The sequence below is a fragment of the Hydra vulgaris genome, chromosome 06, assembly GCF_038396675.1.
Source record: "Hydra vulgaris chromosome 06, alternate assembly HydraT2T_AEP".
In the NCBI taxonomy this organism is placed as follows: domain Eukaryota; kingdom Metazoa; phylum Cnidaria; class Hydrozoa; order Anthoathecata; family Hydridae; genus Hydra; species Hydra vulgaris.
Genome location: NC_088925.1, coordinates 17,750,548 through 17,822,636, shown reverse-complemented (window position 1 = coordinate 17,822,636; position 72,089 = coordinate 17,750,548). Strand labels below are relative to the sequence as shown.

Below are 72,089 nucleotides of genomic sequence, written 5' to 3'. Positions count from 1 at the left end.
TAAAAAGAAGAGAGGAGGATAAGAATTTATAATTAAACTAGTATCTATGTATCTTTAACTGTTTTGTTCAGGTTATACTAATTTTGGGCTGAAAAAAAATAAATAAATAACAATGAAAAGTATTTATTAGCTCTAGTTTCTGAGATAAACAATATCAATTTAATTTTCAGTTAATTGGCAGCAGAGCAATTATATAATTTACATATTGTAATAATATTTGAAGTATGCTTGGTTTTTTTTTTTTTGATACAGTTATGTTCTAATAGTTTTAAACTAAGAATGATGATCAAACTAATAGGTATAAAGATGATAATGGATTACTGTCAAGAGATTTTGTTTTCCATTTATCTGCGAGTTCTAGAGCATTTCTACACAAAAACCAACACTAATCTGCAATCATAGCTTTATTCTAATAGAATGTAATTATCTTTTTTTGTTGTTGCCTAAAAATTCACCGATCATTCCCTTGAGAGCTTACCAAGTTTTTTTTTCTTGCTGCTTCAAAACTTCATCAAATAAAAGATTCATCGTAAGTTGACGCATTTGTGGCCCTACAAAAAAACTTCCTTTAACTTTTGCATCACTAATTTTTTGAAACTTAATTCTTAAATACCTAAAAGCCTGTCCTTCTTTGTTTATACCTTTGACAAAATTTTTCTTTAAACCCAGCCTAATATGTAAGGGTGGAAGAAAAACATCTTTTTGATCCACTCGTAGTTCACCAATTACATTTCTTTCATCTGTGTTAAGATTTCTTGCAGGTCAGTCATTTTTTTATATAATGTGAACTTCTGTCTCTACTGTCCCATTTACACAACATACAGCAGTATTTAGTTTACTCTAATTCGTTTCTGAAAGTATAGCAAAAACTTTTAAACCACTACATATTCGTTTGTATTTATTGTAATTGATTGAGTAGAGAAATATTTTCATGTTTATATAAGTCTTTTTTATGTGAACTGCATAATCAATAGGAACAACTGTATTGTGCAGTACAAGTACAGCTTTCAAGCTTAGCTTAGATGAGTCTAGGAATAATCTCCATTCAGTTTGATCATAGTTCCAATTGAGAAAATACATTAATCTAAAGACTTTATGCAAACAACAAGATTATTTTTCTTCTAAAAAAAAGAAATCAGATTCTGCTGCCATTTTCTGAAAAATAAAATTTTGAAATTAACTAGGAGAAAATTCCAATACTTTAGTTTTGACCCTAGAAATTCTGCCCTTTCCTGTGACAAGTCCAGATCTAACTGCTTCTAACTCATAACTATGTGATGGAGTTGGAAAAGATAAACTAACTGAATTTAGAAGAGGTTGAATGGCAGATAGAAGATTGAGACTTCACATCCTTGTATCTAACTGTTCTCATTTTTAGAGTTACAGCATATGTGGAGCCCATGATTTAGCCTGGTCCCATACTTTCAAATCAAAATAATGCTGGTAAGCAGTCTTCACAAGATGTTCAAGAACCACAACATGGTTCTTTTCTGTGATAAAAAGGTTATTTTGCCACAAGTATAACAAAAATTGTCACCTAAATTTAGACACTTCTTTGACATGTTGATTAGTCATGAAAAATTACATTAGTAAATGAAATAATATATATATATATATATATATATATATATATATATATATATATATATATATATATATATATATATATATATATATATATATATATATATATATATATATATATATATATATATATATATGTAAATATATGTATATACATTAATATATTTATATATATACATATATATATACATATATATATATATATATATATATATATATATATATATATATATATATATATATATATATATATATATATATATATATATATATATATATATATATATATCAGGCCAACACTTAATCAAACACACATAATTCATTTCAAAATTTTTAAGCATGAATAAAACATGAATATTTATAAAAAAAAAATTATTTAAATCAAAAATTTATTCATTATCTGCATATACTTTGTCTGTATTTCTTAAATTTGAGCTATATTTTAATGTCATATTTGAATTCAGCAGGTGGAAATACATAAAAAAATATTTAATTTTGGTTCAAAAACAAAATCATTGTTTCCAGGTGTTATTACTATTCATACTAAAGCCAGTAGCTTCCCTACATGTAACTACATGTAACTACATGTAACCTACACGTAACTACAACTTCCCTACATGTAACTTCCCTACATGTAACTTCCCTACATGTACAGGTGGGTTTAGGACTGAAATGCTCAGGAAAATTTAAAAAAACAGTATCAGAATATAAATAATGACATGCAAATAAAAATTTAATAATTTGCATAATTATTATTTAACTAATGAAAAATTTTTTTAATATTATCAGATTAGCTTTAATAAATGCATTTTTTAGCATTTTTTTAGTCTTGAACGATACATTAAATAAGTAACATTCCATTAATACCAAAACAGATTTAAAAACATTTTCTATCCAAAATTTTCTATACAAATATTTCTAAAAGACTTTAAAAGAAAAGTATGCTTATGTCAATAATATAGTTAAACCAAATTGCTTTTACTTTTTTAAAACAGATAAAAAGAAAAAAATAAAGAAGTTATAAGAACAGACAAAATATTCATCAAACAACTTTGACTTTTATACGTTATAGTATTGTTTACTGGTATGTCATTTGGACAAAACACAACTAGAAACAGAGAAGCGCAAGAAAAAACTGTTTTTGTAAAGTTGCCAGGCGTTTTAATAAAAAAAAATAATAAAAAAAAAAACTTAGCTAAAAGTAAAAATTTAGAGCAAGTCAGTTTGGGTCAAATACAAGATAAGAGTTAACAGCATGTTTTTAGATGTTCTTAATATGCAGTTTATAAAATTATATCTTAAAAATAACGACTTTAATGCTAACCGCAGAATCAAAGCAGTATACACACTCTTCTTTATAGATTTTATCACCAGAATTGGGAATAGTAAAACTGTATGATGATATTATTTTATTTGCAGAATTGTCCGCCATTATTTGATGTTTATTGGGTATCGCAATGCGTGTAACTGACAAAAAATCCCATAATTTTTTTTTTAATACTTTTTTTTTTTTTACATTTATTGTTTATCCTCATACAATATGTAAAAAAGAGAAAAAATACAAATAATCAATAAAAATAAAAACTAAAGAATGCGGAGACTCAAAGAAGACCATAAGAATTTGTCGCAGAGAACCACGAAAAATATAAAATATCTTAAAAATTTTATTTTCATAAAAACTTTTATTTTCAAAAAAATTTTATTTTCATAAAAACATAATCTGAGAATTCGATATAATACATGTATTAGGTATTCATTTGACTTAAAAGTGTTAAAAATATAAAAATGTGTCTTCTATAGATAAAATGATTTCTTTTAGTTTTTTTTTTGTTTGTTTGTTTTTTTGAATAAAAGAATAATTTTATTCGAAGTAAAAATCAAAGTTTTTCAAAACTATTCTGCTTCAAAGGAAAGCTCCTCGAAATGAAATCCAAAATTAGTTTGGAAAAAAGTTTGTTGAATTAATTTATAACTTCTTAAGTTTTATTTACTTTTATTTTTTTTAAGTGTATATATTATCCATTGAAGGACGGACAAAAAAAGTTACCTTGAGGACGGCTGGGGTATTAAACTACCCAAACTAAAAATATAGGTTTTTATACAAAATATGTTAAACTTTTTAAATTTAAATGCGCGCTTTCAATGTTTTTCAAGTAAAAGTTATATTTTATACAATTTATTCAAATAAAAACAAAATATATCTTCTAAATAAGGCAACTATTGCAAACAATTTCGCCATGAGCTTTGCTAACAGAATGGCTACATGATGCACATTGCAGACGGGTTTTTCTGTCATGAACACGATAACACATATAGCATCTTTTTATGTGCTGCTCTCGAATTGGTTGACCTTGATTTAATAGGTTATTTTGTGCAATTACTTGGCGAAGATTATTATTTGCAACTATTGTTGTGGAATACTGTCATTTTCATCAAATTTTATAAAAGACTTTTTTAATGATTCTTTTAAAAATTCTTTTCTTCTATGGGAAGCCCCATTTTTATAATTATATATTACAGTTGTTAATGATGCATATATAATTTTTATAAATCAATAGTTAAATAGGGGGTAAAAAGAAAGATCACTACAAAAAAAATATCAAAAGTATAAGTGTTACATCTTCGATTGTAAAAATGAGTTCTTTAAGCTTTCGTTTAAAAGAAAAGTAGTTACTTTGATGAATAAAATCCTTAGTAAAATTTTTTTAAACTATTTTATTCCATAAGAATGGTCCGCGATAATCAATACAAAATTTAAAAAGATTTGTTTGAAAAATGGGCTGCTTAATAAAATTATCATTTCGCAAAATGTATTTATTTTTATCTTTCGATGAATACAAATTATGGAAAGAAATAGGGGATGAATTGGTTTTACATTTAAACATAAAACAAAGAATATTAAAAATGTTAAGCTCATATATATTAAAAACTTTCATTTCAAATAATAGAGGCTTGGCATGAGTATAACCATCTTTAAAATATATGAGACGTGCTACATGCTTCTGCTGACAATAAAGAGGTTTAAGTTTAACTTTCTTTGCACAACCCCAAGCAATGTTTGCATAGTTTATGTGACAATGAATAAATGAGTGATATAATTGTACTAAAGTACGTTTATTTAAAACATTTCTTGCTTTGTAAAATATTCCTATATTTTTTGAAATTTTACTTGATAAGTTTTTGATGTGACTTTTCCATGTAAGATTTTCATCTATACAAACACCTAGAAAGTTGGTTACTGTTACTTGTTTAATTTGTATATTGTCAATAACAAGATGAGGCATGTTAATTGGCAGTTTATGTTTTTTGATAAGAGAATGGAAAAGAACCCATTTAGTTTTATCAATGTTTAGAAATAATTTGTTAATCTTAAACAAGTCAGATATTTTGATTAACTCGATGTTTAAGCAACTAAATAAAGTAGGAATGCTTTTGTGTGACATAAATAAATTGGTGTCATCAGCAAACATAATTGTTATTAAATCCGAGGCTTTGTATAAATCATTAATATAAATAAGGAAAAGAAGAGGTCCTAATATGGATCCTTGAGGAACTCCACATGTAATATTTAACAAATTTGATGATAATGTTTCATCGGCGTAAACAAATTGTTTGCGATTAGTTAAATAACTTTTTAACAATTTTAAAACATTGCCTGTTACACCACAACATTTTAATTTTTTAGCAAGAATTTTATGATTAATGGTATCAAACGCTTTCGCTAAATCAATAAATACTCCCAATGTGAATTTAGAATTATTAAATGAGTCTGATATACTTCTTGTAAGCTGAATAATTGCATGCTCTGTTGAATTATTTTTTTTAAATCCATATTGCATGTTAGATAATAATTTGTTTGATAAAAGGTGATTGTATATTCTGTTGTACAAAATTCTTTCTAAAATTTTAGAAAAAACAGAGAGGATAGAAATTGGACGATAGTGTTTAACATTAGTTTTTTCTCCTTCTTTAAATATAGGAATAATTTTTGCTATTTTTAAATCATCAGGAAAAACTCCCTGATTAATAGAGCATTTAAAAATTTGGAAAAGTATGTCTTTTAAAACGTCAAAACAGTTTATAATAACATTCCCATTGACATCATCTGGACCAACTGCTTTATTTGACTTTAACAATTTATAAGCACTTTCAAACTCTTCAAAAGACAAATCAAAAAAATTTAGATACGAGTTTAGAGGGTCATATGTAGCCTTAAATGATTTTATAGGGTTTGAAATTATTTCGGCTAGGTTTTGTCCTACAGATACAAAATATTTATTAAATTCGGAAGCAATTGTTTTTTGATCAAGAATAAAATTATCATCTACTTTAATAACTGAGGGCAAAGATTGCGATGTTTTTTTAGTGTTACCCGTAATTTCGTTTATTAGTTGCCAAGTGCGTTTAGAGTTTAACTTGTATTTTTCAAGTAAATTAGTGTAGTATATTAATTTTGAATTTTTCCTAAGGCGTTCAAATAGTCTTAAGTAATTTTTATAATTGGTCTTACTCTCAGTTATTTTTAATTTTAAATATTTAATATAAAGTTTTTGTTTAATTTTAGATGCTTTTAGAATACCTTTAGTAATCCATGGCGATTTAATTTTTTTATGTTTGTAATTAATTTCTACTTTGGGAAAATTGATGTCATAAATTTCATAAAAAATTTTAAAAAAAGATTTGTATATTAAATTAATGTCTTCAGAAAAGTTAATAATGTCCAAATTAACTAAAGAAAGTTGATATTTAAAAGATTCTAGGTTTTTATTATGAAAAAGTTGTTTTTTAAATGATTTTTTTTCATTATATAAAATTTTCGCATAAATATCTATTAAAAAGAAAATAGGGAAATGATCAGATATGTCACTTTTAATAATGCCTTTTTTTAGCGAACTATTAAAAATATCATTGGTTATAATGTTATCAATTAAGGAAGTTGTTGTTTGAGTAATTCTTGTTGGTTTGTTTATTAGTGGAACTGCTCCCTTTTTTAATTATTATTATTATTATTAGCTGTTATGTGTCTATCACTTCCGTTTAAGTTATTAGTTAGTTCAAGAACTACTCGTGTATCCTGTTCAGCATTACGTACTCCATTTACTCTACCAATATACGTTTGCAAGTTTATGCAGTAAGAGGTTTCAACATCACTTAATATCCGTATCTTCATTCCATACTTTCCTAGCTAGTAGGAATAGATATCTTAAATTGACAACGTCCCCTGAATTGTAACACGTTGCTCATCGACCGTAAGATATGCACTTGAATTGCAGTTGCTCTTACATTTAGTAACAAGCATTTCCGTTAAATTAAAGAGTACAAAGTTCTTTGTACTTTGAATTTTGTAGTCCTAAAACACTTTTTAATTTAAGGCTGGAAATAATAATATAGTATCAATAAAGTAAAAAAAGTCATGAAAAAGGCATTTGAGGTTTAGGTGGTAACTGGAAAAATCCTATTGGGTGTCAATTAAAACTTTCTTTTGTTTTCGTTTGTGAAAAATTTAATTGAGATTTCAGATAAATAATAAATAAAACGCAAATAATTTATCTACATAAAAATTTAAAATTTAAATTTAAACAACGTCATTAAAAATCATTGCAATATTCAGTTAAGCATCAACTTGGACGTCTTCCATATTTAAAATCGTTGCGTAATGCGTGGTCATATGTTGTACAGCGCGTGTACAATCACCTCCCATTATTGTATTTTTTGCCGCAGTAACAATTCCTTTTAAATACTGTATTCGTTGTTCCATAATTCCAACACCGAATACAGGAAGAATGCGAAAAACATTTTTACATTTATTTTTATTTTAAACCAGATAGCTTCCATTGGGTTTAACATTGGGCTGTAGGGTCCTAATCGTAACAACTGGGCCGGTGAATTTTCAAACACCCTTTCCAAACAAGCGTGACATGGAGCATTGTCTGCTACGACGACCAAATCCTCTAAACGATTCCCGGATGTAACCCACTGGTTAAACAAAGCTAACATCCACTCGTTACAAGAACCTGCTTTAAATGATCCTCAGCGAGTTTCCATTTTGACGACATTTGTTGTTGATATAGCTGCAATCAAATGTATGTTTCCACCTTTTGAAGTAGGGATTTTCATTATTGCTCTTCTCCCCTGTTTGGCACGTCCATGCGTTTTTCTACAAAAAATATTAAAATTTGTTTCATCCAACCAAACTACCTGATGATTATTTGTGATGTGTTCGTTAATGTTCCTAACATATTCAGTTCTTTTTTTTTTTTCATTACTTTTCATTGTAGTAGGCTCCTTGTGCACCTTTTTAAATGAAAATAGTCTGCCTTTGAGGTAATTGGCAATTGTGCTGACGCTAATATTAAATTGTCTTAATATCCTTGTTTTAATGGCCACCAATGTCAACTGACTTCCACTTTCAATCCATGTTAGTGTTTTTTCGATTTGATCATCGGTTAATTTTATTTGGTTTAAAACCACCTCTTTCAATAAAATTTAAATTTCCGCTGCGGACCCAATTGTATGCTATCTTATATTTAACACCTAAAGTTTGCGCCAGAGTCACCCAATCTTTGTTTCGCTCAACACATTCAGTTACTCTTCCTCTATCATTCGATGAAGATAAAACATAATGTTTTCTTTCAACTTGTTCAGTTGCATGTATTTCATGTCGACAAATTGGACAAGGTGGTGCTGGTTGTTCCAGAAGTGGTTGTAAACAAATTTGGTAAAATAAATGTTTGCACGGATTCAATTTATTAACACACTTTTTATTCATAGTATATTGACAAATAACACAACGATCTTTCAATTCCATTACTGTATTGCTGGTGCATACAAATGCTAAATTTGATATTATTAACTTATTAAAATGCATGTCCAAGAAGATCTTTTATAACGACCTTCAAGCTTACATTGAATTTGCAATTACAAATAATGTATTCTCATTTACATTTTACGATTTCTTAACTACAACTTTTGTTTATCAAATTACATATTGCGATTTCTTATTTACATGTTGGGTTTCTCCATTACATTTTAAAATTTCTTAATTACATGCGTTTCTTAATTACATATTGCGACTTTTACATGTTGTATTTCTCAATAACATCTTACTTTTCTTAATTACAGCTTTCAAGTTCTCAATTACATCTTGAAAAGGTGTAGTCTAATTCTACGAGCTTCAGCATTAGTGCAATTGACAATAATTTTAATCATTTCTGGTGTTATAAAGAGTTTAAAGGCAGTATCCACACTTTGGCAGCAAATCAGAGCTGCAAACCATGTCATGCCAAATGGTTGTCTAATAATATTGTGTGCGTGTGGCTGAGCAGCATCATGTGCACATGTGGATCTCTAAAGTTGATTAGATGAGCAACAAGCTTCTGCTGACGATAAAGTGATAACAACTTTAATTTATTGGTATTACCCCAAGAGGTGTTTGCGCAACTTATATGTCAATAGATAAAAGAGAAATATAGTTGTGTTAAAGTGAGTTTATTTAAAGTATTTCTGGCTTTATACATTATTCCTATACTTTTAGCAAAATTGGTGCACAAACGTTCTATATGATATTTCCAGCTAAGGTTTTCATCAACATAGACACCTAAAAAATTGCTATATATTTTTCTTTTTATTTGCATTTTGTCTGTAAAAAGAATATTTATGCGGAGTGGCTTATAAGTGGCGTAGAGGTCATATTTATATAAAAAAAAATTTTTATAAATATGACCTCTACGCCGTATTTGCAGTATTTGTATATTTGTATTTGCGCCAATTGTTCAAATTTACACTTTTTGCAATTTTTGACTAAATTTGGACAAATTTCCAACCATTGACGCTATGATATTCTGATATCGAACCCAATTAATTTTTATTTGGGTGCTCCAAAATTTTTTTTCTCAAAATTACTTTGCTCCCCGGGTGTTTTCCCATTCCTTTCAGTATTTAAAGTGAAAAAAATCATACTTCAAGATTTTAAAATAACTCTAAGCCTTGCCACCATGACAAAAATGTTTGTCACATTGAAAAAGTAACATAAACTGTTCGAAGTGAAGTAGAGTTATTAAAAGTTGAATTTAAGCAATCAAAATTTACGTGTAAACAATGATCTAGCCTAGCTACCATGATATGATAATGTTAGGCCTAAGAAAAATACTCATCCAGCCGTATTCGGAAAAACAATTATGTAAGTTTTTTCATAGATTTTTCAGTGTTTTTTCTTTGAAATCCGGTACATTGCGCCGGTGTTGTTCCACCACTTGTAACATATATTGTTTTTGTGCTTCGTCTCTTGTTAAAGTATTTGCAAAGTCTGTGATGAGCTTCATTGCCCTCTCGGCTAATAAAACCTTTATCTAGTGGTTTGTCTTTTTTTGTTTTGATAAGTTGTCTGGCAATTTTTTTTTCCCGACACCAAATTTTTTTTTCTGACACCAAATTTGAAAAGAGCAAAAATGTGACCGTTTCTTCTGCCCGATACCACATATGCCTGTTCAATGCTGAAATTGTCACTCCAGCTACCTCGGGGTCAATTTTCTTGAACATATGTAGATCATGCCATAACTGAAGATCATTTGATAGGGCATCGGCTGCAGAAGGGGCGGCTAACCACACTTTCACATAAAATAGGGCATTAAATGTGAAAATACGACGCAACTTTTCCATTTTTTCAGAATCATAATTCAGCTGATCACCAAAAGCATACATTTTAACACTGTATATAACAGTTGCCATCCAGCGTGCATGATAGTGTGCACCAGGCTTGAGCCAGTGCACTCCACGAGGAGGCGTTTCTCGTAGAAGTATGAGCACAAGTTCTGCACATTATCTGTAGCCATCATGAGGCATGCTGTTACCTTCTGAGGCTAAGATTTGTTGCAAGAAATTAACAACATTTTCCTTCTGTTGCTTGAGACGTCGATCAGTAATATTTAAAATTTTGAAATTCGATCGTTGTTTTATTGTATCCCAAGATTTTTTAAATTCCATGAATTCAGGGGTGTCCGGACTGGATGTAGGACCAAAAAGCTGTTGCCATGCGAAACACAATATTCTCTCCATCACATGATGACGACAAGAAAAATATAATACTTTCTTGTTTAGCATCAATTCCAACTGTAGACATGCACCATTTTTCCATCCTGAATTTGATGCAATAGTATCGAAAAAAAGACCAACAATGGACTGTTCTACTTTCCACTTGACTACAAGAGAATAGCTACTATTAGCCATTGTAGCACCGGTTCCATCCGAAATAACTGGAACCTCAAGAAGTTTACCTTCTTTATAGTTTGGCATCCCAGCCACAAGAACACCTAGCCGTTCAGCATCCTCAGGAACAATTTTTTCATCCCAATGTAATGTTACGTACTTCGGGGAAACAAATGTAGTTTCAATCTCATTGGCATTCTCTGTTCGAAGCTTTTTAGCAGCCGTCCTACTGCTTGTTTTCGATAAAGTCACACACTTCAAATCAGCTCCACCCTCTGCGAGTATAGCCGCCATGAAGGCCGTTCTTTTACCAGCTGATAAATTCAAGCGATCCGCCATTGTTGAAATTTTGTCACTTTTGAAAAGATTTCCTGGAAGATCCAGTATAATTTTCTCTTCTCTGTCAGGTTTGGTTTTCTTTGATACAGTATCAGCTTCCTGACATTCAAAATCTTCATCTTCACATTTGTCTGAACTACATGTAACACTAATATCCTCTCCTTATTCCATGTCTGTCTCGGGAGAGTCAACACTTGTCGTTTCAGGATTGGTGCTCATTGTTGCTCGCTCTCTTTATTTTTTGAGAAACTTTTCGTTTGTACTTTTTGTCTTCTGATCCCAAAATAACTCTTTCTTGAGATTTAACTGCTATAAGAAATTCAACATCTTTTTTTTGCTCATTATCACGAAGCCGGTCCGTTTCTATTTTGTTTTGTGAACAATATAAAAGTATTTTTTCATATCTTCGATAAACAGTTTTTCCTTTACTTCATTTGATTGACATCCTTTTTTCATCTGGAATGTTCTATAAATGTTATAGAAATTCAATATTTTAGCTTTAGCTTTGTCTTTGCGTTGTATTGTAATTCCAGCTTTATCCCATTGATTTTGAATTTCCACTACAACTTTTTCAGCTATAGCACCATTACAACTGACATGTTTAGTAATTCAGTTAATGGTTTTCCTAATAACCAGATGTCAATATCTTTCCTGAGGACAGGTTTATTCATGATCGTTTTTAACAGTACCTTCAAAACTAATGATTCCGTATTATAGTGTAATATGTACACTATACAGCGCTACAAAATTTCACATAATATGTTTTCTAAACTTTTTCCAAATTTTTTTTTAGGGAAAAAAATTTAGAAAAAGTTCAGAAAAATATTTAGATTAGTTTAGAAAAAAGAATAACATAACTTTTAATAAGAAAATTCAGGGAGCTGGTGGCAAGGCTTAAGCATGACTAAACGACTTGATATTTTGTATTTTATCACAAAATAGATGAACGAATGGGAAAATTGCCAGGGAGCAAGATTCTGAGAGAAATTTTTTTCCACGATGCTTCTCTAGAGCGCCCTAATTTTTATAACAACATTTTCTTTATTTGTTCCTGTGCCAAAAAGAAGATACTGTGCTTTTTAATTTAAGAAACATATAGTATTTTTCTGTTACTAATTGCGATAAATAAATTAACACTTAGGTTACTGTAAGGTGGTTTTTTTGTTCATCTATAAAGTCATGATCTATTGTTGATCTATTGTTGCAAGACTGTAAGTCTTACGACAAACTTTATTACTTTCACCTCATTTTGGTATCAAATGATATTAAAAAAAAAAAATTCTGTTATTGGTACCTAAGATCAAAACAAATCCAAAATGGTTGCCTTAAAAGATTGGGTAACGGACTTTTGGTAATTTGTTGTAGATTAAACTAGATCAAAATGTCTCAATGTATTTTAAAATATATAAAAACATATAAATATATATATATATATATATATATATATATATATATATATATATATATATATATATATATATATATATATATATATATATATATATATATGTATGTATATATTCAAATTATTGAAAACATTCAAAATGTCTTGAGTTATTGACTAATAGTCAGTATTTAGGAAGCAACCACCGAAACTAGCTCCTTGTATCCACTTTTTTTCATTTTTAATTGTTTTTTAAATAACTCTATATTTGGAGTAGCTTCTGAAGCCACTCTTTGCTCATCACATGCTCTACATTATCTTAAACAAATTTTATTGTGAGTACATTAAATTTCTTATTAGAAAATATTTTTTACTAATAAGAAATTTAATGTATATAATGTACCCCCTAGCGACGCCACTGGCAGGGTGGAATACACATTTCTTAAAATAAGAAATACGTTTCTTATTTTAAGAAATGTGTATTCCACCCTGCCAGTGGCGTCGCTAGGGGGTGCAGAGGGTGCGGGCCGCACCGGGCGACACCACTCATGACTTGACTCAGAGGCATGACATCAAAATGAATAAAAAGCAAATTTTTTTCTAAAGAACCTTCGTTTTTTCTTAGAAATTTTTAGATATAGACGACTTTTTTAAGTTTCAGCTTTCACCCGTTAGTCAGTGCGGTAAACTTTTGATGTCACACAAAAATAAGAAATATATTTCTTATTTCAAGAAACGTATTTCCTACCTAGCAATTTATTTTTTAAAACAAGGAATATATTTCTTGTTTTGAGAAATAAATTCTTAAACTATGGTCAATTGATTTACAATTTTGCTGTGAGTTCTGATGAGTTGTTATCAACTTTAAAAGATTTTACAATTTTAAGTTGTATCCAAAAAGTCTGAGGGAGTCTCATCCGTAAGCATTTTTTTTAAACTTGTCCTAGAATATTAAAATTTAACCAGGAGTCTGGTAAAATAACAGCTTAAGACCTAGTGGCTGGTCTTTATAAACAAAGACTGCTTTCAGAAGGATTTCAGCTTGCATTCTATCTGTTTTTACATCATCTTGAACCTTCCTTTAGGTTGAATAAAGAATTTTTACTATTTCTATCTTGTGATCTCTGTCAGAAGATCCTACGGTCAGCACCACGGTTAACTGATCTAAACGCCCTTCTTCTTTTATATTTTACCTTGATTTTAAAACCACCTCTGCAGCAGGCTCATATTCAGTGTAATGGCACACCTGCCAATAGTCTATAGTAAATAATGCAATGTAGATAAATAAAGGTTTAAAATGACACAGCTAAATAATTATTACTTTTAATTTTGACAAGATAAAATTAAAGTGCTTTTTCTTTTGATTTCACTTCTGCATGTATTATGTATGTATTTTGCCATAAAGAATATTTAAAAAAAAATTAGACTTTTACAAAATGTATATATACGGCTGGGACAAGAAGAAGACAAATTCAGTCTTATGGCCAAGCCCCTTAGATTTTCTATTATGTTACTACTGATTTTATTATGTTTCATTTCTATTATGTTACTACTGATTTTAAGAAATATCTGTCAGTGGAGAAAAAAAATTGATTTATAGTTTTGTTTTTTACATCTGACTTTATAACATTTTGCATACCATTGCTTTTAAACAACTTGTTACTTTAGTTCACAATAATCTCTGCACTTCTTAAAAGTCTAAATGCAAACAAGTTTAAAATCTTAAAGTGATATAATTCTATCCTTACCTTGCTATTATTGATCTTTTTTAGTCTATTAGGTTCCTGCAAGTTTTGGGCGCCAACAGAACTTACTTCTCCAACCAGGTGGGCTCAACATTTTGGTGATTAAATTGTAATAGCACCATTTCATTGTATTCATCAACACCATCCAAGCTTTCCGATGAAGCTCTCCAATTCAGAGATATAAATAGTTTACTCTCAGGCTTAACAGTTTTATTTACGGCTACGGTTATATGAAGCTCTCCAACACGATAGGAGGTTAACAAGAATAATGGTCGGTCATGAAACTTAACTAACTTTGCCCGGTTGGGGCAAACCAAGTTGGATGTGAAACGGTGGCAAAAATATTTTGTCTGGATCAACCAGCGAAATATGGTAAACACTGCTTACACCGAGTTCGTATTTAGTTCTCAACATCCAATCACGTAATGTTCGTTCACAGCACGACTACCCCATAAACAAAGAAAGCAGCAGAACTTGGTAAACCCTGTTTGCGTACCCATTAACATACCAATCACTTTCAAATTACCACAAATGTTCCACTGATGAGTTTTGTAATCAATAGCGCCTAGTAATATTTTCATATTTTCGTGAGTTTCATTCAAGTGTACGGAATGAGCGATTGGAATACATGGCTTCTGATTGCCAATATGCAAAAACACGGCCTTCAAACTCCTCTTAGATGAATCAATAAAGAGACGCAAATCACGAGGCGAATGCACTTGGGATAAATTATTGAAAAGACCATTGACATTATTGCAGTAGCACAAGGGTCCATCAATGGTAAAAAACCTAGATAAATTGTTGTTGCGTATTCGAAAGTGGGATACTTTGACACCAACTGCTAACAAATTATTTTCTTTAAGTCTTGACGCTAAAAGGTCAGCTTTTTTTTCAGTTCATCTTGTGTGAAAACTTTGGGCTCTTCGCCGTCAATATCAGGATCAAATTCAACATCAGCCGCATCTTGACGTTCAACATCAACAACACATTCGTCAGAGTCTCAACAGAGTCTAATTCATCAGCTAGTGGTACTGGAAAGAGCAGGGTGCTGTCATAAGGAACAGGTCTCATGGCCGAATCCAAATTCGGGTACACAATTTGATGCTTATTTTTCGACGAAAATCCACCAGTATTAACAGCGCAAAAATTGCAGTCATTGTAATGATCATTTGGTTCCCTCCAAATTATCGGTATAGCAAATCAAAAAGAAGACCTTCGTTTGTTGATCCAATCTTGTAATAAGCTGCAACAACTATAACAAGTCACGTCTGGTGCTCAAGTTTTATCTTGATCTCTCAAAGGACAACCGAAATATAGCTTGTAAATTTTCGAGATTTCTGGAGTGATTTTCTTTCACTGCCCTAACAATGTAAATTGCCCACAAATGTAGCAAAAGGCGTCTGATGAATTTTTGCAATTTCTAGGCATTATCTAAGTTAATTTTATTGAAACAATTACCCTGAAAATAAAGAAACATTAGTATATTTCACACTGAAACTATATATTAGTGCAAAAACACACATACATTATCTCAAGATTCAGACGTGCTGGAGAAAAACTAAACACAGATTTGGAATCAACGTGAAAAACTACATCTAGTAAGCCTAAAATTAAAGCTGGTGTAAATTCATTGTTGACCAGTGTAATACAAACACGATGAATTTAAGATCATTCAGACTAAATCAAAAAAATCAAAATGGACCCTGTGGTGTAACTGATATTTATAATGTAACTACAATCTCCTAATTTATTTTACAGAAGCAACATCTTTTATAACTCAACGGAATCTTTACACAAATAGCCAATTACGTCCTCAACTGCGATTGAATTCAAAATGTTCTTCTCGGTCGACATGAACATAAATGCCTCAAGCTTATCGTTACCTTGTGAGGAACGCAGCATGGTTTTGACAATTTTTAATTTTCTAAATGCCCGTTCACGACTCACTTTTGAGAATGAAAGTGTTAATAGATATTTGTAAGCCAAAAACAGATTTGATTAAGCAGTTGCATTTAAGGAATATTTGGATAAAATACCATGGCAACATTTTAAACATTTTTTACAAAACCCTACAAAACGTTCAAAGTCTGAAAATCTGTGATTCTCATTTTCGTCGCAAAATGATGTACACACGTAGAAGAAAGGCTGCAAGAAGTACATCAAATCGACACCATTTAACATGCAGTGATGTAGCTACGAATGTCGATTTCGCATCGAATTTTAAAGACATCCTAATACAATTAAAAACTTGAAAAAGAGAATAGAACGATTCCGCTTGTGGAGCATTATAAGTTTCAAGAATTCGCTCAAGCGCCACCTGTTTTGACCACCAACGTGTAATATCAATTTTTGTAGTCTTTTCAGTTTCGCAGATGCAACTCCTTGTCCAATGAGAACATCCGTTCAAGCATTCATTTGTTTGCAAGAATCACCAAAGTAAGTTGCTGTACTCTGCAAGAGATTAATAAAGTTTTTGACAGCTAGTATATTTTCCACAATACCTGTTGCAAACAAACTCAGGACGTGCGCGTAACACCGCACGTTTACAGCATTTGGTGAAACGTCGTTTATGCAACGTTGAACTCTATGATATTCACCACATATGTTTGTTGCTCCACCAAAGGATTCACCCACAATTCTTTCCATTTTTAAACTATTGCGTTCAAGCTCTGATGTCAATAGTTGGTATAGTTCTGCACCTGTTAAATTTGTAATTTTTTTTACCGCAAATAATCGCTCTTTCACGTCCTCTCTATGTAAATATCGGAAGATTGTCTTCTCTTGATCAACCACCAACGTATCTTGAATACCATCCATTTAAAAACTGAATTTCTGATCACCATTTCCTTGATTATATAATACTTCAACAAGTTTGAAATAGCAGCTAAAACGTTGTTAACTGTGGTCTTTGACAACATTGTTACCAAGTCTCCACGTCTACATGAGCTTCCCTTTCCTTTATGTATCAAACATTCTTTCCTCTTTTGACTTGCCAAAATAGCTTTTTCTATATGATTATTGCGTGGAATTGCTATCAGCAATATTAGTTCCAAAAAGTTCCCGTGATCAATAGATTTATTGTGCAATTTGTAAAGAGATTCACCCAAATTACCTCTGTATGAAAGAGCTTGCTTTCCAATGAAAATAACTGCTCCAGAAATTCGTTTGAATAATTTAATTTTTTTCAATACTTGCACTTTCTGCTTTTCCACTAGACCTTTGTTGATTAAAGAGGTTTTATCTTTCTCTGTTGTACAACCCAACAGAGAAAGATAAAAGCTCTTTTATCTTTCTCTGTTGGGGGTGGGAGGACGGGGGTGGGCGCTATTGGAGACAATAGCGCCCACCCCCGTCCTCCTCCAAATATATGCATATATATATATATATATATATATATATATATATATATATATATATATATATATATATAAATAATTGATTTTTTGACAAGATTAAAAAAATATCTACATGATTTTTATTAAAGCATTAAAAATCATGTAGTTATCGTTTTAATCTAGTCAAAAAATCAATTATATAGCTCTGATATCATTCATCGAGCACTCTTGCTGAATATATGCTCACAGCAAAATTAAACTATATATATATATATATATATATATATATATATATATATATATATATATATATATATATATATATATATATATATATATATATATGCATATATTAGTGAATGTGATTAAACGATTTGTGAATACTGGTAAAACTACACCGAAGAAGCGACCTGGACATCCCAGAACAAGTTCTGGTCGCGCTGATCGTGTTTTATCTCGCCTTGCAATTCTGGGTTGATCCAAGGGCTCGACTAAACTGTCCAGCAATTGGCTTGAAGCAACAGGAACAAAAGTTTGCTCAAGTACAATACGGAGACTGTTGATCGCAGATAGCCTGAAATCGTATCGTACAGCAAAGAAACCAATGCTGACCAATTTTTAGAGGAAAAGACATCTGGATTTTGCAAGAGCACACAAGCACTGGAGGGTGGATAACTGGAAAAAGGTGCATAATGAACAGTATTACTATGCAATTTTTAGACACGACTAACTGAGTATGTTGTGAATATCTTTGTCCATGCGCCATTTTTAAATGTTATTTTTATTTTTATTCTCCGTTTTGTTATTACTACAGTACTGTACAGTATTGTGACTGTAATGTTTAGGTCGACAGTTCTGTTTTTATTTTTTTACTCTTTTTTTGTACAACATGTTTTATACATTTGGTTGCAGGTCATCTTTTCCGATAAAAATACATTCAGCATTCAGGCTAACAAAACTCATGTCAGACGTTGGGCTAACGAGAGACTGCTTCCAAGTTTCATTGCTCCAACTGTTCACCCCGAAATCGTAATAATTTGGGGTTGTTTTTCATTCAATCAACCAGGGCGTCTGTACGTGGTTCCTAAGGGCATTACGGTCAACTCAGAAAGGTGTTTGGAAATATTGAATACACGCACGCTACCCAGTGCATCAGCTCTGTATCCAACTGGTGATTTTATATTTCAAGACAACAGTGCTCCATGTTTATCGCTCAAAGATGGTAAAAGGCAGGTTTCAACAACATAGCTTGACTCAGATGCATGATTGGCCTACGTGCCTGGCATCACACAGTCAACTTGGAGACATAGCACACTTTGGTTTAAAACATCCCTCGACGTATCGCTGGTGTAATAGCTGTGAAGGATTATGCAGCCAAATATTAATATCGGACATGCTGCGATAGCTACATGACATTGTGTGTTAAAAAATTCTTCATCAAACACTCTTTAAGATTAATTTGCAACTATGAACAGTACAATCAAGTATTGGAAAGTGTTAAATGTCATAATTTAAAAGACTGTTATTTGAACTAGTTTTATGTAGAAAACAAACAAAAAAAACAAGTTTTTTGATGCTGACTACATACTTTTTCACAGATCTGTATATATATAGACCCGAGGGCGGCAAGTAACTTGCGGCGGAAAATGTGGTTATTTCATACGTTGTAATTATGTAGTTGTAAATTTAAATAAATATATGAAAAAAACTATAAAAAAGCATTTTAAAAATGGACTAAAAAGTAAAAAATAACTATTTCACGGGACCCAAGGACTTTGTGCACGTACATATTCCTAAAATATCCATTTAAGTTGTTGAAGTAGACGCGAACGTAAATAAAATTAAAAATTCTAAGAGAAAAATGTTGTTTAAAAAATCGATGGAAATAAATAACATTTACATAAAAAATTGTGCTTTTTGAAATATTCTATTATAACTCTATAAATTATCTGGATTTTAAAAGTTGTTTGACTAAAATTTATAGCAACTTTAAATATGCTTAATATTTATATTTTTTTGTCTAACTTTTGATTCCAACTAAAAAAATATTTTTTTTATTGCTACATCTTGCTTTTAGACTTAGATATTTTGAAGCTTATATATGTTTGCTTTAATAATTTCATAAATCTGGCTGCCACTAGGCGCCACTATGGCTTTCTTTCACATTTGAATTCTTTTACGTAACAAAAAATCTGTAATTTCTGTAATAATACGGTCTTACTCATACTAAATGTAGTACTGAACAATAATATATATATATATATATATATATATATATATATATATATATATATATATATATATATATATATATATATATATATATATATATATATATATATATATATATATATATATATGTATATATATATTATTGTTCAGTATACTTGTATACAACTTTATTAAAAAACAAGATTTAAAGTTTCAAGGCAAAAAAGTTGAGTCAATTTTGTTTATTTATTTTTTAATATGGTAAGAGATAGACTCGAAGTAAACGAACCGGTGCAAATTTTATTAGGAAGAATTCAGCTTGGCTTGAAAATAATTTTGATTCCGCATTAATGGAGGAGAGTAAAAATAAACAACTCGGCAGATCTACATTACCATTTGCTAATTTATCTTCAAAAATAAAGAAAGGAAAGTTGCAACTTTGTTAGCTTCAAATTCTTGTCAGTTATTGTTTGCTAGTGGCACACATTTGTGGAAAGATCGTAGAAGAAAAGATGCTCAGGTAGCAAGAAAATTGGCTGATTACTAAAATGCTGAACTAGGTCATTCTGATAGTACATCTAAAGAAGCGTTGGCTCTTTTGTTAGATAATGAGATGAGCCAATCTCAATATCAGCGCTTAAGAAACAATGCAAAAAGCAAAAAAGTAATTTATATCTACCGAACAACGGTGTCAAGAGAGGTTTTTGCCTAGCCGTGAATCACTCTGCAGGCATCAGTTTCCAAGCATTGGTAAATCATACTGCTGCGACTGTTGGAAGTACAACATGATGTTATCAATTCGTTTGTCTTTGATAGGCTGATTCTGCGCTCAAAAGTAGGTTTTGATTGGTCAACTGGGCAAAACATTTATTCGCAAATTACTGTTAGCTGGAAAACAGAAGCTTTGTCCAACAAGCAAGTTTGTTTCTTACCTTCTTTGTACCACTTGAATTGACAGGATTCTCTGATTAAGAAGATTGTTTGGAAAAATCCAGATCCGTTATCAACGTTGTACTTTCGAATAGTGTGTTTTAGGTTTGTAAATGTGATAACCGGTATAATGAATGCAGAGCAACAAATTCTTATAAATGCTATCGGAAAATTAACAACAAATGCTGTGCCTGAGTATGTAAACTTAACTGCTCTTCACATAGTTGATGTTACAATGATAGATGGAAAAGGAGCCACTACATTATCTACAGCTACTAATTCAAGTCAGTGCTGCTCAGAATGTGGTTCAACACCAAGTCTATTGAACTAACTTAATATTGTTTGCAGTTTGTCATTAACTCCGAACGGATTGAAGTATGGCTTCTCAACACTTCATGCATGGATTCGTAAAAAGGAGTGTTTGTTAAAAGTTAGCTACCAAGCTGAAGTGAATAAATGGATATCAAGGCCAGATAAAAACAAAGAAAAATTTAAAGCTAAAAATAATTAAATACAATCTAGGTTCCTTGGTCTAGTGGTACTGGATCATCAAATAATTGCAATTCTGCCCGACGTTTCTTTAAAAATGCCAAATAAACAGCTTCAATTATCAATGTTGATGTGTATTTAATTAAAAGGATATATGTTTTGATAAGTACGGTCATCTGGTTTCATGATTGATGCTGATAAATTAAAAGACTATTGCTAAGAAACAGCTCAACTATTTGTACGGCTTTATCCCTGGTACTGCAGGCCACAGAACTTGTACAGAATCTTGATACATGGATGGCAGGTTGTTGATCAGATAGTGTTGTTAATTGGGATTATGAGAATTTGAAAAATTCTATAGGCGCTCGTAAAATCTGCTAACTAGAAAAACTAATTAATTAAGCTAGAATATAATTTTTACTGGAAAACAAGTTTATCTAGCAACGTGTAATAACACCTGTAATAACACTAGTTAATCATATTAAACTTAAATAAGTTTTGCTTCCCGCGAGCGAGAATCAAAGCGAAGATCTCATAATAAAACATGAGCTAAATAGCGTACATAGCACAAAAAAATATTTGCAACCAGGGTTGTTACGACATAATATGTATGGCAGATCTGTCGACATATTTTTAGACATATTTTCTGCCGACATAAAATATGTCAGACATATTTTCTATGGACATATTTTGACATAATTTTATGTCTGAATTATTTTCTTCTGACATAAAATATGTCAGACATATTTTCTATTGACATATTTTGACATAATTTTATGTCTGACATATTATTTTATTTCAATCTAACAAATTTATTGCGCATTTCAGCTTAATTTAAAGAGTAAAGTGAAAATAGTCTAACAAATTTGTTGCTTTTTTACAACCAGTTATGCTTTATAAAAATTTTATTTTAAACCCTATAAGCAAACATCAGTTGTTTCATAAAGGTCTTTTTCTGCCCTTTTTAGCGATGCATCATTTGATTGTAGTGACTAATATTGACTAGTATTGATGCATCATTTGATAGTATCGATTAGTATCGATTAATATTGGCGATTTCCCGTATAAGGACCTAAAAACCATCTCAAGCTGAGTTTTTATTACTGAAAGTGGTTTTTATTAGTATGACTAAACATAAAATTATTCTTTTGATTAAAATAATAATAGAAAAAAACATTATCAGTCAATTTTAATTAATATTTGATCTTGAAAAAGGTTTCATTATGAAAAATTGAATTCAAAAGATTCTAATAATTTATAACTAATTACAAATTCAAATATTCTCCAAAATGCACAAGATCAAATGAAAGTAATCCTTGAAATTTATGGTGACGAATTTATAGATTTCGAAGACGAAGAAATTGATATTGGCGCTTTAGAGAATGAAGAAGTCAATGTTTGAAGATGCATTGAATAATATAAGAAAGGTTGCTATTGAATCCAAAAAAGTAGCATATATTCAAACATATAAAAATCTAAAAAAGCCTCGTATAGATATTGCACCTTGTTGGGATTCCACTTTTTTGATGATAAAAGATTTTCATACCAACGCAGAATCATATCAAAGGATAAGACACGACAAGTTAAAGTTAAATGATACATCATGGAGCTTAATAGATGAATATTTCAACGCATTTTTACCAATACATTTGGCCATGATGGATTTTCAATCACCAAAATTATCAATGAGTGAATTCTACGTTCGATGGATTCAAATGAAAATAGAAATCGAGGACGTTCCAACAGGTGATTTGGGATTAAAATTGTTACTGACCAACGCAATTGATACACGAGAACAAGTTTTTTTTAAATGTGAAGCATTAATTGTTGCCTTAGTTCTGGATCCTAGAGTTTGCTTTACATCGGGTCATCACTGTTTATTACAGAACTGTTGAATAGAGGAATCACACAGTTGGTCAAAATTCATCAAAAACTTTGCACTCGACAAGAACAGTCATTATTCTTCATCAACAGAAGAATCCATACAATTAAATGCGTCATATTCATCAAATACTTCTGAAGAGATAATTCCGATAAACTCAGAAGATGTTGAAGCTGAAAAAGTACGCCGTTTCATTGAATATACTGGAGGAGGAACAAGGCAAGGTATTGTTAATGCGTCTTCAGAATCAGATAAAGATATTCGTCAACTAATTTTAAAATGGGCTCTTAATGAAGCGAGATTGACATTAGACATAGAATTCATTATTCTTGTTTACTGGAAAAAAAATCAAAAAAAAAAGGGATCGGCTCTATGAAATTTCGCAAGTAGTTTACGGTGCAGCGTTCTCCAGCGTAAAAGTTGAACGTGATTTCTCTGGATTCGCTTTGGTTTATAGCCATCTACGTACTCGCATTTCAAATGATTTCTTAAACTCTATCATGGTGGTAAAAAAACAATCTGGATTTAATTGATAAAATAAAATTCGTTTAAAAAACAATTCTCGTTTTCTTTTAGCCAAACAATTGTTTTTCTACAAGGTCTCTTAATTTGCAATAGAATCTTTTGAGATTCAATTTTGTCTCCATAGAATCTTTTGAGATTTTATTTTTCATTATGAAAACTTTTGAGGAATTATCAATTATTTTATTAAAAATAACTGAAACAGTTTTTTTTACTATTATTTTAATTAAAAAAATAATTTTAAGTTTATTCATACTAATAAAAACCACTTTCAGTAATAAAAACTCAGCTTGAGATGGTTTTTACATTCTTATAATGGAAATTGCCAATATTAATCAATACTAATCAACAGGGATGGCACTTTTACTTTTTTTTTACTTACTCGAGTAAGTTAATTTTTATCAAAAAGTAAATTACATAAGTAATTTGAAACGTTTTATGTAAATTTACATTTCCGTATAAGTAACTTATTTTTTTGAAACGACTTTTACTTTTTAAAGTAAGATTTTTTACTTTCAATGTAAAAGAAGATTACATCAAAAAGTAATTTACTTTTACATGTAAAAGTAAGTCACGTGAAAAAGCTATTTTACTTTTACATTTAAAAGTTAATTACTTTTGAAAATAACGTTACAAAAGTTCCTCAAACTGTAATTTACCTTTACCTATAAAAATAACTAATTAAAAAAAATTTATATTATAAAGTAACTTGCATATGAAAGTAAATTACATAAAAGTAATATGCTACCAAATGTAAATTAAATTTACAAATAAAATAATATTTTTTAAGTAGGAATTTTTTATTTTAAAAGTAATAACAAATCTTTATTAAAAATAAATTACATCAGAGCCGGAACCAGCTTTTTTTGGTCTATGAGCTAGCTAACTTCCAGACATCGAGCAAAATCCAAACATTTATATGTTTATACTTATGTCAAATAAGGATGCTTTGCAAAAAATTGCGATGATTGGAGGCTGGGAACAAAAAAAAACTCAAATTTTGTGCCCCCCTGCCCCAAACGTGAGAGGACGTATTTTTATACTCTTATATACAAACTGAGGAATAAGGATAAATGAATGGAGTAGTTAAAAAATAATAAATAATAAAAAAGTCATTTATTGTTAGGCAATTTATTAAATAATAAACTTACATTAAAACTTTTAAACATTTTAATAATTGTTTCATACAATGCATAGTTAAAATTTTAATTCACTTATACATACTATAAGACTTGTTTAAAAAAATAATTATTAAGAAATACAAAAAAATTTAGTTATTTAAAAGTTGTTTTTTACTAGACAAAATTATATAGACAAAATTTTGGTGTTCATAATTAGTTTTTTAATTAATAGAATTATTCACGTACCCTTAAATAAAATACACTAAATATAATAATTAAGAAATAAACATAAATATAATTTTACGCAAAGTTATACACTAAAAATAATTTAATGTCATTTTTATTTTTATTTTGACTTGTCGTTTATTCTTTTGGTTTTGAATTGTCATTTTATTCTTGTCGTTTGCATTATACAAAGATTTCTTCACGAGTTCTTCGTCTTTCAACCCGATTTTGGCCATGACACCTGATTCCATTAAAACATTTAAAATAATTATTGTATTTCAAAATAAATATGCAATATATATATAAATTTATTTATTGCACTTAATATATTCAGCTATGTTATATAACTTTATTGTTTTCTTTTTAAAAACAATGAATAAACCGATATTTATATATATATATATATATATATATATATATATATATATATATATATATATATTTATATAGTATAAAAATAATTGCAGTAATATATAAATATATATATATATATATATATATATATATATATAAATATATATATATATATGTATACATACATGTATATATATACATATATATATATATGCATATATACATACATATATGTATATACATATATAAATATATGTATATATACATATATACATACATATAAACATACATGTATATATATATATACTTATATATATATATGTATATATATATTAATATATATATATATGTATATATACTAATATATATATATATATATATATATATATATATATATATATATATATATATATATATATATATATATATATATATATATTCAAACAATTTTAAAATGTATTCTACAAAATAGAGTGCTCAATATTCTACAAAATAGAGTGCGCAATTGAATGTACATACATCGACTGACAAATAGGGATCGGCGCGAGTAAACGTACATGATTTGGGACATGGTTAGGGATTGGGCCAGAGATAAATCAGAAAATGATGCGTTCAGCATTTTTTAACAGTTTTGCTTTTCATTGTTGATATAAACCAGGCTTTTTTAAATTCATTTTTGAAAAGGATTTTAATTAGAACCGAGTGTGAAAAAAATGGCAAATATTAGGGGGTTTTTTTAGTGTAATTTTTTAAACTTCAACAGCGATTTAGAGCACTTTCTGTTGATTTTCAGACCTAAGTTTTTATACGATTCTTAATCAGCATAAAATTCTCTATCATAATCAGCAATAAAAAAAAAAGAGGGGGAGAAACTGCAGTAGCGCCTATATATATATATATATATTTCTACGCTAAAAATCAAAGTCACTAAAAGCAATGATAATTGTCTGGTAAAAAATAGCAAAGAACAAATACGATTCCATTGCTGATCTTTTAAGTTAATTTTGGCGCAACAGCGTCGTTGCAATACATTGTGGACAAATCTTCAACTATTTGCATGCCTTCGATGTTCAACGAGTGAACTCGAGTTTAATAATTTTTGGCTGTTATTAAAACATTTATGTATGCCTGGAAAATAATTGAAACCACTCTAAAATTAGTATACAACGTTTATAATTCATATAATAGTGCGCTCTTGGCAATATATTCTACCTTGGAAATACATCTTACAAGCTCGGAGATTCGAGAGCGCGACATATTGTAATCCATCGTTCGAGTTCCGTGCAGCGGATATATATATATATATATATATATATATATATATATATATATATATATATATATATATATATATATATATATATACATATATATATATATATATATATATATATATATATATATATATATATATATATATATATATATATATATATATATATACCATTAAACGTTTACTAAACAACAATAATTTAAGTGCAACAATACAAACACTTGTAGAATGAGAACCACTAAATATAATTTGATACAAATTTGTAAAAATGTAGCATATGACCACACCAAACTCTGGATAAAATATAACTTAGTTTGGTTCACTGGTTATAGATTTATGGCATTTATTATAATATATTATAATAATAACTAAAATATAATATATTATTAATATATTATATTTTAGTTTATATTTGGTTACTTTTATGCTACTTAGACTTCGAAACCAATTACTTAGATAACGTTACCAATTACTGAGATAACGTTACCAATTACTGAGATATTCAATTATTATTTTTAAAATAGTGGTTACATAAGTTTTCTACTATGTAATATCCACAATTTTTATTATAATTGTTTTATTACTGCATGGACTATTTTTATTCGATATACAAAAATATTTAAAGCGTGGTTTGAATTGGCTTACGCAAAGTGTAAATATTTGCAATAAGTATAAACTACTGCCAAAGTGCAAAACCTGGCAAAAAGGCTTTTAGTTGGTAAAACAAAATAAAAACATTTCTTATAAAAGAATTTTTATTGGTCCTTGAAATCTTCTTGAAATCTTCTTGAAATCTTCTTGAAATCTTCTTGAAATCTTCTTGAAATCTTCTTGAAATCTTCTTGAAATCTTCTTGAAATCTTCTTGAATCGACTTTCGAAATGAAGTGAAAAAATAATTACATAAATTTTTTACATTAAAATTTTACATTACCATCAAATAGCATTTGAATAAATTGTAAAACATGGTCTTTGATTTTCTCCACAAAAAATTTATTCAAAATAACATAATATACTCTTTTAGTCGAATACTCTTCAATATTTTTACATGCAATTTTAAAATTCATAATTAATAACAGCAGTTAAGGATTAAGTTAAAATGTATATTATAAAGCTATGATTTTCTGCTGCCTAATCTAATAAATTGAATAACGGTAGCAGTTCTTTAAACATGCTTACTGTTCAGATCAGTTATGAATTATCTTTCTTTGGACAATCTTTCTATGGACTCTAAATAATTTTTTTTTTTTTTTTCACCTTGACCATAAGTCCTTAGGTTATACCTTGACCAAAAAGTCAAAACTTGAGAAAACTTTTACTACCATCAATTCCAAGCTTAACGAAATATCCATCAGAAATTTTGCGGGATTGAATAACATGATTCGTCCCAACGGGCATTGGAACATTTAATCAACGTTTAGTTAGTGTTCTTCCTAAACGTTTAGATTTAATTTAGTTTCGATCTAGAACGTAGGTCAATCGAATGTTCCATTTAAACTATATCTAAATGGTTAGTTTTAAACGTTCTTTAAATTCAATCTAAATCTTTCGTTTTGAAAGCATTCCGAATTTTATAAATTCAAATTTCTTTAATTTGTGCTTCTTTAAATAAATTAGCGCCGTAAAGTTAAACGTTGCAGCGCGTTATCTAAGTCATAAACAAATCAAACGTTAAAAATATATTTTTTTTATATATTAGTCAAAAATAAATGTACATAAATTTTAAGTATTATATTGCATTATCGTCATCATCATCGTCATCATCACAATCGTCTCCAGGTCGATCAGCGTCGTCTTTGGTGGAATCAAGCAAACCAGCCTCTGCGTCCTGAAAACTGAAAATATGTGCATAGCCTTTCCCAGTTCCACCTAATCGGAAGGGAGCCATTCTAAGGTGGGAACCAATACACGAATGTATTTCTGATACAGAAGACGTACAATCTCGTTTCAAAACACATTCTACAAATAATAAAAATAACTCAATCTAAATCATTTATTCAACAATTTTATAAAGCCATAGTTTTATAGATTTAAATTTTTGTTAAACTAGTACAGTGTACACTGAGTAGATATAAATTACACTGAATTTAAATTTAATTTTATTTAAAAAAATAAAAAATACACATATTTTACCGACAACAAGTTGACACAGAGCAGTGTCTCTAAACGGAAGCTTTCTCAGAGAACCTTTCCATCCATACTCAAATGAGACATAACAAAATTTGTAAAAAGTCTTTTCAATAGATTCTTTGAAGTATCTTTAATTGATGATCCTCCAATTCGTGAAAGAAGGCGAATCTACAAAGAAATTATTCATAAACGCTACATTTTATTAGATATAAGATTCCAATTAGAATAAAAGTCAATCCACCTTAGTAAAAGTAAAATATATTTTGTGACATCAAAAATAACATTTTATATACGTTTAAAACTTTTCTGGTTGTCTTTTCTGAAAGTAAAGATAAAAATATTTAGCTATACACTTACTAAAATTGTTCGATTAGCAAGAACTCCACATTGCTCCTCTAAATTACTGTACCCATCCAATGTTCCAATAGCTCCACCAATAACCTCTAGATGGACTTGAGCAACAGGCTCTAAACTTGGTATCGTCATCGTTTCCACTGCTATCCGTAAAACTTTAATTTCGTTGGCCATATTTGATAATTGATAGAGAACTTTTCGCTGAAACTCTGTAAAATATAAATTTATTTATATAATAAAAATAAAAAAAATAAACTTATAACTTTCCATATTTTGCAGTTATAGGTTGATAACAGATAATTTGCTTAACTGCAGGGCAACTGCAGTGTCCACCGTAAAAAAAAAGCACTCAAATTAGAAAATATGTTATTAAATAATATGTAAATAAATAAGGTTTGATATCTTACTCCCATTATCCATTTCATTTTCTTGAGGAGCAGTTAATACACTCAATATCTTGTTTGAATGAAACTTTTTATTCAATTGAAAAGGTGGTACTGAGAGTTTCACTGCAATAAAAATAACGATACAAGTACAGGCTTTTTAAATATTTATTATATATAAAAAGCATTATATTTAATATTTATAAATATTTTTTTTTATAAAACATTACATTTTTGCAGTTTATACGTCAGACCTTAATTACTATACTATACAACAACATACTATATACAAATATTAACTAATATCAAAATAAGTTGAGAGTGTTTGAGAGACATAAATGGTACTAAAACAAAATGAGAAAATGGTTTCTTTAGGTAAAAATCTTGAATAAACCTAATAATTATAATTTATAAATCAAAATCATAAATGCAATTAAAGTGAAAAATTAAATATTACTTGATAGTACATTGTCTTTCGATATGGCAGCTCTGCGCCTGTATATTGGTATCTTTGAATTTAATATCCGGGCTAACAAAAAAAGAGAGTTTGATAGGACTGATTGGTTAGCTACAATGTCAACAACTATATAGTTAAATTATGCTTGCAAAGTTATTTTCAATGTAAATTAATTAAAAAAATTGCTTTGCACGTTTATCTTAAAAGGAAAATGACACTAAATATGTTCATAAGTAATAAAAATTACTAGGTCAATCTATAAGTGAAGAAGGTCTATATCAAAGATATAAATTTAGACATCTTACTTGATTGATCAATATTATTGTCTTTTGTTATTGTAGCTATGCTTGATTTGAATAAAGGTATCTTGGAATTACTGCTTAAGAGACCAGGTGACTGTTGAAGCGGCGAAGGTTTATCTAAAATGTAAATCCTAACTTATATTGTTTGAAATATAATCGTAACAAATTACTATTAGTATTCAAAGAAATAAAGACAATTTAATAAAGACAACTTACATGCTTGATCAATTTTGAAATTTTGTGGTACCATATCCACAATCTTTTTGTTCAACGAACTGTTTAATGCTAACATTTTTCTTAGTTTAGCAGGTGGCTGTGGAAATGCAGATAGTTTGACTATTTTAAAAATAAATTACAACTACAGTAAATGTAAAAAATTATTATAAATAACTGTTTTATTAAAAAACACATACACATAATAATGCTATGGCTATTATTATCACCAGGGCTTAAGGCAGAGGTTCAAATACTTCAGCTACTGCTCCACTTCTTATAAAATTACTAGCTGTTGGTAGCACCAACATCAAAGCCCTGATTATAAATATTATTTCTTTGCTCCTACTTACATCATACTTATTATTATGTTTATTGTAACAAATTAGCTAACTTGTCAATATTCTTACTTTTTGCATTAACATTAACATCTACTTTTTTCTCGCCTGATATTATAAAAAAAATGTTTTAATATAATTGTATAAATTAGCGTTAGTAATATTAACTCCAAATGAAAAAATAAGTTTTATTTCAATTAGAATAATGCAAAATTATAAATTATTAATTACTTGGTAGTTAATATATTTTTTATATATTATTTGGCAGTTTATATATTTTGTAACATTATTATCTATATAGTTAGAAGTTTCAGGAGAAATAGGTAGAGGTAGAAACAGAATAACTTGGAAAGAGTGTGTTTCAGATGATATGAAAAAGCTACATTTAAGGAAAGAAGATGTTCAAGACAGTGTATGTTGGAGAAATGGCATTATGAGAAACGTCCAACCCGTGCAAGCACGGAAACAAGGACGCTAAAACAATAATGATGATATAAACATAAACTAATTAAAAAGAACCTTCAAAAAAAGTTGCAAAGTCAGCACGCTTGCGCTTTTTTGTTAACTGCTGATCATTCTTCAGCTGATCCTCTTCTTCAGTTTCTGTTGTTAAATTGTAACTATTACAATCCTCGTAGCAATCTGTAAAATAAATAACAAAACTTATCCAAAGCAGATATTGCCAAGTAAATTTTTTTAACAAGTAATGGATAAATTATTTAACATTTTACAAATGTAAATTATAAAATATAACAACTCAATAATATATGAAGCTGTTGTCAAAAAATAAACACCAAACCTGACGTAATTTTTATTTTTATTAGTCTAAAAAGCCGCCAATTTTCATTAGGTTTTACCCCTTCCTTCATTAACTTAAACGCATTCATTTTGGATGGTGGCCACATCACTACTTTTCCTTGCACCCATGCGGAAGGCAAGACTCCTTCTTCTTCACGATTGTCTTCTAACCAAACAGCCCGGTGATATGACATTTTGCTAAAATGTTATTACTCTTTTTATTTGTAAAAACTGTGTTAAAAGTGTTTTAAATAAGTTTAGCCATTTACTAATACATACTATACAATACTATTTTATAGATATATTTGTTTACTTATTATTAACACTTGCTCCAGCTAAACAAGACATCAAGAGAAATTATTAGCAGAAGAGAACGTTATAAAAAATTTTCTATATATTTATTACTCTTTAAAATCTAAAAGAATAATATCTTTTTAATTATTATAATTAATGTTAAGATTTACAATAAAAGTAAATGAAATCAAAGCAAAATAATATTTTTTTAAATATTAAAAAGTTAAAATAAAAACAAAGGAAAATATACTCATAATCTAATATAACTTAAATAGATTAACAAATTGACTTGCACCAAATAAAATTAAAAAAAAAAAAGACTTCCTCTAAATATGAAGATAAAAAATATATAGCTGATATGAATATGAATATGATATAAATAGTAAGATAAAAAATATATAGCTAAAGAAATTCAGTCCTATTGCTAATATACAATTAAACATCTTCATTAAATTAAAAAACATATTAAGCATATTAAACATATGTACATAAAACATAATAACAACTAATTAGAGTGATAAAGCCATAATAAAATAAGAGTGATAACCATAATAAAATAATTAGTAAAATAATTTAACACTCATTTGAATGAAGAAGAGGCATCAACACAAAACCGCCATTACAGGGAAGCTTTAGAACCTTTCTCTCAATTTCTGTAAACTTCACATTTTTTGATTTTGAATGCTTATAATGATTGTTCACAAAATAAATGTCTAGGAGGTCAGAGGAGCATGGCTCAATGAAGAATGGATGCAAATTAGCAAAACTGAATATATAACACATACATGAATCTTTTTGAACTTCATATATTTCTACAAACTGTCTATTTTTTAGTTGAGCAAACGAATCTCTATACGCTGTTGATAATTTAAAAACTGGGTTTGTTGCATTTGCAATGTCAGAGTATTTATGGACGTTTTCATATTCTTGAATTCTTTTTGCTACTTGTACAGCAGGATTTGAAGAACCTCTCACATATCTCTTTAACGTTTGCAAATAATTTTCAAAGGGAAAAGCACTGATATTATCAAGCGGTGAATTAAAAAATTCTACATCATCTCCTATATGCAGCAAATGATGAATATTATACACAACAAAATAATTACCATATAATTGTTGAGAATTTTCAACAAAATGTCTAAGCAAATCTTTTGCATAGTTCAACATGTTATTTCTTCTGTCGTTTGATGGTGTGAGCAAAATTGATGCAGCGACAGAAAGTGTTAAAAAATGTTTGTAACGCTCAGGATCCAAAATTCCTTTCAAGACAACAGGCCCTGTGTATAATAAGAATTGCCGGAATTCAGTGGCCTTCCATCTATCTAGGTCCAATAAAGATCTAGGGCGTCTAGCAAACTCACTTGGTATGCATTTTCGTAGATCCAAAAGGTTTTCCGAAATTTGCAATATGTTATTGTTGCTTAACTTAACTTTTCTATCACCTTTTTTCAAAGCTTGAAGTATACGACGCATGACACCTAAGCAGATCAAATGCATATAGTCAAGTGGGAATATGCTGATACATTGGTCTGTTATTTCATTTCAAGGTGAAGCTCCATGTTGATGACTTCCTAGGAATTCAAGATTTTTAAAACTGTCATCTGTGCGCCTTCCAGCATTGAAGCAATCAGGAGAAACAAACGTGGTTCGCCTGTTAGTTGACGTACCAACAGCAAGACAACGTTCACATGCATGCAAGCCATTGTGACCAACAATATTTTTCAGAAAAGATCTTGCAGGAGCATCACAAATAACTGAGTGCAAAATAACTGTGTAATTTTTACCATTATGAGTGACACCATTACACTTTAAAAACTTATACTCATCTATAAAATCCTTTAAAAACTCATTAACAGAATTTGGCTTACTATCTCCTTGATATAAAGCAACAATCATGGGTGAATTATGATTAACAGCAGAGAGAATCGGCCAAAATTGCCTTGTAGACGATCTAAACAATGGTATACCGTCAACATTTATTTGCAGATTGAGTACATCGCTGCAAATGTCGTGATTTATTGCATTCTGTAAACATTTGGTAAGGCTAAAATAAATGTATTGGCCACCACACTTTTCCTGAACTTGTATAGCTAGAGGTGTTTGCAAAAGAGTTCGACTATCTTTAGGCAGCTCGCACCCATATCTTCTCAACAAGGCTAGTAATCCATTACATGATAAACGTGTGAGTTTTGCATTTACAACCCATTGAGCTAGATTGTATTGAAAAGATCCATTGTCAACAAGCTCCATATCACAATAATGTTCATCGTCTGAGCTGCTATTGGGCGGTATTATGTCAATATCAATATCATCAATATCACAATAATTTTCATCATCAGAACTACTATGAGGTTGTACTATGTCATTGTCAAGTTCATAGGAATCATTATTAAGTATATAGTTAGTGCTATTATCTGAAATAGAAGATAAACCACACACATTTTCTGCATCTGTTAAAGAATTTGATAACCCAGGAGGTTCACATTCACAGCAACTATTTGCATCTTTAACAACCTTTCTATATTTTCGCATATACTCTGCTTTTGCACTCATAACTCATACGAATGAATCTAAAGAATCAATAAAACAAAATATCAGATGATGTAAAATAATAGGTAATAAAATAGAATTAAAAAGAAAGCAAAATTATTAACCAAATCAATTGCCATTCATAGTTATAAATTACCTAATTATCAATTTGTATCCTCCTTTTATAATATATATTATTATTATGAAACATTGATGAAATAATTGATAATATTATCAAAAGGATTATATCCCTAAAACATCCGTTAACTCAATTTAGTTACTACCAAATAAAAAGTTATTTTATTTTTTTTAAACCACAAACTACATAATTTAAGATTCATATAAATTTATAGTTTTAATACATAATAAAAGATTCAAAATGTCCGACTCCTTCTGTGCGAACTTAATTAAGTTATATAACTTAATTAGTTCCGTACGGAAACTGTGCGATTTAGCTTTTAAACGCTAACTAAACATTCAGTACTCGTTTAGAATAGATTCCTAAACGTTTAGAACGGCGTAAATGTCATATAAACGTAATCTAAACCAATTTTAAATCAGCAAATGCCCGTTGGGGTAAGACTGATTAATCATTGCAGTGAGCAGCAACACTAACTGTACCAGAATTTCCATTTCCGTCGGTAATTTTTAAGTCACTGCTGGTAAAGGAATCACTTAAAAAATTCTTATAAAACTTTCGCTCTACCATCTTGATGCTTGATGTTTGGTCTACAGTTGTGACCAGTTTCTTTAATCCGTTGTTTGATTGTCGAGTATTTAATTGTACATTTACAAGAGCCAGAGAGGTCGATTTCTGCGAAAATTTTTGATCTTCCCATCAGCAAGCGCTAAAATTTTATTTATTTTTAGTAATATATTAGTTCTAATATTATATTAAATATACATTTTTCGATGTTTAATCTTACATATTTTTTCAGATAAGCAATAATGTTTTTAGTTTGTATTTTCGATAAAGTACAGAAAAAGAATAAAATGAAAATATTGCGAAAAGAATAAACGGCTACAAACCCAAACAGCTACTGTGCCAAAGCCTATGTTTACATTTTATGATGTACAAACTTTTCTTCTTTACTTGTTTACAAATTAGGAATAAACTTTTTGCACTTTTACTTTTTTTATGACAATCCTGAAATCCCGGGAAATTTCGGAGACTAATCCTGAGATTTCGGGATAAACAATTTGTACAGAATCCCGGGATTGCCATCCCTGCTCTTGTTTCAGGTCTCACTTATATTAATTTAAAATTAAACAAAGGAGGGAGTATAACTTCTATTCCCTTTTGTTTTCTGCGCGAAATTGTTCTACACAATTTGTGACACCCGAGAATCACTGATAATAATCTTTGTCTCGTACCGTTGACATATTTGATCTACTTACAAGCACACAATTTTCGGTTTTCATTGTGAGCCTTTGCTTGATTTGACATTGTGGCAATTCACTTAATCCAAGTTTACTAAATCAAACTATCCATATCGCAAAATTTAATCTGAATATATATATTGAATAAAAGTTCATTAACATACCTACAAATATTATTAACTACAAACTATTAAAATCAAGGAAATAGTAACTTAAATTACAAGGAAATAATTCGTGCATAATTCTTTAAAGGAAATAATTATTTGAATTAATGACACTAGTCATAATATTTGACAATTTAGAAGGGATTTTATTTGGTGACACATTCCAACAGACTTTTTAATGCTCTTCAATGGGCTATTCTCCCTTTCATAAAATTTTTCTTTAAGTGGGCTTTTTATTTGTCTATTGTTTTAGTTATCTTATCTAATGTTTTATATATATATATTTTTTATGTAGGTATCTTTATGAAAGTTTTTCCCCCCATTTTTAAACATTTTCGTGCATTTTTTTAGTAGTTTGTGCTTTAGAAAATGCTGATATTTCAAACTGGTTGTGGAAATAAAGCATAAAATATCCAAAGCACCTTTTTATTGAGGTGAATATGATAACCATAGTCAGGCACGGATGCAGCGCTTTTTGATGTTTAAGATACCTAACTTTCAGACATGGAGCAAACTCTAAAAATTTGTATATTTATGATTGTATCAAATAGGATGAGAGCAACAAGTCGATAAAATATTTTTTTTACTATTCTAAACCAAGTTTATATTTATCGGTAAACTTTAAAATTCACACAATAATCTTTTAGCTTTCAACAATTATGGCTTTATTAAATTTGCTACCCCTCAAATTGAGGGGGTTTAAACTTTTTATGGTCATAGCTTTTAAACGCTTAAATATTATTGTATGAATTTTAAAATTTATCGGCAAATATAGATTTAGTTAAGATAAAATAGTATAAAAATTATTTAATCAACTTGTTGCTCTCACGTTTGAGACAGGTTTAGCTAAAATTTTAGGGTTTTTTGTTCCCAGGCTCCAATCATTGCAATTTTTTGCAAAGCATTCTTTTTGATATAAGTATAAACATGCAAATTTTTGGAATTTGCTTCATATCTGGAAGTTAGGTATCTTAAACATCAAAAAATGCTGTATCCGCGCCTGATAGCGTCTACTAGGTATTTAGAAATGTTACCTTTAAAACCGTTAGGCTGATGAGGCTAGTAAAGATCAGGTTGCAAATAATACTTAAGGTCAATAGAAAATTTTGTACTACACTTTACTTAGAGTCTAATTTCATAATTTTGACCTAGTATCTTCTCTTTAAGTTTTTCAGGTTCTGGTTCGAGAGATGGTGCTGCTGATGATGAAAAAGCAACATCTTCGGTTTTCGGTGTTTTGCAGGCAGTTTTTTATTAAATGAAAGTCAGAGGTATGAGTACCGTCAAAGTATTTTTAATAACAATTTTTTTTAAGATGTAAAATAATACCATAGATGTAATATAATATCATTTAGTTTTTTGAAAATTATTGCTTATTTATTTTTAAAGATAAGCTTATTAGCACCTAATGCGTTATTCTTATGGTAAATAAAACCACATGAAGAATAAATGTTTCTTACCAAAATGAATAAATAAAAAATCACCAAAATATAATTTTTTTTTTAAACTTTAAAAACTAACTAAATAAACGGCAATGACTTTGAAGACAAAGTTATGTAACATACTTCATAATAATTATAGTTGCAATCTTACCTAGTTTGTAGTATTTTCAATTCTTTACAAAGAAAATTACAGAAAAAATTGAAAAAAAAACAAGAAACCCGTTGAGACCGTTTGTAAAAAGTTTACAGTTGTTCGCTTTCTTGCTAAAGAAATTTCAATTTACACTATCTATACCGTTATTTGACGCGCTCAAAATAATTCTGGGCACCAGAGAGTCCCTGAATGTGGTACTGCTAAAATAATAACAAAAAGGAACATCGAAAGACTTAAAACAATGCTTGATCACAAAGACGGCATATCATAAACGCAAGCAGTTTTTAAATTTAAGTGTGCCCAAGTATATATCAGCAAAACATTAGACAGCTCAAACGATGTGCGGTCGACTGTATCGAATTTCTGCCAATAAATTGTTAATCCTTGACGACGAGTCGTACTTCATATTTAACCACTAAAAATTAATAGAAATGATATTTATTATTCAAGTCATGTTTCTCAAACACCAACAAATGTCAAATTCAACCCCAATGCAAAATATGAAAAGAAATTACTCGTTTGGATTTGCTCTTCGGATAAAAGAGTATCTTTGCCAATATTCAGAGAAAGTGGCTTTGTAATCAACCAAGAAGTCTACTAAAATGATTGTATTAAAAACAAACTAATTCCATTTATCAAAAAGCATTATCCATTTATCAAAAAGCATTATATTGATGGCAAATACATATTTTGGCCTAATCTGACATCGTCTCATTACGCAAATTCTGTACAAAGCTACATGAATGAGAAAAATATTGTTTTTGTCAAAAAAGAAGATAACCCTGCAATTGTGCCTGAATGTCGTTCAATTGAAGATTTTTTGGAGTATTCTCAAAGGAAAACTGTATGAGATAAATCGGAAAGCTGATAATCTTGAGAAATCGCGCAATAGAATAAAGTATTGTCTTTCTAAAATGGAAAAATCTCTTGTACAGCGCCTTTCTGAGTCAACTCGGCGCCGACTATGTAAGATGTAATGGTTTGATAAAAAAAATTAATATGCAAATAAATTGCCCACCTAAAAACTATTTTTTTCTTTTTTAAATTAAGTTTTTATCTCATGAACCAAGGGAGTTATGCCTCTTCTAAGTTATTACCGTTTTTTAGTTATAACCCGTTAATATATTCAACTATGATGAGACAAATGTGAGCAATAACCCTGGCTCTAAAAGAGTAATTTGTTAACTTTGCCCTAAACACGTAGAAAGAAAGATGCATTATTCGAAAGGAACTGTTAGTACTATGTACTGTAGGAGTGTGCCTCGTCAGTTTCTTTCTCTCATGGTTGTTTACAACAATGCAAACTGCTACAAAGAGTAAACAAGTGGCGACCCTCCTGGAAATAAGTTCTACAATTAAAAATCTGGTTGGTTCGACTCTGGAAAATTATAGCATTGGGTAACTGATATATTTACACCTGAAACAGCAGCTATTACATGAATGAAGGTTGTTATTGGAAATAATTTAGCTTCACGTTTTTCATCTGGTATCATGAAAGCATGCTTGGAAAATAACATCTGTTTTAATTTCCCTAAATTCTTAATATAAAGTTCCTAAAAAAACTAAAGGATCCAAAAATCTGATTAAATATCCAGTTCCGGAAGCCTTTTTTGTTGCTCTACCTTTCTCATACATATTAAAAGTTCTTGAACCACCGAAGACAAATAATAGATACCAGCTACAGTTTGCTGTATTATACACATGCTTAATGTAATGGTACATCCTATTAATCGTGTGTATCAGATATGCTATGAGCAGATATCAGAAGCATTAAGTAAATAATTGCTCTTAGAGCATTTTATTTAAGAACATTAACATCTATTTCTTCAAACATATGTTTTTATAACTAGTTGGGCAAATATAAAAATAATGCGATAACAAATATAAAAAATTTCAAAAATATTAGCGTTTATCTTGTGCTCAAGCGGTAAAATAACCCGAAAAATGTCCAAATTGTTCCTAAATTATTGGGCTTTGAGCGTCAGGTAAACCTCAATATTTTTGGAATTTTTTTTTATAATGTGATCATAATGGTCCAATTTTTTTATTTAGATTGTTGCGTATCCTGGTTTTTTCATAAGTGTTCTTTAAGATAAAAATAAGATTTCGCATAATTTATGTAAAAAAAAAAAATCTTTTTTTTGCATATTTGCGCAAAATTCTTTTTTGCGCATTTGCGCTGATATATTATTTTGTGAAATTATTTTTTAATATAAACAATAATTATGAAAAAACTACGATACACAACAATCTAAAAAAAACTTAAAACCATTATGATCCCGATAGAAAATTATTTTTTACAAAATATTGAGATTTACCTTGCGCTCAAAGCCAAATAATTTAGGAACAAATTGGGGCATTTTTCGGGGTATTTTTTTTTTTTAAATTTTTTTTTAGGTGCCCCAAGAAGTCCTAACGGTCTTGTCACAGAGCACCGCGGAAGTGCATTTAACCAGGAAGTTCACGCCTCCTTCCTTACCGTGACGCGAAATATGTCCAAAGCTCGTTTCGAACCTGGATCTCCTGCTTATAAAGCAAGCGCTCTAACCACTGCGCCACGGCCGCACAAAGCGGCCGCTTGAGCCCGAGGTAAGTGTCAATATTTTGCCGCTTGAGCCCGAGGTAAGTGTCAATATAAGCGGCCGCTTGAGCCCGAGGTAAGTTTTGCCGCTTGAGCCCGAGGTAAGTGTCAATATTTCAGGAATTTTTTTTTTAAATCTTATTTTTTTTATACTTGCCCCAAATTTGGCTTCTTGTGTATTTGCGTTTTGAAAATTTTATTTTTTTGAACGCCCCTAACACTACATAGTACTTCTTAATTACTAGTCAAATTTTGATACCTGTTCTTAAGTTATTTTTGATTTGTGAATGTCTCTCAAAGATATATTTAACTTTACAGAATCTGATTTTTTAGTTTTTCTTTTGACTTTTCTTTATTTTTAAATGTAAATAAACAACTAATGGAGATTACTCCTAGTGTTACTATTATTTTATAATTGCTAATTATGTTAAATATTTACTTTATGTAATGCTATTGATATATTGAATAGCTATTTTTAACGTAACTTGATATGTTACCATTTGAAATATTTTTATTTTTTTGTCCATTCTGAGGATATATTTGATAACCCAATTTTTTTTTTAATTGATAATTTTACCAGTGAAAAGTTATAAATTTGTTTTAATATTGTGTTCTAATTTAGTAGGATTCCAAAAAAACTATTAATGACACTTGTGAGGAAGGTTAAATTAATAAGAATTAATAAAAATATAGTAGAGCAGAAAACTTTTTCTTTTTATAATGGAATCATATTAAATAGAGGTATAATGTTATATCAGTAAAAAAAAAATATAACAAAAAATTGAGACTTATTTAGCAAAAATGCTCAAAAACCTATCAGTTACCCTGTTTTCGGTATGTAATTTCACACGTTACACTTTGATAAATAATTGTTTTAAAAATCCATTTGTGTTTTCATCAAGGTATTCAAGTTTAATATTCTTTACAAAACAACCAAATGCTGTTACACATTAAATTTTTAAACACTAGGAAATAAAAAGAGAAATAAAGTCGTCATGTTTAATCAAAAGTTGATTAGATTTATAAAAGGGAAAATTTAATTTTGATGAACTGGCAATAGATCATGGTTTAACTTATCATTGATTATATCTTCTTTTTCATTATTATTTGTTTTTTAGGTGCTATGAGAACTCCAAACAGTCTTGTCATAGCACTGTGGAATAGCATTTAATCAGGAAGTTCACACCTCCTTCCTTATCAATGATACATGTATTGCTGGCTTCGAACTATGAACCTTCAGTTCTGAAGTCAGAACTCTAACCACTACACCGCGGCTGCGTTAAATTTTATATCTTCTGCAGGCTGTTCCAATGGATTGGCAACTGTTTTCTAGTTATTCTGTTATTTAGAAAAACACTATTAATTTTTCTCTTTTTTAAACTTTTTTGTTTACTTTTCAAGCTTTTCAAGGGAGAAAAATCCTCTTGTCTTTCTTCTTTCGGCTTGAAATCATTGAAACATATTACTTTGCTAGAAAATATTAAAGTATATTACTTTGCTTGAAAACATTAAAATATATTACTTTGCTTGAAAACATTTAAACATTACTTTTCTTGAAAACAATAAAACATAATACTTTGCTTGAAAACAATAGAATATATTACTTTGCTTAAAAACAATGAAGTATATTACTTTGCTTGAAAACAATAAAACATATCACTTTTCTTGAAAACAATAAAATATATTACTTTGCTTGAAAACAATAAAATATATTACTTTGTTTGAAAACAATAATGCAAAAGTAGTTTAGTTAATTATAAAGACCCAAGAACACAAGTAGTTATAGAAAATCTTTTTGCTCTTTAATAATATATTTGAAGCAAAGTTAATTGCTATACATATCACTAAGTTAATTTATTTTATGTCTAATCAACATAAGCATTTCTTTTTTACTTTTTTAATATTAAAACTTCATCACGTTGTATAAGGTCGAAAAGCAAATTAATTTTTATACAAAATCAGCTAACAAACTGAAAGTTTTTTTTTTCACTTTGCTTTCTCGTATGTTTACATATCATCTGCAAAACGCACTAAGTCACGAAAATAGAAATTTTGATTTAATTCCATTTCCACATTCTATATACGAAAATCATCTATTTAAATATTAGACTATTTGAAAAATTTTTTGCCCTAAAAATTGACAAGAAAAGTAACAACTTTTGTTGATGAGCAGTTAAAAGTAGTTTAGTTATTGCCGTTTTAATAAAATCAATTTACTCGGGCTTAGCGCGCTTGCAAATGGCATCTATATGTTTGCAAAGGATGAAAACAACTTCTTGGCATTTAAATGTTTATTGTAATAAATGCAAATATCCTTTTTTTTTGGCGGTCGAGATAAGTGACTTATTTCGTTTCTTTATTATTTTACCAAATCAAACTAGACAACTTGCCTAAGCATTATTCAAAACTATAAACATTTTTAAAAATATATAAGCTTTAAAATATTTGAATAAGACTTCAAAAATATTTAAAAAACTTTTGGAATAACTTTTTTAAAGAGCAGAACTTCGCGCAAAATAAATCTTCCGCAAAATAATACAAAGACTTATAATTATGCTGTTATAAATAGTTTGTTTTTTTATGTACTAATTTATAACTTGCATAATTATGCATTAGTTTTAGGAAACGATGCGTGAAAGAAACTTTATAGAACTGATGTGACTTCAGTTATTTTAAGAAAAACGCCTTGTGAATTTTGTTCCACGTTTCGTTAAAATCGGAAATGATATTTATATTCAGTGTTATTTGAAGTAAATTTTTCAAGTAAGTTAAAATGTTTGGTAAAAAGATAATAATATTATTGTTATTTCAATTTTAGTTGGTTTATTATTTTTTTAAGATGCCATTTTACAAAATGGGGACAACAAGAAAATGGCGCACTTTTGAACATGGCGCATTAAACATAAACATTGATTTAGTTTTTACCAGATATTTCATTTTGTTTTTTACATAATTTTCAATAAGTACTTGATTTTGGAATAGAATGATTTTGGCTTAGTCTACAGTTTTAGCATTGTTTATGACACTTGAAAAAATGGATACAACAAAATTTGAACTAAAATAAATCTAGCTTGAATTTTTTCTCTTATTATTTCAGGTCTGTAGTATAGCTATAGATGTTTTAATATAAGTATTTGTAGTAACGTTTTAATAGTATTAAAATTATTTAACATTTCAAGTTCAATATCAATTTGGTTGAATCTTATTTTTTTTATTTTAATTTTTTTGTTTTAACTTTATTTTTATTTTTGGTTTTAACATTTTCTCAAAGTTTAAAAATAAAATTAAACTATGGCCATTTGATATAGCTAAAAAAAAGTTGTTAAATTTTTTTTTTTTCACAAGTTAATAAACAGTTGTAAGTATCTATTAAAAATATGTTGTCTTGTCACCCTCATTTAATTACTAATAATATTGAATATGAGAAAATTATTTGTGTGTGTTTATTGTAGATGTTGTTGATATACTTTAACCTATAGCACAGCAATTATTGTTGTTTACAAGTATCATTAGTATTAGATTATTATTATCATTTAAAAGTAAACTAAAATTAATAAAAACGTGTTTTTGTAATGTTGCAGAATAGCAGCATAAAATAAAATTATCTTTTAGCTTTTATATTTTCTCATCTGTAGAGAATTAAAATGTTCACTAGTAGTTACTTCAATAGTAAAGAAGATTATCTTTAAGTTAGTTAATGAAATTTTCTTGTTTGATTTTTTTAATAGGTTTTTATTAGGTTTTTATTGTGATTTTTTATTTTATTGTTAATATTATCATAACTTTATATAATTAAATTATTAATTTTTATAAATACTTTATAGTTATAAGTAAATACAATATTAGTATAAATAAATATAATATAGATATTCTTTAGGTATATATTTTATTTATAGGTATTTACTTTATTTAAATATTTATATTTATTATAATTATAGAATATAAGTTATTAAAATTACATCTTATATACCAAACTGTTGTTCCAATTTGTGTTAAATGCGCATCCATAGGTGAATTTAATTTAAATTCAAATATGTAAATATTAAATAAAAATTTAAAAATTATTGAATGTGTTTAAAAAATCTTTAAAGTGTTTATTTACTTTTGCTATGAGAAAAGAAAAGCAATTTTATTAAAACTTCATAGCAGATTTTTAAAAGCAAAATAATAAAAAAAGTTAATACCACTATTTTGCATCATTGCCAAATGTTTTAATCATCGATAATTTCTTATCTTACATGTTAATAACAAACTACACAGTACTGTAGTAGGATTTATGTCTTTTGAGGTATAAAACAACAGAACTTTTAAATGATAATACATATAATAGTAATAAAAAAAACTACAAAATAGATTGTTAGTTAAGATGATAGAATAAGACTGTTGTTGGTTTTTTAGCATTTTAATTTTGTCAATGAGTGGATGTTTTTTTTTTGTACCTGATGTTTTTGTAAAAAAAGCCATGAGCTTGCCTTGTTGTAATAATGCTTCTTCTAGTGCTGTGTCAGAGGCATCGATTCTGGTCCCAAAAAGACTCTGGCTTTAAATTTCTATTTTATTTTGGTCTCTGATTTCCAGGAGCTTTAAGAGTGTTGAGTGACTTATGATCTGCAAAAGAAAAAAATTCTTGAGATTTTATGACTAAACACCTATTATATTTTAGCCTGGAGCCTATTACTTTTTAATCTACTATTTTTTAGCCTTGGGTATGAGTTTTTTGAAAGTTAATTTTTTCTTTGTGTATATGTAGCAACTAAGATTATTATTGTGTTCTTTTCTACCGATAATTATATTGTCGTAATAAAGGTTTTAATAAAAGTTTATTGCTATTTTAGATATAAAGTCACCAATTTGGGGTGTTAGGTATGAATCAAATGGAATTTGCAAATTAATTGTATTCAAATAATTGATCACAAGACAATTTTTTTTTTCTTGTTATTACAAAACATCAATCATACCAAAAACTACCACTTACTTGAGTTGTTTATTGTTTTAACATATTCTTTGTCTCATCTGTTATGAAAAAGTTCTTTTTGTGAATCTGTTGTGAGGTTTTAGCGATTAGTTTAATTTTATCAATATAAATTCAACGTATTAATGTGTATATGATACATTTGCTTTTTGTTGCCTGACAAAATTGTAGTGGTTCTTTGCTTCCTTTAAAATGATAGCAATGAAGAAGTATTGTGTTAGCACGTTCCTTCCAACAATTACCGGTGCCACTAAGTTATCCACAACAATATGGGTACAAAAAACATCACTCAACTTAAACACTTTTACTTAAGCTTACCAATGATATATTTAAACTCTTTGATTCAGTACTAATGTTACTTGATCTAAGTGCTGCCTTTGACACTATTGATCAGCAAAAACTACTTGGACTATTAACCAGTGAAATAGGTATAATTGACTCAGCTCACAAGTGGTTCAAATCATTTTTAGTTAACTGTACACAAAAAGTTAAATTGGTAACTCATATTCCATTAACTAAAATGTAAAATATGGAGCACCACAATGTACAGTCCTAGGTCCAAAACTCTTTAACATCTATATGAGACCACTATACAAATATCTGAACATAATCAATGTTAAAACTTTTGGATACTCAGATGATCATCAAACTCTAAAAGCATTCCTTCCTTTATCTCAATGTAATGCACAGATATTGTTATTAAAGGTACTTTTATTAACAAGGAATGCATTAGACTTGTTGACTCAGAAAAAAGTTTAGGGCTGATACTTGTTTTTTTTTTTTTTTAATTTTATTTTAGGTGCCCCAAGAAGTCCTAACGGTCTTGTCACAGAGCACCGCGGAAGTGCATTTAGCCAGGAAGAACTTCTCCTTCCTTACCGTGAGGCGAAAATTTGTCCAGAGCTCGTTTCGAATACTTGTCAATGAGTTATCTTTAAAAACATAAATAAATAAGTTTGTTAAAAACTGCTACAGTTTTAACAATCTTATTTATTTATGTTTTATTGAGCAAAATATCCAAAATAAAACAATTCTTATCGCACAAAGATTTGTGCACCATAGTATGTTCACTAATATTTGCACAGCTAGATTATTGCAACTCCCTTCTTTGGAATTGAAAAGTCACTATTAAAAAAAACTGCAGTCTTTTCAAAATTGTGCAGCAAGACTGGTGTTCAAAACTAGAATAGAAAATCATGTAAATGACTAGGAGTTTAACAAATTGCATTGGCTGAAAATTAGAGAAAGAATATATTTCAAGGTCCTTTTTAATAATACACAAATCTATTATTCTGGAAGCACCAACATCATTATGCAATTTATTTCACTACTCAATGTCGGAAAGAACACTTAAATTTAAGTAAACAAAATGCAGCAATCATTTTGGTAATCGAGCATTATCCCACTATAGTCCTAAACTTTGGAATACACTTCCGAATATCATCCGTGACGAAAAAACACAACTTTTTATAAGAAAAACTAAAATCTTATTTAATGGTGAATGGTGAGCTATTCCACCAGAAAACTCTTTAATGTTAAATTAAAGTCTTTTGAACATTAGTATTAAAAATTTCACTAATATAATAATTTGTTGCACAGCTTAGCAAGTGTTTTGCCAACTTTATCCACTATTCTGGCAAAACACAGTAGCTGTGGGTAAACATATGTATTTATTTACAACATGAAGTTTTACATACAATTTTTCGAAAGATAATAACGATAAGCCCTCAAAGTTTCCTTTGAAGTACATTAGGTATTGTGTGAAAGGTTCCAATGTCAAAGAAATTCTGATGTGTTAAATGTTTTGTCGGAGCCAGTGTCTAACTGTGTCTTATATTTTTGTTTGTGGTGACATTGTTTGGTCTATCAGGTAAGTCGGTTGCTGATATAGTTGTAGATGTTATTGCCTTATCCTGCTCTTGTTATATTCTTTAACTGCTTTGATGTGGGTTTTGTTGCAACTGCATTGTCTGGTCAAGCCGCAAAGTTAATGGACATATTGACCTTCTGAATGTCTGACAAATTTGTGACATAATCAGAGATTCTGAGTTTTTATTCAGACAATATGTCTGATTGGTAAATAGTTTTCTTTTATCTTATTAATTTTTTTTTTCATTATCATTATTACTTTTCTCATTTTTTCCGTTTCTCCTGTGTAAAGTTTCTTATTTTTTAATGCCTTTTTTTCTTCTAAACTTTGAAAATGATAATTTGTTTGTTATATTTTTTTAAGTGTAAGCTAATATTATTAATAAACTTAAAAGTTCTCAAGTAATTTTTTTTTTTTAATTTAAATTTCCTATTGTAATTATGAAATAATAAATACTTGGTAAATAATATGTATTTTATGGTTTATTTTAAATAGATTAAAATTTTTTACTAGGTTAGAAAAAGTATAAAATGTTTAATAGTTGATCTTGATTAAGGGCATTTCATTTATTTTTGTTAATTCTTGCATCAGACTTGAAGTTTTTCATCTAGATGAGTGGAGCTCACAATCTTGGATGCCAATAAAATGAATAAATAGTACTTCAATCAGTTCTCCCACTAAGAAGTTTACTAGCAGGTATAAGATATCTTGTCCTCAGAAAAATGCTTTTCTTTTAAACAATTGGAAAAAAACATCAAGAAAATTATAATAATTATTATATTGTTAATAGTAGCAATAATTTAACAACCAAAATCATTAAGATTAAAAAAGAAAAGCACTTTAACTAAAGCTAGTTTACTGATCCAACTTCTATAATCGGAACAATCCTCAATTAAAACAATTATTTTTTAAGTCAGATTATATTGTTGTTTTTTATTTCAGCATTATAAAGAGTTCATAATTAATATTAAAATCTAATTCTGTTTTTTTTGTTTTGTTTTTCAGTTTTGGAATGCCTTCTCCTAAAAAAAAACATCTCCAAGCTAATAAAAAGCTAGTTGTGATGTATCCTAGTCGAGGTAAAAGTGCAAGGATTCAATCAAAAGTTAAAGATGAACCTCAGGAAGAAGAACATTCATTTAAAAAAGGTGAAAAAAAAATTTTTTCTTTGATTTTTTAATTCTTAATATTGAATTGTGAAATCTGGAAATATTTTTGGTCTTTGTATTAAACTTACAGTTTATTGAAAACTGTAGATGCTGCTTTAATGAAAGGGTCAATTTATTATAATTGCTAAAATTTGTGGAAAAATAATACAATAAATTTACAAGTGTAAAAATAATATCAGTCAAAATTTACATATATTTTAATTTATTGATTGTTTAAACATCAGTTAATTCAACTATTATAAATAAAAAAGCAAAAATCCTTCAGACTGTTGTGATTTGTGTTTGTTTCATTTTCAATATTACATTGTACTGTGTGTGTGTGTATATTCAAGGCCGAGAAGGCGAGGAGGGTTCTTATTTGGTGAGAAGGCTACTTATGTGTGGTTATAAACCTCTCTTAACTCTATATCTCTTAAACACGAACCTTGACAAACAAGGCCACTGCGCAGAGAAACGAGTTGAGTGTGGTACTACCAGGAACGTGGTGGGGATCAAACTCGGAACCTCTCACTTATGAAGCGAGCGCTTTACCACTACACCACTACCGCATATATATATATATATATATATATATATTCAGTTATATCTAATGATTTATAAAATATAAAAGTTTAAATCATAATTTTTGATAACAATTTTAATATGGTTTTATAAATAATTAATATAAATGGTTTTATATCATAATTTCATGATAATGTAAATATTTTTTTATTTAATAATAACTGTTTTGTGATAATTTGTAAATTTTGTGATAAAAACAGAATTTATAGTTTTTAAAAAACTAAAAATTTAAAAGACCAGAAGCATTTCCAGATATCACAATTTGTCACTTAATCAAGCCTTGTTAGCTCATAAACTTTTTTCAAATACTTTTTTTGCTGTATACATTAGGGTGGAGTGATTTTCAAACTTTTTTGAAAATTCAACTTTAGTAACCCGGGAGTAAGTTCAACAGGGTAAAATATGAGCTCATGAAAAATTTCAGCTATCCAAAATAAAAAATGGCAAGCTTAATCGACTTTGAAAAAATGCAAAAAACGCAATTTTTCCTGACTTTCACGTTTTTCTGCGATTTATGAAATCAATTAATAAAAATATCAAACCAGTCAAAAGTTTGTTGTTTCAAATAAATTTATTAATAATGAAATGATCAAATAAATTAATAATAAATTATAAAATTTTTATTTAATATAATGGTATATAAGCAATATATGCATTTAAACATTTAATTTATTTTTAGCTAGTTTTTATACCTCATTTTAACGCACATCTATTAATATAAATAACAGTTTTAAACAGCAAATTTAAAATTACTTATATAATTAAACTATATATACAAAGTTTACTTAGGTAAGTCATTTTTAGTTTTTTAAAGTACAATTAGTTGAATACTTTATATAATTATATAGTAAAGGATTTAGATATTTATAGTTATATAGGCCTCGAAAGTGCTCACAAACAACATAAGTAATTTTAACCTCAAGATTATCCTATATGTAAGTAATTAATAATTGCCAGATATGAATAAAGGATTAATAAATTGCACAATTTATTTTTGACTAAATACTTTAAACATAATTGGTACGTGTACCTATTTGGTTTAAAATATCTACCCAATCGTGAGTTTAGATAAGGCTGAAGATCTGCAACTTTTACACGATTTGGAAAAACCTTCAAAAATTATTTCTATGGCCCCTGAAGTGCTTAATTTTTTATTCAAAAACAGTGATTATTACAGCGATCAACTTAATAAACGGGTAATAAAAATATGATAACCATTTTTTTGTTTGGATTTTGGTCATGGATAACCATCACCAAAATCAAAACATGTTTTTTAATTGTTTTTTTTTAAATTGTTTTTAACACTATAAATACTTAAATTCATGAACATAAGTGTTTATCAAGATTTTAATTGCCAAAGGCTGGGCATATGCGAAATATTTCTAAAATAAATATCTTGCAAATGTGAGTCGAACATTTTACCACTACCCTACTATTGCATTGGTCCTAAATCTTAAACACACTTATATTCCTCACAATCATAAAAGTAAAAGCAAGTACATTCATGTAAAGATGTTTTATTAACATCAAATGCATAACAAAATTATTTATTAAAAAACCAAAGTCGTTTTTAGTTTCAAAATATGGTCGAATTTCCCTGGATTTTAGTTTAGTCAAAATATATTTATGACCAGCTTTCCTGCCATATACTTGGTGACTAGTAACGCCTGTTCTTTTATGTTTGAATCTTCATCTCTAAGCATACAATATAAAAAGTTCTCAGGAAATAGACAATATGAATTTTTTTTTAAATTTTTAAAACAAATATTTTGTATTTCCTCATTTGGAGAATCCATAAATTTGGAAGACCTTTTGATAAGAAACCAAATGTATGCATACACTTGTACAATAAAATTCACAAACCTTACATGGTCTAGACATGGTGCTTCAGTATGAGTATACAAAGCCATTATTCGAATTGCTAAAGTCAACCATCTTGCGTTGTTTAGTGGACTAATTTTTCTTCTAAAAAGTATGGGATTGACAAATCCTTTAGAAATTCCAAGACAATATTCAAATAATAGTCTTTGATCGCAACTTAAATCATTAATCACTTCAATGGGAATATTTAGTATCTCCACTGGAGTATCAATTTTGGTAAACTTCACTTGTGGGTTAAAATGGAAATCTATAGAAACTTGCTTTCCAATAGTTCCTGAAAATTTATATGGACACTTCGAACTGCCATCAACTATTTTGAATACTTTTCGAAATGGAAGTTCATTATAATGCAAAATATATCTGATAAGGTATATTTTTCTTCCTAATTTCTTTTCTGAACATGCAACAATTCTAGTTTTGAAACCTGTATTGACATTTGTACTATCAAGAAAAATGGCTTGTACTGAATTTAAACTATCATACTCTTTCAGAACATTATATACAATTTCACTTTGAAGCAAACCAATTGCACCATTTGATGGGAGATTTTTATGAGAGAGATATGAACCATTTTTAAAACTATTTTCATTAGTAAAAGTTAAATGATGTTCTTTTTCAGTAACTCTCGGCAAGCGAGTTTCTCCATTTTCAACAACATCCTTAAACTGAAGAACATTTTTATCATCTTTACCATCAACACCCAAACACACCAAGTTGCTTAAATTATTATCATGTTGATCACCATATCTTGACATTATTTTCTTCTTCTCTCTATAAAACAACTCAAAGTATTATATTTAGCTAAATATCATATTAAATGGTTTGTAAACAAGCATTTATATAAACTAATAAATAAAGAGATATATTTATATTTATCTAACTTATATAATGAAATAGTATTTACCTCTCAATTTTGCTTCGATCTACAACGTGATTCAAATCTTCATGTTTAATGATTCCATAATCATAAGTAGAGCATTTGCTAGTGCAGCTGCAGCACGAGATGAGATATCATACCTACAAATAAGAAACTATGAAATAAATAAACAAAACTGAAAAAGCAAAGTATATTATCTATATGTGATCCCTTAACATTCTATATTCACCCTCTCCTCTCCCACATTAATAAAAAATTACTGGGGATGAACAATGGTGAAACTTATGATTTTTTTTCACACTTTTAATACAATATATATAAAAAATTCTCATCTAAACTCAATATGTATAAAAATACCTGACAGCCTCCATTGCAAATCTATCAAGTTTGATAAAATTATATTGAGAACTTTGTAATGGATTAAATTCTTCCTCAGAATCATTTACCTGTAAAAATATTTAGCATTTAAAACATTTTAAAAAAAAAAATTTATCTCAAGCAGCATGCTTTGTATTATATATATATATATATATATATATATATATATATATATATATATATATATATATATATATATATATATATATATATATATAATGCGGTAGTGGTGTAGTAGTAGAGCGCTCGCTTCATAAGCGAGAGGTTCCGAGTTCGATTCCCACCACGTCCCTGATTGTACCACACTTTACTTGTTTCTCCGCGCAGCGGCCTTGTTCGTCAAGGTTCGTGTTTCGCAGTTATAGAGTTGAGAGAGGGTGATAAAAACAAGTAGCCTCCTCATCTGTAGTGGCCTTCTCGGCTTTGGGGAGGTGAATTATTGAAAAATATATATATATAAATTAGTAAAAACGCATCTAATTTTTTTCTTATATTCTATTATTATAGTCAGGAACCTTCCTGATGAACTTACTAATGGTGACACAAGCTATTTAAGAAAATAATTAGATAAGTATTTTCACTAGTTTATTGTTGCTCTGTTAATTGAGAACATTGAGTACTCATTTGTAGGTTATTATAATATTATATATATATATATATAAATATATATATATATATATATATATATATATATATATATATATATATATATATATATATATATATATATATATGTATATAAACATGTATACAAATATACATATATATGTTACCAAAACATCTGGATCGGATGCTGAAACTTCAGATATGTGACCAGAATCAATCAATGATTTGTGGGCGTAAGGCATTTTAACATGATCTATAAGCTCTTTTTCCGGAGTAAATGTACCAGATTTTAAATTAGCTTTCCTAGCTGATAAATACCTTTAGGACAAATCTTGTTTCTCTGTTCACGAATATATGCCCTGTCTTCAGAAGGGATCTTAAATATATTTTTTGAAAATAATCAACTAATTCAGTTTGATTGAAGTGAAATCAAAGTATAATAAAAAATTCTTAGTACAATAATTGCAGATTAAAACAACAAATATTCCAATATATACAATGATATATAAAAAATTTAATCAAATACCTTTCTAGTTTTACAAAGACACAAGATGTGCTCTACTTGGAAATTGATGATGCTACACTTAACATCTCTGTCATTACATAAAACAGTTGCTAATTCACAAGTACATGATGAAATATCGAAGAGTTTATAGATTTTACTTTTTCAAAAAGATTTCTTAATTTTCTTAAGATTGAATTTCTCTTAAGAGGAAGACGTTGGTTTACTTTATTCCATAAAGTGCTAAGAGAATTCTCAACCTCTTCTAGTAGATTATGTTTTGAATTATTTTGGTTATTGTTTTCAGTGAAATAAAAAAACTGAATTACTTGACGAAGTGTTGGAAGATCAGCTGAAGGCAATTCTGATGGGAGACCTACGTATTTTAGACTATTTTCCAAATGAGTTTTCCTGGATTGGCTCTTAGGCATTTTTTCTATAAATTGTTTTGCTATTTATAAATTATGATTTAAGAATTATCTAAAAACAACAAAACAACGCACAATGTGCATGCCCACTGTGAAAAGAAAAATCAAAAAATGGCGGTTTTCCTCGAAAATAGATTATTTCTTAATAAATGTACATTTTTGTAGACCAGCCATTATTAGCAAGTACATGTTATACATTTTATTATTATTTTTTGATAATCTATTTACTCCAGGGTTACTATAGTTCTGATACCAAAATCACTCCACCCTAGTATACATGGTCTCCTATGCTCTGAATATTTTATGCACTTTTAAACTAATTAACTAATAAAAATACTTTTAGTTTTTTTATTACCAGGAAACTACAACTTTAAAAATTTGAATGTTAATTAATCAATTAGTAATAAAAATAAAGATAAAGATATATACTTTTAAATATTTTAGTTTTTTTTTTTTTTTTTAAATTGTAAACGCTGTAAATCAATTTTCTTTCTTTTTTTTTTTTTTTTTTTTTTAAATCACCTCTGTCAAAGTAAATGTTATTAAGTGTCAGTACTAGAGAGTTACAAATGTTTTTATGACAGTTTTTAGTTAGTTTGTAAATTATAGTTAAATAAGTTATAATTTAAATATAAAAATTAGTGGTTTATTTAAAATATTTCATTAAATTAAATTATTTGAAATATTTCATAATTGCTAAATTCTTTTGAACTATTATATTCACTATAAATGTAAAAACTTATAATCATCTTTGATATATATATTTTTAAATTTTTTAATATTTACTGTTTAATTTATTGTACTGTTTAGTTTATTTTTCTAGTTTTATTTGATGATTATTTGTATATATAAACTATTAAAATTTAAATTGTCAGGTTTTGCGATCAATAGATAATTATTTTTTATTGAATTTTATGACATTAAGAGTTAGCAGAAAAAATGAAAAAATTAAGACTAGATTTATTTCCAGATATTGCAATCTGCGATTGCTTAATTCAACCCTTGATTTATATGGTTTGTATATTTAATTTTATTTAGTTGTTATTCTCCTGCAGTTAAAGCATAAATTATTTTTTTAAATATATATTTGATATATCTATTTAAAAAATGTCTATATTAAAAAAATTTAATTTCATGTTTGAATATATTTTTTAATCAAAAGGTTGTTAAGCATTTTAATAGTATCGTTCTGTAGTTTTCTTAACTTTTTACTCATTTTTTTTTTTTTTTAAGTCATAAGAAATTCTTATAGAAGTGCAGAAAATTTAATTTCTAGTAAAATCTATGTTAACTATGTTTTGCAGAGTAGTTTATTTTTTTTAACTTCTTGTTTTTAAATTAACTTTAAAGTTTTAATTTTAAATAAATACATTTAAGTTTATTTTTAAATAAATTTACGATTTTATATATTTTAAATAAGTTTATATAAAACATATAGTTTTTATCAATGTTAACATAGAATTATATAAATAAATTAAATAACAAGTTATCTAGAAATAAATTTTTGTTTGATGATTATATATTGATTATTCACAAAAAGATTAAAGTTTTTAAAAAACATGCTTTTTTTTTATAAAAAGAAAAACAATGCACAAACAAGTATAAGATTTGATGGGATATATTTTATCCCCATTGTGGGGATAAAATGTAAATTTGAAACTACTATAACAGCAGAATTTTATTAATTTAGGAAAAAAACAAAAGATAAAAGTAAAAGACAAAGCGAAGAAAGCTCAAAATTCAAAAAAGAATAGTAAAAAAATGACTGTTATGATGTTAGCTGCTGCACGTAAACGTAAGCTCAATGGGGAGGATGATAATGACAAACCTGTTCCTTACAAAAAGCTTAAAAAGAAAGTGAAGGTAATTCAGAAAAGGTTAAATTTACTTAAATAGCATACAAATACAAGGTAGTATTCAAAGTATACAACCTTTCGATAAATACTTAAAAATATATACAGTCAGCAATATTTGAATTGCTATTGCTCCTAAAGTCAATATTCTGCATTACTGTATCCAAATTTGTACTCTTAATTTTATTGTAGTTTTAATATTATTATAGTTTTGCTTAGTTCTTTAATATTATTACAACATTTTGTTATTAACATTTCTTTTCCTGTATCTTCTTAATTAAGGAATCAGTGACAAAAATTAAGGAAAAGTTGTTTAACTAAGCTTGTTAACAGCTATTCAATCTTTTATGCACTCCCTTAATTTACCTGTGCTTGTCCAAAAAAACATTTAATTTGTATTATCACTTTTTTAAGTTGTAGTTTCTTAGATTTTGTTTTTTGTTGTTACAGTTTTACCAAATTAGATGCTAATAATTTTATAAAAAAATTTGAGTCATATATAGCTAGCAAGTTATTTGAATTCAAATTCTTTTTAAAACATAAACAATTATCATAAATCTAAATAAAAAACAGTTTTTTTTACTTACTTTGTGTAGTCCTGTAAAATAATTACTTTGCATAATTATTATACAGGACATCAACTATATGTCATATGTCAGATCAGGTTATCCTGCTACTGGTAACATGTAACCCAGTACAATCTGCTTCATGTCCTGCTGCCTTGTAGGATACGCCTTTTTAGGCAAAGGCTAGGAGATGCCAACTCCGATTTAAAACACCCCCTGCCTTGGGGCTCTTGGTTGAGTAAAGGCTAGAGATGGTGTCTCGATAAAAATACTCATCTTGGGCAGATGTTAAATGCACCCAGCTACTGTCTTGTAGAAGGCCTCCTAAGCAAAGACTTAAGGGGTAAACAGATTCTATCTGTTGACCAGCCTCGCGCCCCTTCTTCATCTATTAGGCTGGCGCAGATGTATTTTAATACATTGTTTCCAGTGTAGGATGTTGAATGCTGGATCTTCTTGACTCAATGCATGGGTTTTGCTTGTGTCTCTGTTTTTATGACTAGGCAAGTCATTCTATTATCTCCTAATGAGGGTACAGCTCTAAAACTCAGTTTTATGGTTCTGAGGCCGGCTGGTAGTCAGGTTTCCCAAACTCTGTGGTAGCTCTCAGAGGCTGATTCCATCAACAGCTGAAAAATATCAAAGTAACAGTGCCATGTTGCGCATGGATGGTGTCCCTGTTTGTACTTTTGGTGTGCATTGCGGAGGCCACATTTGGAGCCCTTTGTTACGGCTTAGGGTTTATTAGTAGTAATGAGGCAATTGCTTGGGCTATTAAGCAGTGTTCTGAGTACTATCTATGCTTTGAGTCAAGTTCTTCAATCTAATTTAAAAATGAATAAAGTACCAAAAACTATAAAACACAAAAAACCATCATCATCACCAAGTTCTCTAAACCTATCATTCACTGATATTCGTGGTCTTCGAAGTAACTTTTCTTTTGTTGAGTCTTATCTCTTGCAAAGTTCACCAGACCTACTTGCTCTTTGTGAGACTAATTTGAGTTCGGCTGTCTCATCTTGTGATCTTAGTGTTGATGGTTATCTTCCTCTAATTCGTAAAGACTCCAATAGTCACATGCTTGGCCTGGGCATTTACATTCGTAAGAATTCACCCATTTGTCGTGAAACTGGGTTTGAATCCGCAGACTATTCTTTTATGTGCTTTCATTTAGCACCACTTCACTCTATTGCCTTTCTCTTTGTTCTATATCGCTCTCCTTCATCTCAAGACTGCACACTTTTTGACGTTATTTCTGATCATATTGACCAAGCCCTCTCTCTTTATCTATCAGCTAACATAGTTGTTGTTGGTGACTTTAATGCTCACCACTCTGAATGGCTTGGCTCTAGTGTCAGTGATTCGGCAGGCATTAAAGCCCACAACTTTTGCCTTTCTCAATCCCTAACTCAAATAGTCAACTTTCCAACTCGCTTTCCAGACAACTCGAATCATTTACCTTCTCTACTCGACTTATGTCTTGTTTCTGATCCAAGTCAGTGCTCAGTTTCTCCACATTCACCCTTAGGTTCTTCTGATCACAGTTTGATTTCTCCAAAACTAATATCTCATTCTTCTTCATCACCGGAATCCCTCTCTTACAACTACAGTAAAGCTGACAGGGATTCTTTCCGTGATTTTCTTCGTGATGGCCCTTGGGTAGAAATCTTTCGTCTTCCTGTTGACAAATGTGCTTCTTACATAACTTCGTGGATTCAGGCTGGCATGGAATCTTTTATTCCCTCTCGACAATTCCAGGTCAAGCCTCACTCTCCTCCATGGTTTTCTTCGCACTGTGCTGCTGCGATTACCAATCGAAACCGTTACTTCCATATTTATCAGCAAAACAATTCTCCAGAAAACAGACGTCTGTTTATTACTGCTAGAAACAATTGTAAAAAGGTTTTGTCCAACGCCAAAACCCGCTATTCTCAGTTCATGAAATCTCGTATCTCATCTCAAAAATTAGGCTCTTGTGACTTCTGGAGAATCTTTAATAATATCATTAATAAGGGCAAATCTATAATTCCATCTCTCTTGTATGGTTCAGACTTTGTCACCTCACCTAAAGACAAAGCCGAATTGTTTGCTAAAAACTTTTCATCAATTTCATCCCTTGATTCCACTAGTTGCGTTCTACCTGATATTGCCAACAAACAGGTTGATCCATTGCTTGACATTCATATCACTCCAGCATCTGTATCTAAAGTGATTTCCTGCCTAGACTCTTCTACAGCTTGTGGCCCAGACAACATACCTGTTATTGTCTTGCAGAAGTGTTCTCTGGAGCTTTCATCTATACTCTCAAAACTATTCAACAAGTGCTTATCAGAGTCTTGCTTTCCAGCCTGCTGGAAAGCGGCATCTGTTATTCCTATCTTCAAAAATTCTGGAGAACGATCCGATTCGTCTAACTACCGTCCCATAAGTCTTCTTCCTATCATAAGCAAGGTTTTTGAATCTTTAATTAACAAACACTTAATTTCTCATCTTGAATCGAATAACTTACTTTCTGACCATCAATATGGATTTCGATCATCGCGTTCTACAGCTGATTTGCTAACAGTAATAATTGACAGGTTTTATCGTGCATTAGATAAAGGTGGAGAGGTTAAGGCCATCGCTCTTGGTATTTCAAAAGCTTTTGATAAAGTTTGGCATGCTGGTCTTCTCCATAAGCTTTCTTCTTATGGTGTATCCGGCAACATCTTTAAGATCATTGAATCCTTCCTTTCCAATCGTAGCATAAAAGTTGTCTTCGATGGACAACACTCTTCTTCTTATTCTGTAAATTCAGGGGTTCCTCAAGGTTCTATCCTTGGCCCTATACTCTTTTTAATTTACATTAATGATCTTCCAGATATTCTCACATCTAAGGTGGCATTGTTTGCTGATGATACTACCATTTATTCTTGTCGTGATAAGAAACCATCACCCTCTGATTGCTTGGAGGGGGCATTTGAGCTTGAAAAGGATCTCACTTCTGCTACAGCATGGGGCTCACAGTGGCTGGTGAACTTTAATTCAGGTAAAACTCAATTTTTTTCAGCCAATCGTTATCACAATAATTTAGATCTTCCTATATTTATGAATGGTGATGTACTCGATGAGTCACCTACTCTTCATCTTCTAGGATTAACTCTTACTTCCAATCTTTCTTGGAAACCATATATCAAATCAGTTGCAAAATTAGCATCTGCTAAGGTTGCATCTCTTTATCGAGCTCGTCACTTTCTTACTTCGGATTCTATTCTCTATCTCTATAAATCTCAAATCCGGCCTTGTATGGAATACTGTTGCCATATCTGAGGCGGATCTTCTAATGATGCCCTTTCTCTTTTAGACAAGGTGCAAAAACGCATTGTAAACATTGTTGGACCTGCTCTCGCAGCCAACCTCCAACCATTATCACATCGTCGTAATGTTGCTTCTCTTTCTCTTTTCTACAAATACTATAATGGGCACTGCTCTAAAGAACTAGCGTCTCTTGTGCCATCTACTATAATTCATTCTCGTGTTACTCGTCATTCAATTAAGTGTCATCCTTTTTCTGTGACTGTTCCTAAGTGCTCCAAAAATGCTTATTCGTCTAGTTTTTTTCCTCGAACATCAGCTCTTTGGAATTCGCTTCCTTCATCTTGCTTTCCTGATTCATATAATTTGCAATCTTTTAAATCGTCCGTCAATCGTTATCTTGCTCTACAATCTTCATCTTTTCTCTTACAGTAACTTCCAACTTTAATTAGTGGCTGCTTGCAGCCTTGTTGGAAGCGAAGATGTTTAAAAAAAAAAAAAAAAACTATATCTATTTAGTCTTTTGCTTCACTTATTTAAATAAATGGTGGTAAAAGTCTTTTTTTCATAAATGATTGAAGTTCTTTTTTTATGACTATTTTAATCAAAATATTTAATATATTATTTTAATAATGTTATAATATAAAATAATTTCTGTATTTAACTAAGATTTTTTTTTTAACTGCACATTGTTTTATTTTTCTAGAAATCTTTTTATTAATTTTTTCGTAAGTTTCGCAGCAAATTGCAAATAAATTAATGAATGATTTATAGATAAATAAAAAATTACTAATTAGGCATTTATCTTTTTATTTTCTGTTTTAGGATTATTAAAATATATATATATATATATTTATATATATATATATATATATATATATATATATATATATATTTATATATATATATATATATATATATATATATATATATATATATATATATATATATATATTTAGTTCTCGTTTTATGTAACATTAGTAATTTTTATATTAGTGTTTCATAAAACAATTGTCTTCATAGTATTAAATATTCAGTTTAAATAGTATCTGCGAACTAGAGTTAATAACATTATTATTAACTAATTAACATTAGCATTTTTTGAAATGATTTTAATAAGCAAGAGATGAAATTTGTAATAGTTTTAGAGCTCCAGTTTTTTTTCCATTGTTTTTAATTAAATTAAAAAGTATCAATTTTTAATATTTTCTGTTGCCAAAAAAAGTCAGGGTTATTCTTGGATTATGTTGTTAAAACAAGTCAAAGTAAAAAAAATCAACTTATTGAACTAAGTTGACCATCCAGAATTCAAGAGCCTCATGTTTAAGTTGTGGCCTGGTTATAGCATTTGTGTTGCAGTTAAAACTAAATCATCTGCAACCTATTGTTTTTATGTTTGATAAAGCACAAAGTGGTAATTGCAAAATACCACATAGAGTTGAATCATTGAAGAATCTAGAAGCAAACTTATTTAAAAATTGTACAAAAGAATTAAAAAAAAATGAGTGAAAAGGCTTAGATACCATTCCATCTTTTGCTTAATCCTATACACCATTACAACAGATAAATGTTAAGTTGAAAAAAAATAGTCCAATATTGTCGCAATTACTGTTTTTTGTTTTATAACTAATTAAATATTTTGTCTATATTCATTATATTTAAAAATGAAGTAATTTTCTGAAAGCACAAATGAGCTTATGAAAACATATAAATAAATTTATATGCACTTAGGTGAGTTAAGTAAGCTTATAAAAATAAAATTTTTCTATGGACTTTGTACTTTAAGTAAGTTGAATGAACTTATAAAAAATATAAAAATTAAAATAACAAATTACTTATATACAAATTATTTCCAAAATCGTTTAATTTTTTTTTTTGTTTTTGTTTTGTTTTGTTGCAAACATTTGCACCAAGTCATTATTGCCATGCTTTGCACCAAGTCATTATTACAGGCACATGGAATGTTACCAACTTTCAGTTGGTTGACCTGCAAATTTTAATTTTGTCATCTACGTATTCAACTTTTGATTATACAACTGACATATAGTCCTTCATAAAAAAGCCTAGATTTCTAATATCTTATTTAGAAACTTTATTGATACTGTTTAATTAATGCTGTGATAATACAGCCCTCAAAATTGACATCAGTTCTCGTAGAAGCCAACATAACTAATATTTCTCTACTGCAGCATATAAGATAAAAATTGATATTAATTTCTGATATTAAGTTTCAGATATTAAATTCTGATATTAAGTTTCAGCATGCATATATATATATTATTATTATTAATATTATTATTATTATTATTATTATTATTATTATTATTATTATTATTATTATTACTAGCTGTAAAGACCGTCTTATACAGGTCATGGTAAATCTGTTCCACACCTGACTATTTAAACTTGTTCTTAATTTGATCTCTATAAGTCTATGCCATTTGGTAAAACAAATTTTAGTAAACGGCAAAAAATTATTTGCTTTAAAGTTCTAGGCTTATGGTTAACAATTAATTTACTGTACTTGTTTTTTGTGAGCTAAAAAAAGTTTGAATAAAAAATACTGATTCAATTAGATAATTTCTGCCTTTCATTGCTTACAATATTGAGCAATCAAGTTAATATGTTAAAGCTGGAAACAAAGATTTTTATATATTTTGTGAAGAATTTGATCAACTGAGACATGTGCATAATGCATATGAAGAGTAGTTACCACAAAGTCAAAATTTTATAAAAAAATTATTTTAGATTTTACTGCATAGAAAATGACATTTTTAAACTTAAAATAAAAAAGTGCATTTTTACAAAAATTTTCTTTTAATGGCCAGGTTTACATACTTTTAAAGACCTTTTGTTTGAACTCCTGTATTGACATCTAAGTAAAGATCTCAAAAGCTAATCTAAATGACAAAACTGCATTCTGAAATGTCTTGTTTAAGTCTTTCTCTTAGCAGATCGTGGTCTATTTTAGACACTTTATGTCTAAGTTGCTGTTTATTAGAATTTTTAGAGTTTTTTTTTTTGAGTCAATATTGTTTTTGTTTTTTTATTTTATAAAATGTTTTATACTTATTAAATGCAGGTCTTAGTATTGCAGGTCAGGAAAATTGCAAAGCAATTTTTCAGCAGCTCAGGCTAAGGTAATTCCATGTCAAATGACCCAGGTCATGTCACCATACATCTCAGATTTTCCTGATTTTTATACAGTTGAGAGTGCTTAGTAAAATAAGAGTCCTTTAAAAATTTTCAATAAGCCCAAGAAGATCCTGAAATATGATCATTTTACTTTTAGAAAATACACGTCAGGCCCTTCTTGTCTGTTCAGAATTGCAATGTTTATTTAGAGGTTTCGAGTCTTATAACTTTAAAAATATTTGATTTTTTTTTACTTAAAAATTTGAAACTGGCTATTTTTGGGGGTGATGAATCCAATGAAATGATCAGAAGTGTAAAAAATTATAATTAAGTACCTATAGTTATCAATTTAAATAAATTTAGGCAATTTTTTATATACCTGTTTTTAATCCTCAAGAAACCCATGTGACCATGATGATATCAAAAATTATATATTACACATCATTCTATATTCATTGATCTTTCAAAAATTATAAGAATTTTGATCTGCAAGTATGTGGATTTCCATATATGAATAACAGGGCATGGTCCCTAATTTTTTGTAGTGGAATATTGCGATTGATTTTTCACTACCTTATAGACTAGCTGGAGCTCTGAAAATTTTGATTTTTCTGTAGTGCCAATGAATGTACATATTAAAGTTTTTTTCAGGGCCCCAAGATATTAGAGTGATCTGGGGCAAGTGACCCACTTATTTTCAAGCAAACTGGAGCTCTAAAATTTTCAGCATTTGTGTAGTCTTGATGATCACCTGTTAAAATTGTTTCTAGGGCAGACGACCAGAGGATCCATTGCCTGGGGCACAGAGGCCATGCCCCACTTATTTTCTTAAAAAATATTTTTTGTTTTGTTTGCTTTTCAATAAAATAAAAATAACTTTGAAAATATTGTTTTTAAAAATTTTTTTGCTTTGTATTTGTTCCATTTTATTTAATTATTTATGTAATAAAATACAAAAATATAAAGTGTCAAGATTGTGTTAAGATTTGCTTAGATGCATCAACAGTCAAAGTATACATATGTCCAGTTGTTGTTACAGGTGCATCAATATGGTGCAAATTATGTTGGTAATTGGAACCCAACACTCATCTGTTCTAGATGGTCAGAAAAGTCTGTTAAAAGTACCATGCTGGTGCATAAGTGTTACCATAACATCTTGATTATTATTATCAATTTCATTTATCCAACTTAATCTAATCAAAGGTATCATATTTAAACAGAATAAATTCACCAAATTTCAATGTATTGATGTTAATTTGTTGATTAGTTTGAATACTTTGAATACCAGAAAAAGAAAACATGCTTTTTATATTAAAATCTTCACTTGTTTGTTTAAAGCTAAAAGTATCTATAGGTTCTGGGTTAAATTGAAAATAGCTCCTAGTTCTGGGAATTGTTCCACTTAGCTGAAAATGTTTTTTCAAAGTTGTGTGCAATTCTGTCAGTCTTTCATTTTCTATCTTAAATAATCTCTAATATTATTTATACAGTCGTAAACCATTTTATTACAATTCAATATCTGGTTATTTATGGGCTTTTGTAGACTTGCACTTGCAGTTAATTGTTTTACTGTGCCACCAATTCCATCACATGGTGACTTATCGTGACTTGTAGCAAAAAATGTCCACACTGCATCAATTTTAAAATGATCTTTATGGAGACAGATATTGTAAAGGTTTTTATGGTTTTTATACTAAGTAGCGCAACCATCTGATAAATAAAGAATCTTTGAAATGTTAGGATGGTTTTTTTTTGAATAATTAACTATTTGTTTCTGAACTTTATACACCAAATCAATGTCATGCTCATTATCTTCTGACATGAAGCAAAAGGATTTTTCTTTAAACTGGTCATTTTCTTTTAATAGTTAGAGGGCAACAAGTTTATATGGGTTAAATAGATTTTGGCACCAATCAAAATCACTTTAGAGAATATAGCAGTCTTTTGCTAACTTTTCCTTTTGTTGCCTTAGGTATCTTGCTTGACATTTTGCAATGTTGGAATGAGCTGCTAACTTGTTTATTGCCTCTGATAACATCAATTTGTATTCTTCAATTGTTGTCTGACAGATCAATCTTGTTCTGTCTGTTTTCTTTTCAATTCAAAAGGTTTTAAACTATACGATGTAAAATTCTGTTAAAATCATTATTTTAGATGGATGACTGTTTTTAATCCATATACTTGCAAATCAAAAAACATTTTAAGAAAGACTTATTCATCTCATTTTAAGAAAAATTTATTGAATACAGAATTATCAAAAACCAAATGAAATAAATATAAACTAAAAAATTTTTCTGAAGACAATATTTTCAAAGTTATCTTTACTTTGTTGAAAATACAAAAAAGAAAAAAAAATTTATTGAGAAAATAAGTGGGACATGGTCCTCGTATGGACAGGCTTGGACAGGAATGGCATGCAATTGAGCACTATTGCTGACCATGCAAATGATTTTATTTTTTGACAACTTGACCATGACTGTTAAGATGATTTTTAAACATTTTAGAAATGTGCTGAAAAAAGAAACGCTTGCTAAACTTAAACTAAGAAGAAAATTAAAAATAATGATGATGAAAAAAGAAAACAATTCCTTACAAAAAAGAATATATATATATGCACTAAAATTAAATACAAAAAGTTCAAACTCAAAGCGAAAAATACTTTTTTTTACGTTAAATAGTTATCTTTCAAAACATTTTTAGAAAGACATAGAAAAATAGTTTCAAACGTTTAAATTTATCATAAAAAATACATGTCTACATAAAAAAAATTAATGGTTAAAAGTTATACATAACATACCAATTTTTTTATAGCATTTAAATTGTTAAAACATCAAAATCGCCGTGGTCAAATTGTAAAGAAAAATAATTATAAGCGTGGTCAGTTACAGTGTGCAATCGCACGTCATTTCTGTCCAAGCCTGCTGGGCCCTGAAAATAACTTTATCATGCACATTCATTGGCACTAGTGAAAAATCAATTGCACGACTCAGCAAAATAAAAAGTGGGGACCATGCCCCATTATCCATATATGGAAATCCATACACTTACAGATCAAAATATTTATATTTTTTGAAAGACCAATGAGTATAGAATGATGTGTAATATTTTTATATTTTTTGATATCATTTAAGGCCACATGGGTTTCTTGAGCATCAAAATTAGGTATATAAAAAATTGCCTAAATTTATTTAAATTTATAAATACAGGTACTTAAAAATGTTATATTTTTGATCACTTCATTGGATTTGTCATCCCTAAAAAAAGCCAGATACAAATTTTCAAGTAAAAATGTCAAGTATTTTTTAATTTTTGTAACTTGAAACCTCTCAATAAACGTTAGAAATCTGAGGGGACAAGAGGGGCCTGGCCAACATCTCTTAAAAGTAAAATGGTCACATTTCAGGATCTTCTTGAAACCAGAGGGTAAAATTTTCAAGAAATTCTTAGTTTACTATGTACTCTCAACTGTATAAAAATCAGCAAAATCTGAGTGACATTTTAAAAAACTTCAGGGTCATTTGACATGGAATTACCTGCTACCAATGCTTTCTAAAAAATTTTTAAAACCATAGTGTTCTTATATCTTTAATTGATTGTCTGAGGGGTACAATTTTTCAATTTTGTCATTTGGTTTTACAATTGCACAGTGGGCTAGGTGATGGACAAAAGTAAAAAATATGCATTCTCAAAAATTATTTTATATACCATTTTTATAGCTTAAACATTCAGCTTTTATAAAATGCATATATTTTTATATAATTAACATGCCATATCCTTCTAAACTGTAGGATATAAAAGCTTTTTTTTAATTTGATGATTTTTTTGTGTTACTAATGAGCATAAAATAACTTAATAAAATCAAGTAGTATCTTTCGAATGAGCTGTTGCAACACTATTTTCCAAGTAAGTTATGTCAAATTAAATGATTTTAAATGACATCATATTTTAAGTACTTTTTTCAGTTAAAATTTCACTTATATAGTCGAATACTTTTGCGGTCCAAGGTGGTCCAGTAATTTGAGACTTGAAATGCATTGTTCAATATTTATGTTATCTACATAAATTTGGTTTATAATCCGCATATGTCCGCATGGTCTCTAATAATGGTTTTTACGAAATAGTAAGATTTTAGGAGAGCTTAAGTTCCCTGTGAGGATTGTTGGAGAGTTCTTTAAAATCTTTTTCAATACTTATTCTTGTTTAATTACATTTTAAACAGGTATCTGTTGTTGGGTATCCGAAAGAAAAAATAAAATTGTTGTTAAATCTTTTTTTGTATGTTTTATAAAAAAAATATATATATATATATATATATATATATATATATATATATATATATATGTGTGTGTGTGTGTGTGTGTATATATATATATATATATATATATATATATATATATATATATATATATATATATATATATATATAACATTAATTTTTAATTAGATATTAATTTGCCTTTTAAGATCTGTTATGATTTTGTTCAGATTTTTATTATTTACATTAGAGTAAGAAAAAAGCTCCCAAGTCTGAAATTGATGATTCTTCAAATAATATTAATGATGATGAGGTAATTTAGTTTATTTTTTTTTCTTGTAATATAAAATCTTTTTTATTTATTTATGATTTGCGTATCACTTTAAGTATTTGTTGTTGTTGTTTTTTGTTCAATTTTAGTGAACCCCTTTTGCCTTGTGTATTATATATAAAACATATTATTATTTTGAAATATTGGTCACGTTTTAAATGGTTTATTTTTTATGCTTTTTAAATTTTTATCTCTTAACAACTGTTACAACTGTTAAATGTTACTTTTGTTTAATTTTAGAGAAATATTTAATGATGTACTGCTATTTTTCAAATAATTAAAACCTTTTTAAGTTAACAGAAGATGATTATGAACAGCCTATGATTGCTGTGAAAAATGAAGATGATAATTTGGATGATGAAGACACAGAAGAAAATGATGAAGATGATTTTGATGATATGATGGACCCAGCTCCACCTAGTTCTGAAATGATGATTAATGAAGAACATCATTATATTCAGCATCATCAAGATGTTGATGATACGGAACATGATGAAATAGAAGTAGGATTCTTAAAGTTTATTGAATCATTTAAAGAATATTTTTTTATAAATTTATTTTTTTGTAAAAAGAAATTTATGACTATAATTCTGTGTGCGTTTATATAAAAAAATAATAAATCTCTTCAAAAGCATTAATATATTAAAAAATTTCTTTAATTTGAGTTTCAAATAAACTGAAATTATTTTAAAAATAATAGTCATGTTTTGTAAATATCCAAAAGAAGTAATTATTTTAATTAATTTTAAATAACATGTAATTGATCAGATAGCTACCATCCAGTTCAGAAGTGTGTGTTTTCCTGCTTTACCATTCCTCGATTAAATCTTCCAAATTTTGAATCTTTAATCCGATTCCTAGCTGAATCTTCTCCTTTATCTAAAAAGTTTATCTCTGATATGTGCTTCAATTATGTAATTCCATCTCCATAATTTTTATCCATGATGAATCGTAAAATTATTTTTGTTTTACTTCTAGTTATCTTTTAAGCAGTTTCTTGACTTTCTTTTAAGCAGTTGTTTGAAACCATTGTTTAAAATGAAATACTAATGTTAACAATTAGAAGGTGAAGGCTTTAAATTTTTTCTATTGTTTATTTAAAACACCAAATTTATTTGAAATTAAAAGCTTGCCTATTATCAAGGTTATCAGAAAAAAACCTTTTCTTGAATAAGTAGACATTTTCGCAGTACACTTCTCAGTATATGGATTTTAAAAAAATCTGGAAGTTCTTAATTTTTCAAAAGCAATTATAATAAATCTTTAAATTTAATAATAAAAATTATATATATATATATATATATATATATATATATATATATATATATATATATATATATATATATATATATATATATATACATACACATACATACATACAATTTCTATAGTTTATAAAATTATAAATTAGCAAAAAAATTAGTTTTGCATAATTTAAGGCAATAATTTAGTTAGTTTTTTTCAATAATTAAATATAATCATTTTATTTATATATCAAGTAAAAATATTAAGTTTTATGTTTAAATTTTTTAAGAAAACAAAATATGGCCTAATTTTAGGTACCAGCAGAGCAGATGCAAGCAGAACTTCAGCAAGAAAATGACGAAGATGATGATGATAACGATGAAGAGGAAGATATAGATGAAAATTTATTTTTTGGTATACCAGATCAACAATCCCCAGATTTAGCTACTTGCACCCATTGTAAAGGTAAGAAGCACTCAAAAGCGGTTATGTTTTATATTTTAATTTTTCAATATAACTTTTTAATTTGATATAGGCAAATTTCGTAAAGAGGATGTTCATGAACACATGTTGACTTGTCCAGAGCGCTATGTACAATGTCGGGAATGTGGCAAGATTTTATCAAATTTGCAAACTTTAGAACGACATCACAAACGGTTTCATTTAAAAATACGAGAGGTTCCTTGCACGCTTTGCGATAAAATGTTTATCGATGAGGCTGCAGCTCGTAAGCATTTAAAAACAGTCCATTTTAAAGTAAAGAACTTTCATTGTCCACATTGTGATAAATCTTTTTCACAACGTAACAAATTAACATATCATGTACGCACACATTCTGGTGAGAAGCCTTATTCTTGTGCAGAATGTGGAAGAAGTTTTTCTTTGTTATGGAATTTAAAAACGCATCTCCGTACTCACACAGGTTTTTTTTTTTTTTTTTTTTTTTTTTTGGTCATTATTTATTAATTTAAAAGATAATTATGTACCATCTTCAACAATTATGTTACATCCTCTACAGGAGAAAAACCATATATTTGTGAAACGTGTGGTCGTAGGTTCACACAAAAACAGAATATGACATCCCATCTTACTACACATCGTAAGCCTAAATCAGAGAAAGGTTTTAGAGCACATTTTCCAGGTGATATTGATGAGTATGATACAGATCCTGCTAGCATTATATCTAATGAAATAACCTTTAAACAAACTTCAAAAGGAAATTATCGAGCGTTTGAACAAGCCAAGCAACTTTCTGCACAATCAATAGGAGGCGGACATTATGTACTTGGTGACATGCAAAGTATTGAAATTCATACAGCTGATCAAGAACCAGCTGAAACTAATCTTCAACATGGATTAGGGCTACTTTCCTCGGTTGCTCGAAAAGGCGAATCTACTGATGTACAAGTTGATGGAATTGTAAATATGTCAGAAAATGGCGGTAATATGGATCAAGTTGTTGAAGTTCTTATTCGTTCATCTAGTGAAACTGATAGTGCCGGAAATTCTTATACAACATTACAGTTAGGCGGTGCAACCTCTAACCAATCCAAGATCATTATTGATCCTAGTACAAACAACATTACAGACGGAGATGGTCAGGAAATAACTCTTGATTCCAGTACAGCTGCAGGATTATCTAATATACTTCAAAATCCTGACGTTCTTGCTGCAATAAATAATGCCGCTTCTACAAATAAATTCATTGTTATTGGCCCAGTTAGTATGTTCGATGGATGTGAATCTACTACAGGTGTTATTTCGCTTTCCTCGCCTGTTTCAAATGGAACAGATAATACTAATTTAACATTTTCACAAGAGCAACTCGCGCGTTTATCTGCTTTAGTGCACGATGAAGAGTGTTTAGTAGTAAGTCAGGTGTCATCTCAATCAGTTAAAGACTCTATATCAGCAACGTCAACGCTTGCAGCTGTAGAAAGTTACTTGCACGGTGAGCAACAGTCGAGTATTATCAAAGGTGATGAAGTAGTTAATAATATACTTAGCTCTATTCGACCAGATGTAAGAAATGGATCAAGTTGTATTATTCAAACAGCTGCCTCAACAGTTCGAGGTTCTAATCTTACTATATGTATGCCACCTATGAGTCAAAGCATCCTACCGATTTCATCATCTAACATTTCCATTAAAGCAGATTCAACTCAACGCTTTAGTAAAAAATGTTCTCGAGCAAAGGTTTCAGCATCTGAAGTCAGTAGTTCGATTGATGATGTTGATGAAAGTAATTTAATAATACAACATGCTGATGGAAACGAGTTAATAATAGACGAAGGAGATGAAGGTCAGGGTTCTATGGAAGTAGAGAGCACAACTCATGTAGAGTATGGGATATCACAAAATATTAGCCAACCAAGATTTATTGATGAAGGGGCAGCTGATAGCTCGGGCATGATCGTTGATATTGAAGATGAATCTTCGAACAGTGGAGAGCCCATATTGCTTCTCAGTTCGGATGAAAATGGGCAACCCCAGATTATTGTTAAAATGCCTGATGGTTCTGAGACTATTATGTCTGATCCTGCTCTTGCAGAAAGTTTAATACAAGTACCCACTATAACTAATGCCCAACTAGAAGATAATGATGACGAAACTCAGCCTTCGCAAAGTATTCAAATTTGTATACAAGAACTTGATCAAAGTATATCTCAATCTGATGAAGTACCTTCGCAAAGTGAACATTTCATTACACAAAGCGATTCTACTTTGGAGGTAGTGACTCAAAGTGCTCCTCAGCACCAATTTGTTACCCAAAGCGGTTCACCACAGTCATTTGTGACTCAAAGTGAAACAACTGATGATTGCGTTACTCAGAGTACTCAATATATATCTAATAAAAATATTAATTCTGAACATATACCAGACCAAAGTTTGAACTCTGAAAGTATGCCGTTAATCAGCTATGTTGACTCTAGTAACAATATAGAGTATATATCGCAAGAAGGAGAAGTTAGTGAATCTAATATAACAACTGCGCAAACCCCTGATAGCAGTTCTCAGGCCTATGAAAGACTAGAAAGTAATATTGAGTCCAGAATGAATCCTTTTATGGAACGCGTATCAGGGTCTCACGAGCGTTTAGAGCTACGTGGGGATGTCAATATCGAGTTTCGTGACGAGTTTTCAGCAGATAGTAGTAGCAGTAATATAATTCGCCGGGCTTCAAGTAATTCTTTGCAAGATGGTGTTTGTCAAAGCACAAATTCAAATGAATCTTTATTATTAACGCACTTTGACTCAGAAAATGTTACCTCTTCAGGTTCCTAATTGATTCTCTAATTATATTATATGACTACTTGAAGTTCGTATGCCTTTCTTGCAATCAGATCCTAAGAGGTTTTTTATACATAAAAGAGTTTGGAGAATATTTTCTAATCTCAATGCTTTAATTTTTTTTTTTTTTTTACGTTTTTTTTTCAACTTGAAATTAGAAAATGCGCTTGTGAATTCTTTTTAATTGACAGTATTCTTGTTCCAAACAACCATGTTTATATTGTACAAAGAATAATTATTTAGAAGATTTTCAAGTATTTTATTGTCAGTTTAGAAGATACTTAATAGTATCTATTTAGTTGAATCGAATGATTGGTTATCAATGAAGTTATTAACTCCCCTTAAATAAAGTTTTTTTAATTATTATTTTTTTATAAAAAAGTAATATTGAAATCTCGTTTTTTAATCTAAGTTTAAACTGTTTAAATGTTAAACTGTGTTTATGTAACCGAGAATATATTCGTATGATTTTATGTCAATAAATATCAATAATTAGTACAGGCTAAGCAACAACTTTAAGGAGGAATTTTTGGTTTTAACCTATAAATTTCCATCTTTAATTCAATTTAAATTAAAAAGTACTAGAGTAAAAGCGGGTCAAACCGATCACCGAACAATAAAAATCAAGTAATTATTGTTTTTTAAAATTTCTAAACTATTTTTTTTAAATAAGATAAAAAATACCAACAAGCACATTATTTTTTTTTTTTTTTTAATTGTATTTGAAAATATGAAAACTAGAAGGAAAAATAAATCGCT

General features: G+C 28.9%; 4 protein-coding genes across 8 annotated transcripts in view; 1 reads left to right on the top strand and 3 right to left on the bottom strand.

Annotated features, from left to right (window-relative positions):
- LOC100208604 (ubiquitin carboxyl-terminal hydrolase 5) overlaps positions 1 to 3,199 on the bottom strand; it is a 53,599-nt gene extending 50,400 nt beyond the window's left edge. For both annotated transcript variants that reach the window (XR_010639029.1, XM_065799426.1), the window contains exon 1: positions 2,909 to 3,199. Coding sequence is in view for 1 of the 2 variants with exons in the window: in XM_065799426.1 (XP_065655498.1) it covers positions 2,909 to 3,016 (108 nt within the window). In the remaining variant the exon portion in view is untranslated. The remainder of the gene's footprint in view (positions 1 to 2,908) is intronic.
- A 25,069-nt stretch (positions 3,200 to 28,268) lies between these two features.
- On the bottom strand, positions 28,269 to 31,908 carry LOC136081694 (uncharacterized). Its single transcript, XM_065799425.1, has 9 exons — positions 31,574 to 31,908; positions 31,294 to 31,416; positions 30,440 to 30,559; positions 30,227 to 30,340; positions 29,922 to 29,993; positions 29,489 to 29,590; positions 29,085 to 29,290; positions 28,731 to 28,895; positions 28,269 to 28,556 (listed from the first exon to the last, which is right to left on the bottom strand). The coding sequence occupies exons 1-8, from the start codon at positions 31,764 to 31,766 to the stop codon at positions 28,776 to 28,778; spliced, it is 1,050 nt and encodes a 349-aa protein (XP_065655497.1). The 5' UTR covers positions 31,767 to 31,908; the 3' UTR covers positions 28,269 to 28,556; positions 28,731 to 28,775.
- Positions 31,909 to 33,403: 1,495 nt separating this feature from the next.
- On the bottom strand, positions 33,404 to 34,813 carry LOC136081693 (uncharacterized). The gene is made up of 2 exons (XM_065799424.1): positions 34,553 to 34,813; positions 33,404 to 34,436 (listed from the first exon to the last, which is right to left on the bottom strand). Exon 2 carries the CDS (start codon positions 34,417 to 34,419, stop codon positions 33,409 to 33,411), a length of 1,011 nt encoding a protein of 336 aa, XP_065655496.1. The 5' UTR covers positions 34,420 to 34,436; positions 34,553 to 34,813; the 3' UTR covers positions 33,404 to 33,408.
- Positions 34,814 to 42,663: 7,850 nt separating this feature from the next.
- Positions 42,664 to 71,680, top strand: LOC100201104 (uncharacterized). Of its 4 annotated transcripts, none has more exons than XM_065799421.1 (9): positions 42,720 to 42,879; positions 47,570 to 47,654; positions 47,964 to 48,106; positions 55,051 to 55,223; positions 66,714 to 66,776; positions 67,088 to 67,297; positions 68,354 to 68,504; positions 68,575 to 68,961; positions 69,058 to 71,680. In XM_065799421.1, the coding sequence occupies exons 3-9, from the start codon at positions 47,971 to 47,973 to the stop codon at positions 71,322 to 71,324; spliced, it is 3,387 nt and encodes a 1,128-aa protein (XP_065655493.1). In that variant the 5' UTR covers positions 42,720 to 42,879; positions 47,570 to 47,654; positions 47,964 to 47,970; the 3' UTR covers positions 71,325 to 71,680. The 4 variants fall into 4 exon arrangements, with proteins under 4 accessions (XP_065655492.1, XP_065655493.1, XP_065655495.1 ...); XM_065799423.1 differs by lacking the exon at positions 47,570 to 47,654 and adding an exon at positions 42,956 to 43,213 and having other exon boundaries at positions 42,740 to 42,879; XM_065799422.1 differs by lacking the exon at positions 42,720 to 42,879 and adding an exon at positions 42,956 to 43,213.
- Positions 71,681 to 72,089: the final 409 nt, after the last annotated feature.

Excerpts from the sequence above, each read along its gene's own strand:
- LOC136081693 (XM_065799424.1), bottom strand. The coding sequence starts at position 34,419 with ATGAGTGCAAAAGCAGAGTATATGCGAAAATATAGAAAGGTTGTTAAA.
- LOC136081694 (XM_065799425.1), bottom strand. The coding sequence starts at position 31,766 with ATGTCATATCACCGGGCTGTTTGGTTAGAAGACAATCGTGAAGAAGAA. Across the intron at positions 30,341-30,439 it reads TTTCAAAATTGATCAAGCAT|ATAAACCTTCGCCGCTTCAA; the intron begins GTAAGTTGTCTT and ends TTTACATTTTAG. Across the intron at positions 29,291-29,488 it reads AAATGAAATGGATAATGGGA|AGTTTCAGCGAAAAGTTCTC; the intron begins GTAAGATATCAA and ends TATATTTTACAG.
- LOC100201104 (XM_065799420.1), top strand. The coding sequence starts at position 47,971 with ATGCCTTCTCCTAAAAAAAAACATCTCCAAGCTAATAAAAAGCTAGTT. Across the intron at positions 48,107-55,050 it reads AGAACATTCATTTAAAAAAG|GAAAAAAACAAAAGATAAAA; the intron begins GTGAAAAAAAAA and ends TTATTAATTTAG. Across the intron at positions 66,777-67,087 it reads ATAATATTAATGATGATGAG|TTAACAGAAGATGATTATGA; the intron begins GTAATTTAGTTT and ends AACCTTTTTAAG.